The sequence below is a fragment of the Ursus arctos genome, unplaced genomic scaffold, assembly GCF_023065955.2.
Source record: "Ursus arctos isolate Adak ecotype North America unplaced genomic scaffold, UrsArc2.0 scaffold_2, whole genome shotgun sequence".
Classification (NCBI taxonomy): domain Eukaryota; kingdom Metazoa; phylum Chordata; class Mammalia; order Carnivora; family Ursidae; genus Ursus; species Ursus arctos.
The window spans coordinates 68,223,124-68,292,798 of NW_026622874.1; the positions used below are offsets into that span (position 1 = coordinate 68,223,124).

The window sequence follows — 69,675 nt, forward strand, 5'->3', positions numbered from 1 at the left end:
TTAAATCTTTCTTTTCTAACGTATGCATCCAATGCTATAAATTTCCCTCTAAGCATTGCTTTCACTGCATCCCACAAGTTTTGGTAAGTTGTATTTCCATTTTCATTTAAGTCAAAATATTTTTTAGTTTCTTGAGATTTATTCTTTTACCTGTCATTTGGAAGTGTGTTGTTTAATCTCCACAAATATTTTGGTATTTTCCAGTTACCTGTTATTAATTCCTAGTTTAGTTTCACTGTGATCTGAGAGTATACTCTGTATGATTTCTGTTTTTTAAAATTTGTTAAGGTGTGCTTCATGGCCCAGATGTGGTCCATCTCGGTGATGTTTCACATGCACTTGAGAAGAATGTGTGTTCTGCTGGTGTTGGATGAAATAGTCTATAAATGTTCAGTGAAGTGTTGGAATTGAAGGTGAAATTGGAGCGGGCTCAAGAGAGAATGCAAAGAGGGGCACCTGGGTCGTTTGTCCATTAAGCATCTGCCTTCAGCTAGGTTCGTGATCCCGGGGTCCTGGGATCGAGTCCTGCATCAGCCTCCCTGCTCAGTGGGGAGTCTGCTTCTCCCTCTCCTTCTCCTCCTCCCCCCTGCTCTCTCTCTCTCAAACAAAATCTTTTTTAAAAAGAGAGAATGGAGAGGATGAGACCCACCCTGTCAACTAAGATAAAAGCACTGTTTTTTATTAGCTATATAAAATTCTACCTACTTATTAATTTAGGTTATGTTTAATTTTCAGTACTTTGATGTTCTATTTTTCCTTGTATTGAGAAGATAAATTGATGGGACATGTAGTAATAATTTTTTTTAACATTGTCACAGTAGATGGCTGCTACTATTCCTCTTTTGCCAAGCCTAACATTTACACACACACACACACACACACACACACACACACACACACACACTCTGCTCATGTATTACACCTAAAATGACATTTTGTTCTTTGAATTTATAATTCTTAGGTTACTAGTAAGCCTGAAGATTCTTTAATACTTCTTGTAGCCATTCAAGTTTACCTAAAAATTATCTGTTCATGTCTTATTAGAATATCCCCTTGCTGCCCCTTTCCTCCCCATCTCATCCATCCGGTCTCAGTTTAAAGGCCACTTCCCCGGAGTCCTCTCTGGAAAATCCATTTGTAACACTCTCCTAGAATCCTTTCCTTCCTAGTACTTGTTAGCGTGGAGCTGTGTATTTTTTATTTTAATGAATTTCTGTCCCCTCTCCCCCACCTCCCACCCTAAGAAACTCCATGGGTATGTTGCTTCCTTTTACAGCCCCGGGCCTTTTGCTCCATCTTTAGGGGATGCATGCCTTCAATTTGTGGTTGCTGCTGGAATCAGATAGCTGGTCCTTCAGATGTTCTGACCCTTGCTGCTCTATTGGAAAACCATTCATTGTTGTGTGCTTACTGTTTTTCATTAACTGGTTGTCAGCTCCTTCCCAGTGCACTAACACCTTCCCAGTGCACTCCTGTTTGGGGATGCTGACCCTGGGCATCCTGCTCTGAGCTCAAGAGCAGGAGTGAGGAACATTCTGTTCTAGACCCTCCCAGGCCAGTGCAGGTAGGTCAGGTGGCCCAGGCCCCAGCCTCTGGGGACAGTAGTTGCCCATGACTTTGACTGCACAGGTCCTTATCTGCACCACAGCTCAGGGCACCGAGGGCACCTCCTGGTGTGGGGAGGGGGTTTGCATTGTGGGAGTATCACACACCAATAGGCCTTGAGGACTGCGTGGTGGTCAGATTCTTTCATGGGGGACAGAACAGTCTTGCCCCACAGACTTCACTGCCTGGCAGCCAATTAGCCTTTGTTTTCTAGGTGTGATAACCAGGCAGACGCCAGCCAGTCTTCTCAAGAAATAAGAGAATAACATTGCTGGCAGCCAGTTTTGGCCCCAGTTTTTAAAGGGTACTGTAGGCTCGAAATACAAAGCTGATAAAGGACAGTTTGTTTTTTTTTATGTGTGGCCTTTAAGTGTTTGAATTAGGACTCAGGACTGAACTATATCATCAGAGGTCCTTCTTTTTTAGTATGCTTTGAACCCAAGCAAAGCTTAGAACTACATGTTTTAAAAATAACAAAAAAGATGGGGCGCCCGGGTGGCTCAGTCGTTGGGCGTCTGCCTTCAGCTCAGGGTGTGATCCCGGCATTGTGGGATCAAGCCCTGCATCAGGCTCCTCTGCTGGGAGCCTGTTTCTTCCTCTCCCACTCCCCCTGCTTGTGTTCCCTCTCTCGCTGGCTGTCTCTCTCTCTGTCAAATAAATAAATAAAATCTTAAAAACAAAAAACAAAAAAACCAAAAAAGAACAAAACTATTATTTGTGGGTGGTATAATTTTGAACCACAAATTTAGAAACTGAGAAACTACTGAAAATTAACAACATTCAATGAGGTGGCTAGTTTCACAAATATATAATTAAAAATAACTCCTACGTAAGAACAATAATCAACTAGAAAAATACAATGAAAAAGCCATTTACAATAACAAAATTATACAGAACTTACATGAAGAAAATTAGAAAAATTTACTCAGGAATATAATACTTTAGTAAATGGAAAGGCATGTTTCTGGATGGGAAACAAAATTTATAAAGCTAACAAGTTTTCCCAAACAGTTTATAGGATTAACCTATTTCAATCAAAATACCAATGTAAAACCTTAGGAAACCTAAAAGAGAAGCAAAAACTGATCAAGAATCTTTAAAATAACACACCACAGGATCGGTCCCGTGAAGGCACCGCTGGCCTTGCCTCTGGGCAGACAAGTCAGGAAAGTCTGGGTATCAGGCGAAAGAGAACAAATATCCACTACAATGAAGACACTGGAATCTTGTCTCCTTGAGGGGCAATGTGAGCTAGCCACTGGAGACAACTGCTAAAAATAAAACACTACTTGTGAGGTAGTGACCACCCATTGCCAAGGGTCTGATGACTGCTTGGAGGGGACTTAAGCACATGGTAAGGTTATTGACCAGTCATGGGTCTAAGCCAATGTCTTCCTCTTCCTCTTCAGGCTCTTGGATTTCCTTTGTAGGCAGGTTTTCTTCTTGGCTCATCAGAGGGACAAGATTCTGAAGAGCTTTTCCAGTAACGGGGCTGGGCCTGAGCGATCCAAACTTCTTCTGGCAATGTAAAGGCATGAGTGAGCTGTCTGAGCAAGCGCTAGACAAAATACAGTAAGAACAGGAGACACTAAAAGTACGCTGTGAAAAGTAGGCCCATAAAAGTCACTTTTCACTACAAAATGCAAACGTTATCGAGATCAATTATTTAGATCACATAAAAATGACAGAGTAAGCATTTGACATTCAATTGCTGTATTTTCCTATATTCCAAAGTAAACAATCCCTTGCAACACTCAAGCTTTAACAGGGTATTCTTAGAAGGTTATGTGAATTGCTAATAGAAGCTATTGGCTTAACAAATCAGTAGTTTGGTTCTTTCAGGGGAACACAGTTCCAGATAAGGACCTTTGCATTATTATTTTTTTCTCAAGTGTGAATTCCTATGTGGGGGAAAATGGATTCCTTTCCGTACACTGAGTCACTGTACACCTCCTTGCAGGTGAGTGGCCTCCAGAGTCACATTCAAAGCCATTTTGGGAAAGGGATCTGTGGCCTATACATTGTTGTGTAAATTCACAAAAGAAAGCTCCTTAATCCAAAAACTGTGGATGCTAACTGAGGTATAGCCCTTGACGGTGTTTTCTTCCCTGGGAATTTTCTAAAAACTTGAGGTTTTAGCCAAGATGGGTATTTATCCAATTTTGGCTATAATGAGGTTTTCACATATCTGTATCTTTTCAGACAGCCTGGGAGTTCAGAACTCCTTACGAAACATTTCAGGTTGAGGCAGGATCATCAGACCTCTCTTGATCCCATTTCTGCTTTCGGGTCTTACATGCCGAATGGGTTTTTTCATGCCGGGTGCAGTTGGACAGCCGACCAAATCTTCTCCCACATTTTTTGCAACTATATGGCCTTTCAGCCTCATGACTCTGCAGATGAAGCACAAAGTCTTTGTTCTCTGGGAAGGTTTTCCCACATTCTGGACACTTAAATATCTTCTCCCTTATATGGATTCCTTCATGGCGACTCCGATGAGAGTTTTGACGAAAGTTTTTGCCACACTGAGAACACGAATAAGGTTTCTCTCCTGTATGGATTCGCTCATGTTTATTAAGGTTTGTTTTATGATTGAAGCTTTTCCCACAGTGACTACAGTCATAGGGTTTTTCTCCAGTGTGAGTCCTCTGGTGGGAAATAAGGTAAGAACTTTCATTAAACTGTTTCCCACACAGTGGACAAGTGTACCATCTTCTTGTTCTCCGATTTCGGGTAAGTGCAATCACATTGATATCCACATATTTTGAGAGTTCCTCTAGTGGAGTATCATTTTCAATTGTAACTAGAAGATTTCTCATTTTCCTTTGCTTGGGAATAGATGTATTTAGTCTGTCTTTATGGCAATATGGAGATTCCTCAGAGACCACAGAACAATCCACTTCATCACAATCTGAAGTCTTTTCTCTATGATCATCATTCTCTACAGTTTCCTTCTGAAGATCGTCACTCTCAGGATTCATGTCATTGACTATGGAAACAAAGAGAATTTAGTAACTTTTGAGGGATATGACACCAGGAAGGACAAAACAAGTTAGATTTCTCATCAAACAATAATCTTGAGTGTCAGAAATCTGAGGACTAGCAGATAATCATTATCAACACTCCTTTTCCACTCTTACTGTAGAATATATGACTGATTAATCTTTCTATGCAATGTGAGCACACAGTCCTTTTTTTTTTTTTAATGAAATGATTGGGACTGTACTGAAAGATTTCATGTTTGCTTCTAAATAGGCACTAATTACTCAACAAGTGCATACTGATCTTATTATATTCTGTGTAGAGCGGTGAGCTAAGGACCAAGAGATGAAGGACATAAATACTAAAGGGTACCACTCAAGCTCTTTAAGAGGCTAGTAAGTGAACAGTAAGATGAGTTATTTCTACGTTTTCACTACATTAACTATTATGGTATTATAGGATTAGATAATACTGTAATATCCTCTATAGTGAAAAACTGGGAACAATTCAAATGACCAAAAATAATGAAGGCATATCACACTCACTCAGTGGGTGATTATTTGGGCATTACGGTGATTACCACAAGTAATAAAACTAAAGTATGGTAGAAATCAATGTGGTCTTTGTAGGGGAGGAAGGGGAGTAGTAATTGGGCAATGGGCACAAAAGGGACTTCTGGGGTGCTAGGAGTTTGGTGGTTAGGCAAAATGTGTACATTTTTGTGAAAATCGGAGGTGAACACTTATGATTTGTAGACTTTTCTGTATTTATACCTCCAAAAGAAGTCTGTAAAATAACAGATTATAAAGACTAGATAACAAAGTAAAAAAGTATGCCGTGAAAAGGGGGGTGGTGACAAGGGACTCCCAAAACTCTGGGCAACTTGCTGAAAATAAAGGGTTAAATCAACCACTTCGGTATGTGGCTGACCACAGCCTGGAATATGTGTCTTTGCTGGAATTTGCAGTTTCATACCGAAAGGTGTTTTCTTTTTCATTCACTCCCTTAGATAATGAAATGCTGGGTCAAAGCAAACGGCAATATTTATCACAGCTCTTAACAGATTGCCACACTTCTTTCAAAAGAAGCTTACCAACTTTTAATACTGTCATCAACATGTGGGTATCAATTTTACCTAATCTTGCCAGCATTAGACTGAACTTAAAAACACTTAATGGGTATAAAACGGTTTCTCATTGTAGCTTTTTTTGTACTTCGTTATTACAAACTAGCAATTTATTGGGCTGAGACTTTTATAAATTTAAATAAATTTTATATACTGCAAATCTTAATCTCTGTGTCAATCACTACTGATGTAAATATTTAACTGAAGTCTTTCTCTGTAACTCCACAACTTAAAACCATAAAAAAGTATTAAAATCTGATAAATTTTCTATTTTCTGGCCATTCCTTTGTGACTTATATTTACACTTAACTTTTAATACATTTGGAGCTTAGTATCACACTGCATTTGTTTGTAACATGTGTAATATTGGTAAAAATCAGCCAGAATATCCTTTTTAAAAGTTTGACTCTTACTGTATTTACAGTATAAATAAATTTGAAGGGCACCAATATCTTTACATGATTTTAGTTTTTGCATTTAGACTTGTTTCTCCAATTTATAAGAATCTTCTATATTTACTGATAAAACATCTGTGGTTTACTATTTTATTTTTTTTAAAGATTTTATTTATTTATTTGACAGAGAGAGACAGCAAGAGAAGGAACACAAGCAGGGGGATCTAGAGAGGGAGAAGCAGGCTTCCTACTGAGCAGGGAGCCCGACGCAGGGCTGGATCTTAGGACCCCGGGATCATGACCTGAGCCGAAGGCAGATGCCTAATGACTGAGCCACCCAGGCGCCCCTGTGGTTTACTCTTTTATAGCCATTCTGAATGACACCTTCCATCATTCTGCGTTAAGAATGCTATTGTTATACATTCCCTATCCACCTACTTTAAAACTATTAAAGATGTTTTTGTTGATCCTTTTAGATTTTTCTAAGTCCAAACCATATTTTGGTTCCCTCCCTTCTCAGTATTTATTCTTCTTATTCTTTTTTTAAGGATTTTATTTTTTAATTTGAGACAGAGAAACAGCGATAATGAGAGAGAGCACAAGCGTGGAGGAGAGGGAGAAGTAGGCTCCCTGCTCATGGGGCTCGATCCCAGGACCCTGGGATTATGACATGAGCTGAAGGCAGATGCTTAACCCAACTGTGCCACTCAGGTGCCCCAATATTTATTCTTCCTAGCCGCTTATCTCTTTGCTTTATCCAGTTAATGATATTAATAATGACAGCAGGTTTCCCTATTTTGTTCTTTTTTCCCGCAGATTTTATTCATTTGAGAGAGAGAGCGCGCACGCGTGCGAGAGAGCATGGGCGGGGTGGAGGGTGGGGGGGCCCAGGAGGGGAAAGTGCAGAGGGAGAGGGAGAATCCCAAGCAGGCTCCCTGCCTAGCGTGGAGCCCAGCATGGGGCTTCATCTCACAGCCCTGAGATCATGACCTGAGCTGAAATCAAGAGTTGGACGCTCAACTGACTGAGCCACCCAGGAGCCCCAGTGTACTAATTTTTAATGTAAAAATTTTTAGTAGCTAAATATGATTCATATGGTTCAAAAATCTAAATATGAAAAGGTATCTGCTAAAAAGTCTTACTCCAGTCCCTCTCCCTATCCATTCTACTCATCACCCAGATAGGTACCAGTTTTTATTAGTTTCTTTTTATTCTTCCATTGTTTCTCTAGATAGATCTTCTTTCTCCCCTCTTATTACATAAAGGGTAATATACTATGTATATGTCTGCTAATGCTTTATTTTGATCATTATATTCAAGTGCATGGCGCTTACCATGGTGTGCTGTGTAGACACAGCTTATTCAGCCAGTCCCCTGCAGAGACACTTGGATTGTCTTCAACCTTGATTCCACAAACAATACTACAATGGACAACCGTAATTGCATATTATTTTGAATGTGTGCTATTAACTGAAGGTTAGATTCTCAGAATTGGGACTGCTGGATCAAAGGTAAATGCATCTTTAATATTGGTAATTGGACTCCCATATATAGGGAGTGTACCATTCTGCACGTCCACCAGTATTATACCTGTCTCCCAACAACCTCACTACCAATGTGTTAAGTTTCTGATTTCTAGAAATCTGATAGATGAAAAAAGATGGTAACTTGGTAGAAGTTTACTCTGCATTTCTAATTATGAGTAGGGCTGGACATCTCTTCATGTGTTTATGGGTCATTTGTATTCCTAAGTGAATCTGTTACGGCTTTTTCTTGGTGTGCAAAGTAGGGTATGATTTGCCAAATGGCTGAGTGGTCCCAACACCTTTATAAGCTCCTTCCTCTCCACTGCTCTTCTTTTCAATTTTCCTGGTGACTCGTATTTATTTTTCATTTTTGTATTTATTTCTCCAATTGTATTAGAGATCAGATTGTCTAGTTCCAGGGGGAAAAAAATCCTACTGGTATTTTTAAAGGGATTACATTCTCTTCATAAACCAACCTGGGGAGAACTGACGTTTTAATGTTAAATTTTCCTAGTAAACATGGTATTTCTTCCCATTCTTTCAAATCTACTTCTGTGTCCTTTAGAAAAAGTGTTTTGAAGTTTTTCTCATAATATCTGCATATTTCTTTTTTTTTTTTTTAAAGATTTTATTTACTTATTTGACAGAGATAGAGACAGCCAGCGAGAGAAGGAACACAAGCAGGGGGAGTGGGAGAGGAAGAAGCAGGCTCATAGCGGAAGAGCCTGATGTGGGGCTCGATCCCACAATGCCGGGATCACGCCCTGAGCCGAAGGCAGACGCTTAACTGCTGTGCCACCCAGGCGCCCCAATATCTGCATATTTCTTAAGTTTATTTCTAGGTGTTTAATCTTTTTTGTTCCTATAACTTCTAAGTGACTGTTTGCATGTAAGAAAGCTAATGATTTCCATAAAATAATTTTTCACCCCATTGCCTTACTGAATGCTCTTATTATTTATAATTTTCAGATACTTTTTAGGGTTTTCCAGTTACACAATTATATCACATGTAATAGATGGTTTATCTGTTTCTTAAATTCTTACACATCTAATTTCTTTCTCATTTAACTGCCCTAGCTAATACCTAAAACACAATATTGAATAGTAGTAGTGATAGTGGGCTTCATTGTTGTAGTTCTAATTTTAGAGGGAATGCCTTCCAGTGTTCCCCATTAAACAGATGCAGACTGCATCTGTTCCATTAATGAAGTATCCATTAGTTACTATTTTGTTGTGTTCTTCTGAAGGAGTTTGTACTTTGTCAAATATCTTTTCAGTAACTGTGAAAACGATAAGATTTTTCTCCTTGTTATTATAAAATAGATTATATTAATAGACTTTTTATTATTAAATCATCTTTGCATTTTTGGAATAAATCTTACTTGATCATGACTGTTTTCTTAATCAGGTTGTGGTATCTTTGTTACACTAATTTCATGAAAAGAATTGGAAGTTTTTCTTATTCTTTTAACTGAAAGTTTTCATCGCATTTCAATGGTCTAATTTTTAAAGATTTGTAAGAATTTTCTGTGAAACTGAGTCTGGTCCTTTCCCTTTGTGGGGGGCTAGGTTTTTTTTTTTTTTTTTTTTTTTGACAATTCCAATTTCCTCTTTGGAAATTGATTTATCTATTTCTGTTTAAATCTTTCTACTTATTAGTTCCTCTATTTCTAACTTACTCATTTTTTTTTTTAAAGATTTTATTTATTTATTTGACAGAGAGAGAGACAGCCAGCGAGAGAGGGAACACAAGCAGGGGGAGTGGGAGAGGAAGAAGCAGGCTCCCAGCGGAGGAGCCTCACGTGGGGCTCGATCCCAGAACGCCAGGATCACGCCCTGAGCTGAAGGTAGACACTTAACGACTGAGCCACCCAGGTGCCCCTAACTTACTGATTTCTAATTTTGTATCTACTAATACTTTCTTCCTGTTTTCCTTTATTTTATTTTTTTCCCTAACTTTGAGCCAGAGGCTTAATTGCTTTCATTTTTCTAAATTAATATGTGTTTTTAAGGCATAAATTTTCTTTGAGTACCACTTTAGGTTATGCTACAGATTCTGAAACATGGTATATTCTAGGAAAATTATGTAATTTTTTAAAATTTATTTTTCTTTAAAGATTTTATTTATTTATTTGACAGGGGCGGGGGAAGGGAGGGAGAGCAAGCAAGCACAAGCAGGGGGAGAGGGAGAGGGAGAAGCAGGTTCCCTGCTGAGCAGGGAACCTGACAGGGGCTCAATCCCAGGACCCTGGGATCATAACCTGAGCTGAAGGCAGACTCTTAACTGACTGAGCCACCCAGGCGCTCCTAGAAAAATTGTGTAATGTTAATTTGTATTTCCTCTGTAACCCAAGTTTACTTAATAGTTTAAGCATTTCTCAGTGAACTTTTTTCCCAGTTTCAGTATTACTTTCTAGTTGTACTGCACTGTGATAAATCCTATTGTGTTATTTCTACTTTTTGGAATCTACTGAGTCTTTGTTGTATAATATATAGTTAATCTGCATCAATCTTGAAAAGGCTTATATTCTCTTACCACAGTAGAGGGCAGATATGAACATAGGAACTATCTCTTTGAAAATTTAAGTGTTCTATATTTTCAGTTGTTTTATGTGATTCATTTGAACTGAGACACACATTCTGTCCTCCTCTGCCAAGGATTCTCCTGTGATTCCTATCCCCACAAGGTGTCATTCCCTTACATTTTTCCTTTCCAAACTACTTAATGTTACTATTTCGAATGTCAGCTATATACTGATGACTCCCAAATCTCTACATCTTTACATGTGACCTCCAATTCCTAATGTTCAAGTGCCCAAAGAATAATCTCACCTTATTTCCTATCATGGATTCAATCTCATCTACAATCGAATCTATCTTCTTCCAAACTCTGCTCCTGGGCCCATATCCTATCTTGACCTTGTGATAGCTCTTTATAGCTATAATGGTTTCATAATGGTTATCTTTTTATGTGAATGACTTATCTTTTAAAAACAAATTGGAAGCTTTAGAGGGCAGGAATGGAGCACTATGTATCATTTTAACCCACTGATAATCAACTCCAGAATCCAGCTCTGCCTAAGGACAAAGCAAGTAGCATTTATTAAATGTTGGTTTAAATCATCAGCTTTGGGGTATGGGTGAGGATTGGGCCTGAGAGCCTCAAAGTCCATGATCAAAGTGTTCCTGGAACTGGCACATACCCACCAACCAGTCACCTAAAATAAATGCTAGTTTTACCCAAGACTGAGAAAAACTCAGCGTAATAAATCTGATCTGTTTATGCTTATCTCTAAAATAAGAAAACATTAGAATTGCCTGGCTGGCTCAGTTGGTAGAGCATGCTTGTTCTCAAGTTGTAAGCTGGAGCCCCACGTTGGGAACAGAGTTTACAATCAATCAATCAATCAATCCATACACACACACATATATATACATATATATAATATATAAAATCTTAAAAAAAATATTACATAGAATAACTTGTGGGAAATGAAGCAGGCTCTCTTTGTACCACACTACACTCACCACACAGTGTAAGACAACTACAGAGTTCAACAGTCGTGGATTTGATTTTTGTTACCCCAGGCAACTCACAAAACCCACCTTCTGCTCCACTTCAGCCTCAGAAGCAAACAGCCCTGAAGGCAAAGTAAAAAATATTAGGTACTCAGCAAAATGATTTTTGAGGGCTCCTGACTCTAGGCTAGCAGTATATTTGTAGAGAAAGGCTGAATCATCTCTCAGCAGCTTGCTGCTGCCAGATGAGTTCATACATAGTATTCTCATTTCTTTTTTAACCATTACTGGGAAATAAGCACAAATGAAGAAGGCCCCATTCACCAACCATATAGAAAATTCAATGAAAATTTTTTGAGAAATGCAGGAAGAAGGCAGTATAATTCTGGGCTAAGACTGTAAGCTCTGATGTTTGAATCCCTGAGTCCAAATCCCTGCTTTGCTACCTACTGCTGTGTGACCTTTACCAATTTCTTTTCTGGTTTTCTTTCTTTCTTTCTTTTTTTTTTTTTTTGGTGGGAAGGAAAGCAAAGTTTATTGAGCAATAGTATGAAGCTCCTGAAGAGGGAGAGGACCCAAGAGGGTTGCCCAACCTTTAGCAATTTCTTAACATTTTTCTGCTTCAGTTCCGTCATTTGTAAAATAGTAGTTAATTCTTATACTCTACCTTTGTGAGAAATGTATGTGATAATAAATGCATGCAAAGCACTTGAACTAGTGCCTCATACAATAATGGCACATGGGTGCTTAATAAGTGCCAGATATTATTCCCATCAATAGTTGGATATATTTTCATTCATACTAGTAGACTTCATAACTACTGGACATTAAGAAAAAAAAAAAAGACTTAGGGGCGCCTGGGTGGCACAGCGGTTAAGCGTCTGCCTTCGGCTCAGGGCATGATCCCGGCGTTATGGGATCGAGCCCCACATCAGGCTCCTCTGCTATGAGCCTGCTTCTTCCTCTCCCACTCCCCCTGCTTGTGTTCCCTCTCTCGCTGGCTGTCTCTATCTCTGTCAAATAAATAAACAAAATCTTAAAAAAAAAAAAGACTTAAAAGAGTCATGGGTCCAATGAAAACACTAATTTAAAATACACCTGTTGGGGGGCGCCTGGGTGGCACAGCGGTTAAGTGTCTGCCTTCGGCTCAGGGCGTGATCCCGGCGGTCTAGGATCGAGCCCCACATCAGGCTCTTCCACTATGAGCCTGCTTCTTCCTCTCCCACTCCCCCTGCTTGTGTTCCCTCTCTCGCTGGCTGTCTCTATCTCTGTCGAATAAATAAATAAAATCTTAAAAAAAAAAAAAATACACCTGTTGGGGGACTAGCGCTGAATCCAGAAAATGGACTCAGAAACAATTTGCCTGATTTTCTATCTGTTTGAATATCTGATGTCAGTACATCAGCTGCAGGTCTTGCTTACCAAGACAAGTCTCCTCCACCCTTGCTGCCCTAAAGATATAGGAAAAATGGCCACCACAGCTGGTACAGGCTCTGCCACAAGGCATAGAACAAAAATTAAACATGTGTGACCATGTACTTAGCTAGTGTTCATCAGGTCCTTAAAAAGTCTGACAGGGGCGCCTGGGTGGCTCAGTTGTTAAGCATCTGCCTTCGGCTCAGGGCGTGATCCTAGGGTCCTGGGATCGTGCCCCGTATCGGGCTCCCTGCTCCGCTGGGAGCCTGCTTTGCCCACTCCCCCTGCTTGTGTTCCCTCTCTCGCTGGCTGTCTCTCTGTCAAATAAATAGAATCTTAAAAAAATATATGACAAAATAGAAGAACGTGCTTCTTCCATAACATTCAATATGAACACACAAGATTTCTTACCCAGTAACATCATCTCCCCAACATTGTCTTCCTTCTCTGAGGTGGGCTGTTGAGTAGCATCCAGGCTCACACATTCTTCTTGGGAGTGAAATACATTCAAATCCTCAAGGACCACCAGTTCCTGAAAGAGCAATAGGCCCCCTTCCTCTTAATAACAGAGGTTCTTTGGTTCTTTGACAACTCTGTTGGCAAAAAAGACTGAAACCCAACGATCAGGGAAGGGAAGGTCAAAGGGGTCTATAAATTCCACGCAGATGCAGCATGGACCAGATGGCCAGGCTGAGAGAGGAGCCAAAGGACAAGCAGAAGAGAAATATCCAAGGAGGAAGTGAAAAACGAGCCCACTCTCCTTACTGACTCCCAGAGTGTGTTTTTATACATGGGCTGGCTGAGCAGGGAGCGCTGAAAGAGCAGAGAAGATGATGTACTCAAAACAGTGAACGGGAAAACCAAACCCACCTCAGGCTCAGTTTTCAAATACAGAGACACTGTGTCCTGTTTCTGCTGGATTCCTTCTCTGGGCAGAAGCTTCACCATGGGATGAGGTTGCACTGGGTAAAGAGGAAGCTGTAGTTAATGGAAAAATCAGTGATTCTAATATGGGAACCCTAACCACACCTTAAGGCCACACTGTCCTCACTCCTTCCGAAGGCAACTTATGGCTTTTTCTGCTTCTGTGAGCCCAGGAAGAGTTCAAGCTATAAACCACAGGGTCTTGAACCTATATAGGGTCTCCTCATTATGAAAAGAATGATTCTCTTAAGAACTTTTAAAATTCCCATTACTACTAAAGGGAAGGCTGGAGGAGCGTAATGTCTGAAGATGCCCACAACAAGCACAAAATTTCCAAAATTCCACATAAACTGCAGTCAATTCAACAATTCATCCACATTTCTTTATCCTAAAATGATATACACCCTCCCAATGTTTGGGTAAAACTGACACTACGTTTACTCTCTGGGTTTACACACACCCAGCAATCCACTCGAACTCCAGCTTGAGAAAAAATACTCCCTCTCCCCAACATGTTGAGTTATTAGAATCAACTTTTTTCAATACCCACCATCCTAATTTGAATTCTTACTAACATAAAAACCTATTTCAGCCCCTAGTACCATTCCCTTCTCTGCTAGTGAAACAGCATGTGCTTCTTACGTCTGTTCTGAAAGTTTGAGCTCACATCCTTCATAATAACCAAGGTCTCCTTGACTTTCTGATTGGGCTGGACCAGGCTTGGCTTGGGCAAGAAGGTGAGGAAGTGCTCCAGAACCAGCTGGTGGATGGTCTTGGGCCCACTAGTAGCATCTCGAAGTAGGTCTTGGCCCAGCTTGGAGTCTGGAGGAACTCTCAGTATAAAGGACCGCTTTGGCTTTAGGGGCATTGGAACCACTTTTGCAGCCATCGCGCCTTGCAATCACACACCACACTCGTTTTGCAGAGCTTCAGGAGTCACCTCTTACTGAAGGAAATCTGTCAGAGAGCCGAGCTGCAGACGAGAGAAACCATGGTTTACCCACAAAACCAGGTCCAATACACGGCCTGGATAGGGAGGCCACATGAAATTTAAAGCGGAAGGAAAGAAAGAAGCTGGGGTGAGGAACTCCTAACTGAAACGGAAGGCCCCTGGACTAGACACTCATAGCAAGGCCTGAGAGGACGCTCTGAGAACGAAAGCCGAAGGATGTCCAAACCCCAGGGGTCATCCTGCTGAGAAATATGAAGTGCAAACTCCACTGGGAAGAGCGGTTTAACTCCTGCTGGCAGAAAGAACAACGGGCTAGAAGATAGGAAACCTGAGGTCCAATACCGAGGGCAGCTGCTTAGAAGTTGGCCTGGCCATTGAATGAAGCCGTAGTGCGCACCTTGGACCGCGGGTCCCTCGGATGCCCTTCGGAGGGCAATTGATGGCTCAAGGAGCAAACGCAAGGCCGCACGAGAAGTCCATACAGGGCCTGCTGACTCCTTTCCGCCGTGAGAGCCCTGTTGAGAGCGGCGAGGGACATCCCAATAGGGCCCAGCTGGCCAGGCCCATTCTGGAGCCTCTCCCACCAGCCAAGGGTACCTTTATCACAAAGCCCAGGCGGCGACATTGCCCGGGGTACGTTCCTGGCTCCCTAGCCGGCCAGGCTTCCCCAGCAACGGACCAAGCTCTAGCTCCCCAGAGGCCACCTCAGCCTGGTTCCCGCCCTCGCGGAGCCCCTCACCTCTCAGGGGCTCTGTCGCCCCTGGGCGCTTGCAGGGGACGGCCCAGAGACCCCGGCGCAGAGAGACCGGGAAACCAGGCGCGAGAGGCCGAGCCCTCCCCTCGCCCTTCGGAGTGTCCTCACAGGCCGCCGGCGACTATTGGCGTGAGGCGCCGTCAGTTGGGGAGGACCGCCGGGACACGGTGCCTTCTGGGAGGCTGGGAGCCTTGGCAGCCGTTACGTCACAACCGGTGTCTCGTTTCCGGTGCGGAAGCCTGGTCTCCCCGCTCGGAGCGGGCGGGCTGCGCTTGAGAAGGCGATGCTCGCGGACGACATGCAAAGCTCTCAGCGCCAGAGGGAGAACGGGCTGGCGGCAACCGCTGTTTCTGTGGCTCGGTCTGGGAGACGGAAAGCAGGACGCTGGCTCCAACCCTCCGCGACGGGCTGGCTCCTCTCCAGGTACTGGGGGTGTGGCTCCATGGCCTTCTGGGAAATGTAGTTCGGCTCCAAACAGGCAATGGGAGGCCGACCGGCGAGGCGGTTGGGGCAGGACAGTCTCCACCCCCACCCCCCCACCTCCCGCCTGGGGCTCGACCGGTAGTGGGCTGCCTCTAGGACAGGAAGACCTGCGAGAATCTGCGGCTGTTTCCGCTGCAGCATCCAGGGTGCGTCGAAGGACCGCTGAGGCGGTGAGTGGGTGGCGGGTCAAGGTCTATGCCTGGTTCTGGGTCCTGTCACAGCTGTCTTTTCCGGTAGGGGCGGCCCATAGGTCAGAACCGAGCGACCCTCCCCTTCCCCGCTTGCCCTCTTCTAGCTTGGGGTCTGAACGGGCCATCTTGTTTTCTTAGAAATCCTAGTGATCCTTCTGCAGTCGCCGTCGTTTCCGTCCTCAGCCTCTCAGGGAGTCCTAACCGCCCTTTCTCCCTGCGTTGTTCCCGTACTCGGTTCATTCCCCAGTGAGGCACTGATCAGGGTTGTGACAACCCCGGGGCAGGGATTGCTTTATTCCTGTATGTGACGCCAGCTTCCAGCTGGATGACCAAAGTAAAAACATAAATGGATGTTTTTTCCTTAACGCTAACTATAGGTGACTCATATAGCCATGGTTTAAAATATGTTACAGACTTGTGTCAAAACTATATGTTACCAAAAGTTTTTCTAAAAACAAAGGATACTTGCTTTTCCAGACATCAAAAACCAAAACAAAGCAAACAATAACAAAAACTCCTTCAATCAAAGCAGTACGGTTTAAACTGGAAGTAAATAGAACAGTAGAAAAGAATAGTAAGTGCCGAAGTTGATCTGAATGTACGTGGACCTGTATGAAAGGATAGCATTTCAACTTAGTGTAAAATAGATGGTGCTAGCAAAAATTGTCTATTCTTCTGGAAAGAAAGAAAGACTCGTGTCCTTATATACAAAAAAATGGAATTTAATAGCCAATAAAAGAACACAAAAGACCATTAATTTAATGTCGGGGCACCTGGGTGACTCAGTCCGTTAAAGCATCTGCCTTCAGCTCAGATCATGATCTCAGGGTCCTGGGATCGAGTCCTGGCATCAGGCTCCCTGCTCCGTAGGGAGGCTGCTTCTCCCTCTGTACCCGCCCCCCATGCACGCGCGCGCCTGTGCGCGCGCGCGCTCTCTCTCGCAAAAATAAATCTTAAAAAAAAACCTGATGAGTGGCTAAACAACATTTAGTATATCCATATAACGGATTATTATTCAGCTATAAAAAAATGAATGAGTACTAATACATGCTGCAACGTGAATGGACCTCGAAAACATTTTGCCAAGTGAAAGAAGTCAGTCATAGAAGACCACATACTGTATGATTCTGCTTGCATGAAATGTTCAGAATAGGCAAATCCATAGAGACAAAAAGTAGGGTAGTAGTTGCCAGGGGGTGGGGGAAAGGGAGAGTGGCAAGTGACTGCCAATGGATGCAGGGCTTGTTTTGGGGGTGATGAAAATGTTCTGGATTTAGTGGTGGTGTTTGTACACATTGTGAATATACTAAAACCCACTTACCTATATACTTTAAAAGGGTGAATTTTATGTTTTGTGAATTATATCTCAATTAAAAAAAAAACACCAGACAGGGAAATTTTTCATCGTACAAATACAAGTGTTTAGTATCTAAAATATTTTTGAGAGACGCCTGGGTGGCTCGATGAGTTAAGTGTCTGCCTTTGGCTTAGGTCATGATCTCAGGGTCCTGGAATTGAGTCCTGAATCAGGGTCCTTGCTCAGTGGGAAGCCTGCTTCTCCCTCTGCCTGCTGCTCCCCCTGCTTGTACTCTCTCTCTGACAACTAAATAAAATTTAAAAAAATAATAAAATATTTTTGAAGAAATACTAGAAACAACTAAGTTCAATATCTAGATTCCACATAGCAAGTAGTCAGAGAAGCTGTGCTGTTTCTGTAGAATGAAACAAAAGGTAGAAGTCCACCTGGAAAATTCACAGCCTTACTAACAGATAATGAAATAAATTAAAACATAGGTAAAACCCCATTATATCTCTATTGAATGAGCAAAAAATTTTAAAGGAGAAACATTGCTTTGGGCATGAAACATCATTTAATCTTTCTGGAGGATTGTATGGCCAACTGTAGCAAGTGTTATCACATAGTTCACATTCTGGAGCCATTTTAGGAGTAACAGAAGAAAAAAATATGTGTATGGGGAGATGGTGGAATACAGGAAGCTATTCATGGACAGGTTATAGCAAGGGAGAATTGGGAACGGCTAAGCAAATAGAGCACATGAACTCTGTCAGAGAATGGATTATGTGCATAGAACAAAGCTCCATGGAGAAACCAGGGCCACAATCGCAGAGAAGCCGAGTCTAGTCTAGGCTCTAGTGTGAGGATGGAAAGATGAGTTGGAGTGCGAGGGGTTTGGAGTCTAATCTTCATTTGAGTCTTTTTTTCCCTTTACATCCTTTCTCTTTACATCTCTTTATTTTTTTTTAAGATTTTATTTATTTATTCGACAGAGAGAGAGACAGCCAGCGAGAGAGGGAAGAAGCAGGGGGAGTGGGAGAGGAAGAAGCAGGCTCATAGCGGGGGAGCCTGATGTGGGACTCGATCCCGTAACGTCGGGATCACGCCCTGAGCCGAAGGCAGACGATTAACCGCTGTGCCACCCAGGCGCCCCTCTTTACATCTCTTTAAATGCAGGATGATAGAGGGGATATCTGTGAACTAGAACAGATTTTCAGATACAGATCAGGACAGACTTTTAAAAAAATCTGACACTTGGAATATGTGTCAAATGTTTTCCCACTATACAGCTCCATCTTTTTCATGGTATTCAGTAGGGAAATGGGATCTCACAATGATTGACTAAATGACGACAAATTGAGTGCAAACTGAGTGCAATTATGACCAAGTTTTCTAACTTATTTATTTATGAGACTTAGCCAATACTCTTAAGATCCATAATTCATTAATCCAGGTACAAAAATATAACAACCCAGTCTGCTTGTTCTATTTCTCAGCTTTCCAAGTCTTCAAGAAAGAGGAGGATAGAATGAGGGGACACATCCTTGCCGTAGAATTCTGAGGGAAGACGAGGGTGAGATCTCTGCCTTGGGGGCATCTTAGGTGCAATTCATACAAGGATTTATTAAGCAACAGCCATGTACTTCTTCCTCTGAGGTGTCATCAGTGCATGTGTTCTCTTCACCCTTAGTTTACCAATATTTGTGTACACAGCTTATTTCTGCTACCATTCCATAGACTCTTTGGGCACAGGTACTCTTCTCTTATTTGTTATATTACCCACCGCAGCTGGAACCCAGTAGGCATACAGTAATGACAGTTGAGTGTACAGATTCAAGATACAAGGTTGGGAGCCAGAAGAGGGATGCAAAGTGTTGGGCATTCAGTGAGATCCCTGGTCACCCACTGGACAGATGGTCAGAGGATCCATGTTCTTCCCTCCATCATGTGTTCCAGGGCTGAACATAGGCTTAAGGGGCCCAGAAGAAGAGAAGCTGGTGAATGTGTAGATGAGAGATTTGTATGTTACATTGTAAAAGGAAATGTCTCCAGCCTGGTAGTCCAGGAAGATGCCCACACGTCTGGGGGGTTCCCTTATCTGCAAGCGTGTTGGGGGAATGGTGGACACCTGGTACTCATTCCGCTTCATCATCATCACTACCCAGTAGCCATTGTCGGGTGACAGAGTCATGCTCCCTTTCCTGCTCGCAGATGCCTTGCAGATGCCCAGGATCCACCCTGTCTTTTTTCCCACCTCCACTTCCCAGTAATGGCGGCCAGAGAGAAAGCTTTGAAGGCCTAGGGTGATGGTGCAACTATCAAATCTTTCTGGATTGTCAGGCAGACGATTACACTTGTCTCCAAGTCTCACGCTCTTCAGGTTATTAGAGAAGATGAGGTTGGGGTGGGCAGTTTCTGCATCCAGAGTCACATCAACTGCAGAAAGAATTAGAATAACTAGCTCAGGGTCCATGGGAAGTGGACCTACAGGGTTCTCCCCACCTCCAGGAAACATGGGTAGGAGCAGTCTTGTGGAACGCACTGGAGGTCAGCACAGGGACCCAGCAGGTGAAGTCCACTTGCCTTAGTCTGGGCACTTACCGGCATATGCCTGAGCGCAAATCAGTTCTGGAACTACAGAGAAAAAGAAGATGGGGGCAAAAAACCTGAGTATCCAAATTCAGAGAGGCTAAATGTACCCTGGTCACCACAACAAGGAAAGACAAGGACCCCTGCCCTGGCTCCGGACCTTGCTTCCTCTGCTTGGGTTAGCCCCATTACTCCTAGACCCTGGGGCCTGCCTTAAAGACTGTGGTCTGATGAGCTGACCCAGCCAACAAATCCAGCACAGAGCCTATGAAGGCTTTCTTCTGCCTTTGTTACACGTGTTTTTCTCTCTTCTAAATAATGCCCAGAAATCAATAGCATAGGGGATATCACAGTAACCCCTGACAAGTACGTTCTGCCATTACCATACTCACCATTGAAGCTGTCCGTTTCTGAACGCAGCTTTTCTAAAAGAAGAAAGAGAGCTTGAGTTAAGTTCCCCAGCTAGGGACAGATCAGGAAGAGGCTGAAGGCAGCGTCAGAAAGGCCATGGGAGATGGAGGAGGGATGCCAGAGGGGTCTGGGCTACATGGACATCAAGGAGGACGTGAGCAGGTGCCTCCCCTTTCCCCCAAGCCCACCTACCCAAGAAGGACTTCATGCGCTTCTCCACAAACTCTGATTTCTGGTAGATCACATGGATCTTTTTTTCCACATCTGAAGGAATGCCCCAGGGCTTAGGAACAGTCGCTATCTTGACCCTAGAGACAAAAGACTTGGCCAGAGAGGGCTGGTGCATGGGAGTAGCCCAAGTCCCCATGAGGTGGAAGTAAGGTACAGCGTCCACGGGGGACACGCAGCCCACTTGGGCTTGGCAAAGAAAGTCTTCCCTGGACTCCGAGTTTTAAATACTCTTTCTCAGCTTTGGCCACAGATTGGCATCACCTAGGGAGTTTTAAAAACCACTGATCTCAAAACCATAGTGAGTTTTTATAATGGCCTTAAAATGGTGCTGATATTGAAATGCTCAACCCAGAATTACCTATGTCAAATTATTTATACTACTTTTGTCCTTTTCTGTTGAAATAAAAATGATAATAAATAAGAAAAAAACAATGAGATATGACTCATTAGGATGGTTATTATTATTTTGAAAAAAATCAAAATGACAGGTGTTAGCAAGGATGTGGAAAAATAGGGACCCTTGTGCATTGGTGGTAGGAAAGTAAAATGGTACTGACACTGTGGGAAATAGTATAGTGATTCCTCGAAAAACTAAACATAGAACTACCATATGACACATCAGTTCCACATCTTGGTATATGCCCAAAAGAATAGAAAGCAGAGACTCAAACAGATATATGTACAGCAATATTCATAGCAGCAGCATTCACAATACCCAAAAGGTGGAAACAACCCAAGTGTCCATTGGTGGATGAAAGGATAAACAATTTGTGGTCTATGCATACAGTGGAATATTACTCAGCCTTACAAAGGAGTGAAATTCTGACACATTCTGCGATGTGGATGAACCTTGAAGACGTTATGCTAAGTGAAATAAGCCAGACGCAAAAGCACAAATACTGTATGATTCCACTCATATGAAACAGAGTAGTGAAATTCATGAAGATGGAATGTAGAATGGTGGTTGCCAGGGGCTGGGGGAGGGGGCAATAGGGAGTTAGGTTTTAATAGTATGGAGTTTCCATTTGGGAGAATGAAAAAGTGCTGCAGACGATGGTGGCGTTGGTTGAACAATAATATGAATGTACTTAATGCCACAGAACTGCACATTTAAAAATGGTTAGAGTGGTAAGTTTCATTTTATATGTATTTTATCACCAAAAAAAGGAAAAAAATTATGCTAGGATCATGCTCTTGAAGATTGGAATTTAATTTGTGTGCCAGGGCCTGGATGTCAGGATTTTGTAAAGCTACTGGAGTAATTATAATGTCCAGCCTCCTCTCTTCCCTCCCCTTCCTTCCCCTGTTTGGGCTTAGCATCACCACTCCTAGAAAGTGCTTCCCTCCCTGAGACCATAAGCACTTGTGGAGGGAGGCACTTCCGCAGGAACAGTTTGCATGAGGCAAATTGCAATCTTAGGAACCATCATTAGCACGATAGGCTGTGTTCTTTTCAGTCTTCAGCCCATGCTCTCTCTCCTGATCACACTCCCATTTTTCCTACACAAATCCAGAAAGGCCTTAGGAAGCTGCAGGAGATGGGAGGAGCCCAGGAGGAGTCATAGACTCGGGGCTGGGAGCATCTCCCTCCTAGGGATGCCTCCCCCACTGCTTCCTGCAGGATACCCAAGGGAACACGAGGGGACCTCTCGGTACCTGTGCAGGGTGACTCCGATGTCCTAGGAGAGAAAAGAGGGAAGCTCTCCATTACCAGTCTCCTAGGGGCTGCACTGACTCCTGGTCTTTCCTCTTGGGCTCACAGCCCTGGGGTGTCAGCAAAACTGGGGTACCTCTCCCCCATTCTAATTTTTATTACCCGAGTGGTAGCCTGGTCGGGCTTGCAACAGAACTGCACCCAAACCCTGCTTTTCTCTTCTGGGATGGCAGGGGATCCCTTGTAAGCTGGGCCACCCTGGGCTCCTGAGGGCTCATCAAAGGGGTCTGGGCACAAGACCTTTGTCTTGTACTGACTTGGGCAGAGCTAATGGCAGTGCTGAAAGCCCATGTCATCCTTCTGGGCACAGTGGGAAGGGGAAAGCCAGGCCCAGCCACACTTACCTTCATAAGCTCCCATTCCGGCTGGCACTGCTTGGCTTCCAACTCCCCAATCAGCTTGTCAAGAAGGGCAATGTCTCTGGACACATGGGTGTTATATTTTTCCCCAACCTGGCCAATGGTCTGGCTCAGATCCTCTAGTGAGGCCACAAAGAGCTTCTCTTGCTGCTCCAGAAGATGGTACAGCTGCTCCAACTGGTGCCGGAGTGTCTGCTTCTGGGTTTCAATTTGTTTCTGGGGAACAGAAAGGTGTAGGGGTCTGTGCAGTGTGTTGGAGGTGTGTGCCCAGGGAATCCCTAGAAGCCCACCTCCTGGAGGTGGATAAGAGGCTGGATCCCTCAGCTTCTTGGAGGACTGGATTTTAGAGAAGGAGACAAAATGGGCCAGAACCTTCCAGAACAGACTGAGGGTGGCAGGGGCCGGCTCTTGTAAAATGCCCTAAAATCTAGTATTCTGGGTTGATTTGTATCCCCTCCAAAATTTATGTTAAAGTCCTAACCTCTGGTACCTAAAGAATATGATCTTATTTGGAAATAGCATCATTGCCGATGTAATTAGTTAAGATGAGGTCATACCGGAGTGGGCCACTGGCGTGGGGAAGTTGGAACACAGACACAGGGAGAACACCATGTGAAGAAACACAAGGAAAAGATGACCTCTACCAGCTGAGGGGAGCGGCCTGGCAGATGTCTGTCCTTCACGGCCCTCAGAAGGAACCGGTTCTGCCGACACCTTGACGGCGGACTTCTGGCCTACAGAACTGTGAGGGAATACATTTCTGTGGTTTAAGCCACTCAGTCTGTGCTACTCTGTTACGGCGGCCACAGGACCCTGACATATCTGCTATCATCTTTTTCCTTCCTTGAAAGCCAGTGTGAGGATGATATATGCCTGGGGTTGTAAATGGACAAGGTTATGACCACCACAGTGTCCAGGAAGGAGACTTCTCTCTACTCTCCACCAGAGTGCTGGCATGCAAGGTCCTCAGCGTGGCTCTGAATGAAGGCAGTCAGTCCGTTTATGTGAATGTAAGTGAGCTTGACCTCTGCTACCGCTGCATGTAGGGCAGCCGCCTGGCCCATGTTCTAGCGAGAGTTTCTGTGGAAAGGTGAACTGGCTCTAGGGAACATTCTTCCTCCATGGAGGGAGAACCCCTTTCGAATCTTCTAAGACTGGACTTAAGAAGTCTCATCATTTTGAGCTCTCTAGTCTTTTTGAACCAAAAATGTTTCCTCACCCCTTGTTGTTGAGCGTGCTAACATTGGCTTTTTTTTCCTTAAAGAGGACAGGTCAGTTGTCATGTTCAATGGCCTATATTCTAAAATTGTCTGATAATTTTGCTTATGATTAAGTTCAGATTAAGCATCTTAAACAAGAATACCATATTCTTAATGCTCTAGGCTCCCTAGCACATCCCATGGGGAGGCAAAGAGTGTCCAGTTTGTCCATCACCATTGTTGTGATACAGAGGTCAGTCACTTGGTTGAGGAGGGGTTTGCCTCATCTCTCCAGTGTAAGTACATATTATTTACTTTATAATTATTAAGTAATTGGAGGAGTGGTACTTTGAGAGGATGTCAATATCCTGTTCTCTTACGATCTTCTGCTAAAATTTTTGTTGATGATCTCTGTTGGTGTTCATTGATTTATTGGTGTTTGTATAGTGGAAAATTTCTTTTTTGAGGTTTTTAAGAAGTTTTTATTTATTTATTTAAGTAATCTCTGCACCCATAGAGGGGCTGCAACTCACAACCCTGAGATCAAGAGTCCTATACTCTCTGCCCGAGCCAGCCAGGCACCCCATAACCGTTCATCCATACTTGTTTTAGCTGGCATTGGGCTGTAAAAAAGTTTCCCCTCCCCCTTTCATATGATTAAAAAATTATATATATTTTTGACTATTGAGAGGAGGAAGAGTAGAAGTCTTGAAAACAGCATCACCTTTCCATGGGGGCTTTCCATGGGGGCTCATGTCACTGTGAGTGTTTTAAGGGAAGAACAGACCTTCTTGTCTCCCTGAGTTTCCATGTGGCCCAGGCTTCTGCCTCACCGTCATGGTGGGGAGCATCCCTGACCTCTGCTTCACCCACAAGTTCCAAGCCACCTGGTATTATAGGGAAGGTGTTTTCTTTTCTTCTTTTTTAGAAAGAGAGAGCGAGAAGGCGAGCTGGTCAGTGGGGAGGTGGTGAGGTGACCAGGGGAAGGAAGGGCAGAGGGAGAGAGGGGCTCGATCTCACGACCCTGAGATCATGACCTGAGCTGAAATCAAGTCAGACTCTTAACCGACTGAGCCACCCAGGCACCCTAGAAAGGGGTTTTCTTTTACTACACTTCATGAGTTTCCCAAAAATTAGACACCTAGGCCAATGCCATGCCCACCCCCATTCCTGCCCTTTGTTATCTTTGCCTGTTTCCCATTGTGGTTTGGGAGATGGGATCCAGCCAACAGAAATGGGTCAGACAAATTAAGGCTCTTTGGGGTAGTTGAATTTGCTTGCAGGGAGAATGGAAGCAACTTATGTGTCCTAGGTTCAACAGAGGAAGGCCAACAAGTGTATTTATTGAAATCTGTGGCATCACAAAATGACAGTTGTAAAGAAAATGTCTAACCATTTGAGGGGGCGCCTGGGTGGCACAGCGGTTAAGCGTCTGCCTTCGCTCTCAGGGTGTGATCCTGCCGTTATGGGATCGAGTCCCACATCAGGCTCCTCTGCTATGAGCCTGCTTCTTCCTCTCCCACTCCCCCTGCTTGTGTTCCCTCCCTTGCTGGCTGTCTCTCTCTGTCAAGTAAATAAATAAAATCTTAAAAAAAAAAGAAAAGAAAATGTCTAACCATTTGAATTTTTAAAAATCCATGCGGTTTTAAAAAAAACAAAATGGACAATTATAAAAATGATACAAAGGAGTATTTAAAATAGAAAAGTCTCTCTTCCCATTTCCTCAATCCCATCCCTCAGTGACAGCCACTGGTGTTAATTTCTCTAGACCATTTTGTAGTGAATATGAGAAAGCACAGCTCCTTGGAGATTTCCCTCCCTGCTGGGAGTGGGTGTCCCTCTCCAGGGACAAGCTCCTATTACCTCCCTGCCCCCCAAGAGCAGGTAATTCTAAATAGGTGATCAGTTCTGCTTCCCTGTGAACTGAACATAATTTGGGGACCCCTGCTCACTCCCCTCCCTCCTTTTTCAGGGGTGAATTCAGGCAAGGATTGGCCACAGAACACCCCTGGCCTTACCAGGAAGTTTGCAGTCTTCTTATCCCCCTGAGATCTCTGCTCCTCCCCAGATTTTCTCAACTCCTTCAGATGTTCCAGCTGCTTTTGAATTTGCTCCTGGAAAAGGGGCACTTGTTGAAGCCTAAACTTGGCCTCTGCTATCTTTAGTTGGTGCCAGCTCTAGAGGGAAAACTCTGCTTTAGGGAGTAAAGCTGAGGGTGCTGCAGCCAAGAGCACAGGGAGGGCCCAGGAAAGGGGGAAAATGAATCCATCACACCAAGGGAAGCAGATCCAAGAGGTGGTGAGAGAGAGATTCTTAATGACATGTGGGCACCTGGATTCAGCCATACCTGAAGCTAGTGCCCTTGGATCTCAGCTGCATGAACCAGTAAATTCCCTCTTTGCTGGTTTGGTTTGTATTGTGTTTTTGCCACTTAACAGCCCAAAAATGCTGACTAATGCACCAACATCCCAGGGTTGGGAAATAAAGTAGCCCTGACTCCCCACCCCACCCACAAGAAGCCCTACCTTGTATTCCAGGGCAGCCTCCTCAATGGGGCGTACCCAGTGGCCTTGATGTTCCTGAGTCAGCCTGCAGATGAGGCAGATAGGCTCCCTGTGGTCCTCACAGAAGAGCAGCTGGACCTGCTTCATGTGTCTCTCACACTGTGGCAGGGACTTGGGGCTCAAGTTAGCTATCTGCAGGCCTTCGTGCTGCTTGTTGTCTTCCGAGTTATTTACTTGGAGTGAGGCCAGGCTCAGGAAGCTGCTGCGTTTGCGTATGCCTGAGGTCTTGGGATCCCTAGAAGCAACGGAGTATCTGCAGGAATCGTCTCCTTCCTGAGCACGGCAAAGGGGATACACAGCCTCATCCTGTGGCTTCCCTGGGGACATGGCAGTGGAAAAATTTCCTGAGTGACAAACCCAAAATGTCCCAAAGGGGTGCTGCAAGGCGCAGCAGAGAGAGAGAGAGAGAGCCCATGCCTTGTACACACAAGTTCCTGGTTAGACTGTTGCCACTTCTAACTTGTCCTCCCCTGACTTCGTTCCAGCAAGGCAGCAAACCACCCAGCGGAAGTGAGGGCAAAGGGCTAGATCTCATGACCGTCCTGAGATTTGAATTCCTGGGTATTTATCCTAAAGAAAAGCCTTTTGTTATAAATTCTATGCCTTCCTCCCACACATATACAGATCTAGCAGGTGATATAAAGGCAGTGAGACGTTCTGACCAGTGTTTGCTCTGCCACTTAAAACCACCCAGGCTGCTCATGACTCGAGTGGGAGCCCCCTGGGAACAGTAATTCACTCATAGTCTGACCCCTAGCAGAGTCCCTAGCACATGATAAGGATTTGAGAAGTCTGTGTTAAATGAAAGAACTAAAGGGACCTCTCCTCACATCCAGGTTCAGGAAGAATTAAATGGAAGTAAGGAAAGAGACTTGATTTTATAAGGCTGAAGGGTATAATGCACCATGATGACAAACAGCTATGACTAGTGTGCCCCAAGACCATAGCACAACCTCATAAAGCAGAATGACAGGAGGTACAGTCAGAAACACACTCAATTCATTAGTCCCCTCCCACCACCTCTCACAAGGTTCCAGGAATTCATATCACATCTGTAAGTGAGACTGTGGGAGGCCCCTTTAGTAACAATGCTCCCCTCCTTCCCTAATGATAGAATTGATTGCTGCCCATCAATTGATGGCTGCTTCCCTGCCCCCCTCCCCAAAACCCCATTTCTTGCAGTTAGGTGTGGCTACTTGACTACATTCTGGCCAAAGGGATATAAATGAAGGCATCCTGAACAGATTCTAGAAACTTCTGGAGACTTTCCCTAAGTAATACTCTTCTCCTTTGTCCTTCCATTGTGCTGCTTGGAATGAGGATGCCACCCCCTGAGACCATGAGTTTGAGAGCAAACTTTGTGGAGCAGAAAAACAGCAGGAGCCTGGTTCCTGGCCCATGGAGTACCACATCTGTTCTGGACCCTCTGTGTTGTTTATGTGAAGGAGAGACAAACTTCTGTCTTGTTTCAGTTAGCATTATTTTGGCATTTATGTCATCCACAACCCAACATAATCCCAATTTCTGCCTCCTTAGTAGATGAGATTTAGGATTTTAGCCAACAGCTTTCCTCCCTGCCCAGAAAGGTGAATGGCAGAATCTCAGCCCCATGACATACTGCCATAGGGTCATTGTGAGAAGCAGGTATTTTACCCAGTCTTTTCCAGATGCTCACGCTGGTGTCTGTGACTTCTGTGGAATTCTAAAGGATTTCAGAGTGTCTAAGAACTTGAACTTCTATGCAACATTTTATGAAGATGTGCATACGTACATTTTTTTCAGGATTCACAGCCTACCTCAGATCCCAGGGGGCACCCAGGGATCTGTTGACATAAATACAGTGGGGATAAAAGGTTTGTGAGGGAAGACCTACACAGGTCACCATTCCTAAGGATGCCAGGTTTTCTGAGTTTTGGGGTCCTTTCTTACCTGAAGAAGGAGAGACTTCTGGACCTGAAGGCTGGTGGAGCTCACTGCCTGCCACCTCCTTCAAGGTCTCAGAGGGTTCTTGACCCTCAATTCCATTTTTCTTTGAAGGTCCTGTAGATTCTGGATGCTCCCAGGTTGTCTGGAGACCAGACGACGATACATTGGAAAGTGTGTTCCTGAATACTCCCCCCTTCAAGATCATGGAATGTTCTGGATTCCTGGGGCCTTTCTCTGGAGCCACAGTAGCACCTATATCCAGAGTGGCCACTTCACTGGGGGTGGCTGCTGAGTCTGGATGATCACTTCTCATTTTCTCTTGACTCAGAAGAGTTTCTGGATTGGGGAGTTCTCTCTCTCTCGAAATGGTAAAATCAAGACTTCTGGGTCGCTGCTGCCCGGAGATCCTGGATTTTATTCTTTGGGACCCAGTAGGAGATTCAGAGGCATGTTCTTGGAGACTTCCTGTAGAGCTGGAATTCCTGCGTAGCTTGCCACTGGGACTCCCCTTCTCCCCCTGTTGCTTGCCATAAAGCGGGCTTCTCCTGGAGGACAGAGTCATGCTCCTGGACCCTGGCTTGCCCTGCATATCCTGGTCCTCAGAGGTCGTCTGATCTCTCCGTTTGCCCTGAGGCTTCTTCTGGGACCCCCTTCCAGCCTCATGCTGGCCGGATGGCCGGCTGATGGCCCCATCACCACTTTGCCGCTGCCTATCACCTTCCAGGCCATCTGGTATCCTCAGGCCCTTGGGCTTATTCTCCCCAGAGGAACAAGACATTGCTGAGCTGTCTGTGCCACTTTCTTGTATCAGATACTCTGCAAAGACAAAAGAATGTGAAGGCATGGAATTGTGCCGTGCTCAGGGCCAGGGCTTGGGACAGAAGGAAGAGAAGGGAAAATCCTCTCAGTGGTGATTATAGGTGTATAAAACTCACAAAATCTATCAAAGAATTAAGGTATTTGGCACAAAAATTTGAAAACAGACTTTGAAGGACAATTAAAACTCCAGAAACTAATTTACTTCTGTTTTATTCTTTGGTTTCACGACATGAAGAAAATCCTAACACACAGGTAAGTAAGTGTAAATGGTGATTTTTGTTTTAAACAACTTGCTTGGAAGTTTCAGGATACAGTTTCATGAAACAGAAATCACAGGAAAGTCTTAATTCCAAGGTCTACATAAAAAGGAGTTCAAGTACAGCACAAACGATTGCCCTGCTGGCCTCTAGAATTTCAGAATTTTGTTAATGACACATTTTAATATGAATTTGTTGGTTTTGTAAATAAGAAAAATTAATAAAATTTAGATTAAGTATTTGTTAACATTCTAAAGAATCCCTGAAGTATGTTCCTTGGATGTAACTTGAAAACCACTACTCTAATAAAGAAATGAAGATATCCTGTAATCAGCACTTTAATTTTTGGTAGAAGAAGCTCTTATTAAAATTGCTTCAGAGTTGTTTAAAACACTTTGCTGTTGCAAACACTTTGCTTCCTAGGAAAATGTAAGTTCCCCAAACTGACTCAAGAACTAATGGGAAAGCCCTAAAGATGCTAATGACCAGGTTTCATTTTTTTTTTTAAGATTTTATTTATTTATTTATTTGACAGAGAGAGAGACAGCCAGCGAGAGAGGGAACACAAGCAGGGGGAGTGGGAGAGGAAGAAGCAGGCTCCCAGCGGAGGAGCCTGATGTGGGGCTCGATCCCGGAACGCCGGGATCACACCCAGAGCCGAAGGCAGACGCTTGACGACTGAGCCACCCAGGTGCCCCTAATAACCAGGTTTTAAAACATGAAAAGGTAACTTAAAAACTCTACTCATCAAATTACACTGGACTCAGATTATGGTTTAGTCCTATCAGTCTTTCAGAGAGCAGAGAACTTTTATGTTACTTAAACGTTCTACTTCAGAAAAACACATGGAAAGCATTTCTAATGTGTCCTTAAAGTCTAGAAGTAGAAGAAATATTCAAACACTAACCAATATTTTTTAAGCCCATTACGTATTTGCTGCCTCTCTTCTCAAAAAAAAAAAAAAAAAAAAGTCTGAAAGCAAAAATCCAGTAGGCCACATTTGTTGATCACAGTGTGATGAAATCAGAAAGTTACAGCAAAACAGGAATAGAAGAACAAGGAGGAGAAGAAGGAAGAAAAACAAGGAAAGAGAAAAGATGAAAGAAAGGAAGGAAAAGAATTGAGAATTTTAGAATACCTTTGTGGAATGTGTCAAAGAAGAACTCAAAACTGAAAACAGGTGGATTTCAATGTGAAGATTACCTGTCGACCCTGCTGGTATGGTCAGTTAGCAAACCTTTTTTTTTCTTTCCTGAAGATAGTGGTGTGTACGTAGGGGTTAATCACAATGAAGTTAGGGCCCTTCTAAGATCAGGCATCTAGCTCCTGCCTCTCCTGATTCTGCCCTGCAGTGAGAATCTCAGCCTCCCCGCCCCCCTCACCCCACCCTGTTTTAAAGCCATTGGGACCCTTAGCTGTACTAACCCAGCTCCAAAGACCTAAGCAGCAGAAAGGACTTCATCGGCCAGAGTCACTGGGGTCATGGTAGTCCTGGGATTCCTAACCCCAAGTCACAACACATTGGTCTAAACACAAGTTCCCTCTTGCACCTTCTGCCCCACCCCATGAATAGCCAGCAGTCACACTGGGAGAGGAATGGGGCATGGGGCCTTCTTACCTGGGCCAATCGCCCTGACAAGCTCCTCTGCCAGGAGGTTCTGGTTGATGGCCCTCAGGACTTGTAGGGTCAGCTTCACAGCGTACTCCTCCCCATAGGAGGTGATCATCAGAGAAGCCAGCCTCACTGGCTTGGCATTCTGGAGCTGGCCCCGGGGGATCCGGAAGTGATCCTTCTCCAGGCTGGTGTTCTGCAGCTTAAACTTGAACTTCTCAAAGTCATCGGACACCAGCTCCTCCAGGGAGTCCAGCAGATGGTCACGGGGGGTCTTGATCATGGTGTTGACCAGGAGAGGCCAGAGATAGTTGTCTGAAACAGGCTCTGCTCTGGAACCCAGAAGGTGGGTAAAAAGAAGCCGCTTGTGAAATAGCGGAAGAGGCACAGGAAATGCTCTGCACTCTGGCGGGAACCGAGGTATGAATGTCATCGTTTATTCCCAGGGATGACACTTGCGTTCTCTTTCTCACGGATTTGAAGGCTTCTACAGCTGGGAGGGCGCAAGGTCAGCCATGTGGTCCTCCGGCCCAGCCCTCACCTTCGCATACAGCCCTGCAGAGCAGCGGGTAGGTTTGTGAAGGAGGGGCTGGGGCTGGAGTCCAGAGTCTTGATCCTAGGAAGGCGCTCAATGCTGCTTCTCCCAGGATATGGGCTGGGGGCGGGGGGGCGGGAGCAGGAACAAAGCCCCTGGTCCCACGCTGCAGAGGACCATGATGACGGTCAGTCTCTTTGGCCAGTTGTTCTCCTCCAGACTCTTGGGATTTTATTGGCCCTCCAAAGCAAATGGTGGGGGGACAGGGGGCAAAAACGCAGTCCTGCAAATTTTACCCTTCTCTGCCCAAGAAGGTGGAGCCAGAAGGACACTCCCAGGACACAAGCCCTGGCGTCACCCCTGTTGATGTAGTTCCAGTTGTCTGGTACTTCCAGCATCACGAAGGCTCAAAACACCATGTGTGGAGCTGTCGTCCTGATGTGTTTGTTCCCTACTCTGCCCTGGCTTCCCGAGAGCATACCCATGACAGAGGGTGCTTGTCCATGCACTTTTACTGAACAAGTTTTTTTTGCTTGTTTGGTTTTTTGTGTGTGTGTGTGTGTGTGTGTGTGTGTGTGTGTGTGTGTGTTTTAAAGTAAGCTCTATGCCCAGTGTGAGACTTGAATTCAAAACCCCGAGAACAAGGGTCATATGCTCCACTGACAACCAGCCAGCCAGGTGCCCCTGAACACATATTTTGGACACCATACCAGGATGTGGAGAAACAAGAGTGAAAAAAGACTTAGGTGTCCTTTTTAGCTCACGTCCCAGTGTGGGGCTCCAGAAGTCACTCCAGAGCTAAAGAAAGTTGTATGTGGGGGGCGCCTGGGTGTCACAGTTGTTAGGCGTCTGCCTTCGGCTCAGGGCGTGATCCCGGTGTTCCGGGATCGAGCCCCACATCGGGCTCCTCCGCTAGGAGCCTGCTTCTTCCTCTCCCACTCCCCCTGCTTGTGTTCCCTCTCTCGCTGGCTGTCTCTCTCTAATAAATAAATAAATCTTTAAAAAAAAAAAAAAGAAAGTTGTATGTGGGGTGAGCGGGCTTCTTCCATAGGTAACTGCTTCTGTCTTTCTGCATACCCTGATTTTTGTCCCCAACTTTTTGTTTTGAAAAAATTCAAACCTACAGAAAATTTACCTAGATTCACCAACTGTTTACATTTTACAGTATTTAGTGATTCTCTCTCTTACATACATGCATGTGCTTCATTTTTCCTTTTTTCTCTCTGAACCATTTGGTAGTGAATTGAAAACAGTATTAGATATCACTCCAAATACCCTACGTACCCTAAGTACAATGAACAAGGATACAAGGATATTATTTTAAATAACCAGAATACAATGATCATACTCAGGAAAATCAACATCATTATAATACTATAACGAGTCCATAATCAAATTTCTCCAATTGTCCTGATAATGTCCTTGCCAGCTTTCCCCCGCCACCAACCCAGGGGCCCTGCACTGCTTTTAGTTGTCGCGTCTCTATAGTCTGCTTCTGCTAGAACACTTTCACTCTTCCCTGCCTTTTTAAACTCTGTCAGTGCTTTTGCAAAGTCCATTCCAAGCAGAATGTCCCTTAATTTAGATCTGTGCATCATGTCCTCATTATTAGACTGAAGGTACATTCAGGTGCTCAAGATGTCTCCACTGTAAAAGGACATTTTTTCTTTGTAATTAGTAAGTAACCTGAACGTGGAAACGTCTCATTCTCCTACAGTCTTTCACCTCATGATTTTAGCTTTCATTGATGATCCTTTCCTAAATCAGTCACTACAGTGGTACTTGCAAAATGGCAATATTTCTATCACTAAGCTGGCATCATTTGCATGTCCTGGTTTAAGCTTCCTGCATTTCATGAAATTTTTGGCTTACAGATGTTTTGTTGGTAACACAATGGTGGTTACTGTGTGCCAGGCACTGCTTGCTTTATATCCATTATCTCCTAAAATCTGTGCAGCACCCCGGTCAGGATTCATCATCCTCACTGCCAGGATTAGTGGTTTAGTGACTTGCTCAGTGACTGAGCCAGGATTCAAACTCCCTCTTTTAACCACTCTGCAATAATGTCTATGTGCATGATGATAATTTATTATTTTATTGTTCTCACTAACCACAGATGTCACTTTTTCAGCCTTCCAATGAGACTCAAAATGGGCTATTCTGACCACTCCCACAGGTCATTTACAACATTCTGATGCCTGGCAGAACAAACAGTACTGTGCGTGACCAGCCTGTGTGTGACTGGCTGGGACCAAGGGTTTGATGAGTTCTGCTTGGTTGAATGTATCTTCCTGTCCACTTGGTCCACATACTTCATATTTTACAGAGTACTCAGTGCTTTTGGTTTAATAGCTGACAGCATCCAGTTTTCTGGATCCTGCTGAGAAAATAACCCCAAACCCAACATACTCCCTTAAAAATGGATGGACCTAACTGCATGCATATTTATGGTGCAAATGCTGGATGTGTGATATTCTCAGGTTGGCCCAGAAGGGTGTAGACTGAGCGTCTCTGGGATCACGACCTGTGCAGGGTTTCAGAAGGCAGGAACACAGCCACCCACAGGGAGCCTCCCACCCCTGAGACAGAACTGAAATTGTGCAACAACACACAGGGTGCTTCGTGTTCATGGGGTCCCTGACCCTGTGTTGACGGGCCAGGAAACTCCTTTAAGCTGAGATTAACATACCCATGGCAGAATTGGGCAGGAACTGGGGCTTTCCAGTATATAGCAGGATATTTTGCAATTGCAGTGATACCTTTCGCAATAGGGAGCAATTCTGAGGCATGGACTTGTCTTTTTTTTTTTTTTTTTTAAGAGCGAGCACTCAAGTGGGGGGGGAGGAAGAGCAGAGGGAGAGGAGAGAGAGAATCTCAAGCAGACTCCCCACTGAGCTCAGAGCCCCGCACTGGGCTTGATCTCACAACCCTGAGATCATGACCCTGAGGCATGACCTGAGCCGAAACCTAGAGAGAGTCACTCAACTGACTGAGCCACCTAGTCGCTCCAAGGCATGGACTTGTAAGGTAATGGCATTTCTAGGTCAAGAGAAGCTGAAAGAGGTTCCATTTTTTGAGGTTCCAGTAATTTTTTAAAATGAAGAAATGTGAAAAGATGATTATAGCTCTCGGAATGCCTTTTAAATGTCTGATTGAACAGCTGTAGTGGAAAAGTGAAATCTTTCTTGTGCCTCTGTGACTGTGTGTGCCCTTATTTCGGAACACCATGATAAATCTAAATCCATTGCAGCGGCTGCAGGCAGAGCTATTTCAGCCTCTGCTCTTATACTAAGTAATGCACAGCCCAGACATCCCAACCTTTACTCCATGCCTGGGGTCATCTTTCTAACTTACTCCATCAGGGTTTCACTTTCTAACACATTTCGCTTTTCCATCACTTTGAGATTTTGAAAATCAATATGTATTACTTTTATAAAAGAAAAAAAGATAGTTCAAAAAAAGTAGTTTATAATTAGCTTATCCTCCAAGGGGATATAAGTCCTGTCCCCACAACCAACATGATAAAGGAGGTTTATGGTTTTAAATAAAGTACATATCTGTTATTGAGAGAGCAGTAGGCAAGATCATGGAAGAGTTCTGTGTTAATCCGGAGTTGGAAATAATGGATCCCATTGTGACCCAAACTCTTCCCTCCCTCCAGTATATTGAATTTTAAGGCAGAGATCTGAGACTTAGAGAGGCTAACGTCTCAATTTCAAAGTGAATTTCCAGGCAATGAACCTCCCGCTGAGAAACATACTTGCAACTGTGCTTTCTGAAAAAACCCAAGTTCTGGTGCAGCCTCCAACCTCCTGAGCAGGATGGAAACAGGGAGAGAAAGCCAGCTTCCAAGGTGGCCTTGACCTGTGGAGGTTGTACAGTAGTGGGGTCGGAGTAGTTCCCGGATCGGTCCACCCGTTAGAGTTTCATTTGCAGTATGGTAACGCCAAGCAAGAAGCTTTGTGATCTCTAAAGCGCTACACACATTATTTATTCTGATTGTTAAATCTAGATGGAGGGTAAGTGGATGTTCATTTTACTTTTCAATTTTGTTACGTATTTAAACATTTTATAATTTAAAACACTGAAAAAATTTTGTTTTACCAATATTTCTAGGGACCCTACTAGGAGGCTGGCTGTGGGCATACACTGCCCTGACCACCAAAGGCTTACAGGTTAGTGAAGGAGAATAACCCGGTACCTAGAAGGCAACTGCTCTCGCTTCACTTGCACCCTTTGAGGTTCGGTTTACGTAATTCTTTCCCATTCCCACCTCCCCGCCCTCTTATCCGCTGCAGAGCGGCCCCGGGCGCTTTGGTCATGCCTACTCAGTGAGTTTCGAATATGCACAAAGTAATGGGGAAGAAAACGGGACTCCAAGATCTAGGACGTTTGGCCTGGGGCAGTTACACGACGTCTCTGAATTTGTTTCCTGTCAAATGGGTGGTTTGGGAATTTCGATGAGATAATGTATGCAAAGAAGCCTGGCACCGTGGGTCAGTGTCAGCTAGGTCCTCTGATGCTCTAGCGCTGCGCCGGGGGTATCGTGGGCGGCGTCCGAGGGCCGGACACAGGATCCCCGGCCCCGCACAGCCGTCACCTCCGAGACCCCTCCACCCACAGCTCGCGATTCGCCGCCGCCGCGCTCGCTTCCGCGCGTGGGGGCAGGAGGACCCCACTCCGCCGGTCTCACGCCCCGCAGCAACCCCCTGGAGCAGTCGCTCCGAGGGGAAGCGGCCTGGGCTGGAGGGGGTTTGTCTGCGGGAAGAGTAGTTCGAGGATAAAAGGGAAGTGTCAGCGCAAAGCCCCGACAGGCAGGCTGGCAGGCACTGGGGGGCGAGACCACCTGGCACACTGAGTCCGGGGCCCCGGGGGGTCTGCCCGAAGGAGGGCGAGCCCAAGGAGCCAGGAGCAGCCCCGCGCGGGTTCCCTGAACGCATCGCTAGTGTGTTCGAGGGCCACGCCCTAAACTACGATCGGAGGGCGAGCGGGCGGGCTCAGCGGGGCCTCTGTCTCCCAGGGGGCGCTGGGGCGCTGCGCGGTGGTCCGAATCGGCGGCTCCAGTAGCCTTTAACTGTATCTCCACCGAGCGGCTAGCGCTCGGCGCGGAGGCGGGGCGGCCGTCGCCGCTGGTATCCTGGGCACGACGCCAAGTGCAGTGCACTCGACCGTCGGCAGCCCAGGGTTGGCTGGGCGTGGGTGCCGGGGGCTGCGCTGCCACGTGGCACTCCACAGCCCTCCACCCTTTAAGAGCCCCAGGACCTCGTTCAGTCGTATTTCCGGCAAGTATTTACCGAGTGCCTGCTGTGCACCTGTTGCTGTGCCGGGGCGAAAACAGGCAGGTCAGGCGGCACCCCTGCCCCAGGGCGCTTGTCTCCTGGCTTACAAAGAAGCGGGTGGTCTCCACTCCCGGCGAGAGCAGTGAAAGAAATTCAGCCCAACGCCAGCACTGTCATCTTGTTGGTTTTCAGACACCAGGAACCCTAGGGTACCGATTCTTAAACTTCTCTTTATCGTGATTCATTTTGAAAAATCTAGGGAAATGCTATGGGCTGTGGAGATAAATGGTTTTGTTCATAAAAAAGGCACATAGACCTGCAGTTTCATGTGTCATTTCAGGGGATTCATGACTTCCGAAGTGTGCCTGGGGGAACCTGGCACGAAGCTCTAGGCATGGACCCTCCCGTCAATCAAAGCCGCCCGTACTTTTTAAATCTTTTGTATATTTCACCTTCCAGGAAGATTTCCTTTGATCCACTGAGGGAGGATCGGGGGAGGAACACCCAGCCAGAGGGTCTATCTGTATTTCTAGTCCCAACATTCTATTTGTTTAAGTCCTTCCCATCAAGACTACTTTCTAGTCTCAGGTGAACATAACCAGACTGTATTCGCCTCCATGGTAGTGTGAGGGACACCTTCTTACTCAAATCCGTGTCACCCTTGTGGAACGTTCCCTTGCCTGGCGCACTTGCCAATTAGTTAGAAACTGTAAACGACTTAAATGACTATCACCAGGCGACTGGCTGAATAAATTTTGGTGAATCTATTCTATGGACTGCACCGCATCTGTTGAAAATGTGCGGCGGGTTTTTGTATGTTAATGTATGGAGATGGTCACTATGTAAGCTGAAAAAAGCATGCTTACAATACAACATGACAATATAATCCCATGTTTGTAAATACCAGGAAAATATTTTTAAAACTTAAATATCTGAAGGGGAAGAAGAAATAACATGGCAACCTCTAGAGAGTAGAATTAGGGATAGAGGTTGTGCTTTTCATTCTGTGTCCTCTGTACATTTTTGTGTTTTTCAATGAGCATTTAAACATTTTATGACACGTGAAACATCATCCATGAATATATTCTGAGTGTAAAATAATAAGGCAAAACAGAAAATATAGCAAGCTAATGTTAGAGGAAGACTTTCATGTTTTGCTCATTATCTGTCTGTTTGCTTATGTATATATGTATGTACGTAGGCTCCGTGATCAGCGTGGGGCTCAAACTCACCACCCTGAAATTGAGAGTCACATGCTCTACCGACTGAGCCAGCCAGGCACCCCTGCTTATTATTTTTTATAACAAAAACTTAAATAAAACCTCATGAACTGGAATATTTTTTCACTGCAGTGCAGAGGATTAGGAAAATGGTTTTTAAAAAGCAGACTGTGCCCATTGGGAAACACATGTGAGATTTTAAAACAATGTGTGTGAGGTTTGCCAATGCTGGAGAAACAGCACAGACCTACCTTTAAAGCTAAATACACATACATACATGCACACACACTGCAGACATCAAATTAATGCAGACCCAGACTAGGGAAGGCATAGGGTCTCACACGCTGACTCCCTTGAATTTATAGAGCAGAAACTACAACTTAAAAAATATGATTGAGATAAGCTAAAATGACTAAAAGGCCATTTGCCCGGGAAGGCGCAGTATTTGCACAAGAGCCTTCACACAGGGCATTACCTATTCCTGCACCCCTGCCCAATTCAGGCACTTTTCCTGCTTCTTGTAGAGGGCCCTCCGCGTGGTCTCTAGGGCTGCCTGTGGAAGCACAGTAGACACCCCTCTCCCATTCCTCATCCGCAAGGGTAATCTGCAGAAGCCAGCAGTTGGAAACAGTTCATGCTGCAGGAAGTACTTAGGAGAAAACAACTGTGTAAGTCAAAGTTAAAATCAGACATCAAAGACCACAGAAAACATTTTCTAAGGTTGATATAGTTGCGGTGAGGGATCAAAACACCAAAAATCATAGCCTTGGGACTGCAATGGGTGACACTTATGATTGAAGCTACCATATAGTGGGCACTGTGTGTGATGTAAGTATCATATGAGTGCTTTGTATGCCTTCACAGCACAGGCTCTGGAGTCAGACTGCCTCAGTGAGAATACGGTGCCTACATTTAACCAGTTGTGTGGACACTGGCCGAGTGATGGACCTATCCACTTACTCAGCCTTGAAAAGGAAGGAAATTCTGATACATGGCACAACATGGACAAATCTTGGACACATTATGCCAAGTGACAGACACAAAAGGGTAAATGTATGATTGTACCTATATGAGGTACCTGGAATGGTCAAATTTAGAGACAGAAAGTAGAATTGTGTTTAACAGGGTAAGGAGGGTTATTTAATGGTTAGAATTTCAGTCTGGGATGACGAAAAAGTTCTGGGGATAGGTGGTGGTGATGGTTGTACCTCAGTGTGAATGCACTGAATGCCACGGAATTGTACACTGAACAATTGTTAAAATGGTAAATTTTAGGTTATGTATATTTTACCAACCCAAAAACCGCAAAAATGCACATACCCCTTGGTTCAATTATTCTATTTCTGGGAGTATCCTAAAAATTATTGAGTGCACACAAAGCTGCATTACAAGATGTCCATTGCAGAATTATTTATTAAACCAAGAATGGGAAACAACCTAAATGTCCATCAGTAGAGGAGATAGTAAGTACAATTGTGACACCCATACTGTGGCATAGTGCGCATCTGATAAGAGTAAGAAAGCCCTTTCATCTTGATCCAGGCACACTGTTATTAAAAGGAAAACTGGGAAAACATGTACACCTAATAAATACATGTATGTGAACACATCAGAAGGAGATTGGTAGAGGGGCGCCTGGGTGGTGCAGTCGTTGAGCGTCTGCCTTCGGCTCACGGCGTGATCCCGGCATTATGGGATCGAGCCCCACATCAGGCTCCTCCACTGGGAGCCTGCTTCTCCCTCTCCCACTCCCCCTGCTTGTGTTCCCTCTCTCACTCGCTGTCTCTCTCTCTGTCAAATGAATAAATAAAATCTTAAAAAAAAAGAAGGAGATTGGTAGAATGTACAGCCACCTGTTACCTATAAAAATGAGAAGTGAAATAAGGGGGTGATGAAAAGTTTCCTCACTTTCTTTGTATACATCTATATTCTTTGAATCTTGTACAATGACTATTCATGTATTAACTGTTGTTGTGTAACAAACACCTCAAAAGTTAGTGGTATAAAAACCTTTTTAGTCTCATGATTTTGTGGTCAGGATTTTGAGCAGGACACAGGAGGGACAACTCATTTCTGCTGCATGACTGGAGCTCCACCTGGGGTGGCTCCTATGTCTGGAGATCGCTGGAATGGCTATACTTGACTGGGGTTATGTGTCTGGGGTCTCGGTACTGGCTCTCTGCAGGTGACTGCTTGTTTCTTGTCCCCCTTGTGTCTGCTGGGACTGCAATATCCGAAAGACGTCTTCACTTGTATGTGGGGCGCCTGGGCTGGGATGGCTGGAACTGCTGGAGTTTGCTGCACATCCATTTCTGTCATGTGCGTAGCTTGGGCTTCCTCACAGCATGGCAGTCTCAAGAGAACCAGCCTTCTTAAATGGCAGCTGGTATTCCCAGAGGTAGCTTTCCAGGAAGCCTCTGGTGGTAGCTTTAAGACTTCTTAGGTAGTCCCAGAAAGTCACTTCCATTTCATTCTGTTGCCTACGTATGTCACTAAGATTGGTCTAGGAACCCCCTCTCAATAAGTAATAAGGAATTTGTAGCCATTTTTAACCTACCACACTTACCTAATGTAAAAAATCAAGACTTTTCACAGGAAATTCAACCTGACCTATGATTTATAGTGACTTCATTCCAGCAGAGCACACCCACCTCTTTCATTTTTCTCACCAGTCATTGCAAATGTACAGTCTCTTTGGAAATCCTCTACTAGGCCTGTTGCTTCCTTCCAATTCTCTTATGCCATTCTACAAATTAATGTTTAGGTCAGTGGTTCTCGTCTTTGGTTGCACATTAGAGTCATCTGGGGAGAATCAACCTGGGTGGCTCAGTAGGTTAAGCAACTCCCTTCAGCTCAGGTCATTATCTCAGGGTCCTGAGATTGGCCCCCGCTGGGGAGCCTGCTTCTCCCTCTCCCTCTGCTGCTCCCCCTGCTTGTGTGCACTTTCCCTCTCTCTCTCTCTCAAATGAATAAATAAAGAAATCTTAAAAAAAAAAAAAAAGAATCATCTGGGGAGCTTTAAAAAATCTTGCTGCCCAAACCAAATACATCAGAATCTCCAGGGGGTAGCACCCAGGTGCTATGGTCTGTGCATGTTTGTGTCTCCTCAAAATTCATATGTTGAAATCCTGATGCCCAGTGTGATAGTATTAGATGGGTGGGACATTTGGGAATTTCTTGGGTCATGAGGGTGGAGCCCTCATTAATGGGATTAATCCTCTTGTATACGGGAATCCACAGAGCTCCCAACTCCCTTCCGCCACGTGAGAACACAAAGGTTAGCAGTCTGAAACCCAGAAGAGGGCACCCACCTGACCATTCTGGCACTCTGATTTCTCATAGCCTCCGGAGCTATGAGAAATAAATTTCTGGGGTGCCTGGCTCGCTCAGTCAATGGAGCATGTGACTCTTGATCTCGGGGTTGTGAATTTGAGCCCCACATTGGGCATAGAGATCACATAAAATAAAACCTTTAAAAAGAGAAATTTCTGTTGTTTATAACCTACCCAGGCCGTAATATTTTGTTATAGTAACCCTAATGACACCAAGACAGCAGGTGTCAGACTTTTTAAAACTCCATGGATGATTCTAGTGTTTATAAGGATCAGAACCTCTAGTTTAGATTTTTAGTAACTTCTCCAGCACCAGTGGCTTCCAGGAGTGGCTGCTTAGCACTTGTCAGCCAACAGTCATTGTTGGCAAAACAATGGGTTGGATGTGTGAACCTGGTCATGGAATTTCAAGAAGTTTTGACTAATGGCGAAAGGCTGAGTCCTCCTTTTCCAGGGTTGGCTGCCATACTCCATGGAGGCCCCCTCAAGCTCTACAGTTAAGGAGGTTGCATCTTTCACCTGCTTACCGCAGCCAGGGTGTGATGGATGAAGCATCTTTGTGGGCAGTTTCTGCCTGTGCTGAGTCTGACTCCTACTCTATAAGTCCTTTGCTCAAGGACCTTGTGGTTGAGCAAATGGTTCTAAGAACAGAGAACACAGCACTTTCTGAAATAACATAAATCCTACAAGCTGCCTTCTTACTTCCCAGGGGAAGCTCTACCCTATTTGAGCTGCGTGATAGAACCACAGGGAACTTGGCAAACTCGAAGTTTCTGGGAGGAGACAGAAGGGAGCCTTTGGGAAGTAGAGGTCTCATGTAAATGGCTCATCTGTTTGCCAGAAAGTTCTTGAGAAGAAAAATGCAAAGGTCTGAGGGGGTACTCCAGCATCTCAGAGCAGGTAGGGTGGACAGGAAGACCTGACAGGGCCAAGGCCCCAGATCCCTACCTCTTGTGTTCCCCACCACCCTCCCCACAGCAGAACCTACAACTTTCTTCCTTTTTGTTTTTGGAAGAGATTTCTTCTTGTGGCCAGGGTGTAAGCCGTGCTTCAAACCAATAGTCAGAGATTGCCTGGAATAACCTTGGTAATTATGCCATTATGCTTCTTTCCTTGGAGATAGATATATTTTTTTTAATACACAGAACATAATTACCTATGTAACCATCCCTCACAATTAACAAATGTTACTATGTCTATTTGCTTGATTTTTGTTATTTCTATTTCGTAAGAAACTAGGCACCTCTGGACTGTCCATAAATGGAGAGCCTATGTGTGGTAGTCTTAGGGTAGCTAGACTACTTCTGTGAGCTTCCAGAGCAAATTCTTCTAGTCAACAAAGTAGAAGGTGCAAGACCTTTTATGTTGGGGGCTCTCTAGCATCTGGACAGCCCTGAGAAAAACATCTTAGGAGAAGGGATTCCATCCTGCCCAGGGTGAACTATATTGTCCCAAGAGATGAGGCACTGGAAGTGTGCCCCCACCCCAGACCAAGGTGAGGGGCCACTTGTTCTTTTTTGCTCCCCTACACTCTCTCTTCCTCTTAGGAAGGGGCCCAAGTTTTAGAGAGGTGACTAAAGAGTGACTCTAGAATGCAAAGTAGGCATGGATTGCTTCTCTTAGGACCATTTGGTATGGTCTCACCTGTATGAAAGGTCTCAAGTTTTTTATTTTTGAAGTTCTCTCTGGTAAAACACCTAGTTGGGTTCTTGTGTTAGGTGTTAAAAATGCTAGATGCAAACATGTAAAAACTATACCACAATTTTTATAATATCTTAATTTTCTAGGAGACTTAAAAATGTGGAGATAGGCTTTGCTAGATCTCTGAGAAATCCCATCCGATCACCTGGAAAAGACAGGGTGGAGGGTGACTTTCCTCATTCTGGGGATAGAAAAATCCCCTATGCCAGTTGTTCAAACACCCAGACTCACCCAGACTTGGGGACTGACTGAACTGATTATAAGTGCTGAGGAGAGGCCAAGAGGTGAGCTCTCCTTTCCACCTTTTTCCACATCCTTACAGGGGACTTAAGGAGAGGAAGCAGGGAGCTGGGCCTGGAAGCTTACGTCTGAGCTTTGGGTGGTTCTAAGATTATTCTGCCCAGATCACTAGGCTAGAAATGAGAGAGGATTTCAGGACTAGTACTCATTTCAGAGTTAAAGATCATAGTTTCCTGGAGCACCCTTTGTACGTTTCTTCAAGAATGTGTAGATGACTGCATGTGCAGGAGGCCAAGGTGTACTGTGTCTTGTCCTCGCCCCTCCCCCACCCCCTCATGTCATGAGCCCCTTGGAGGCCCAGTCACCAGTCTGTTCCCTGACTTCCTTGATTTTAGTCTAGACAACACACTGTGAAAGAAGCTCTGCAAATTCTGGAAGGTCACAATTGAAAAAATCTTAACCCTGTGGGTTTTTTCTGCTTTCAAGAAGACAAACAGCTATGGCATCTTTGGGAAGACTGTCTTGGATGGAGAAAGGGACGAGGCCCCTCCAAGGCCTTTTTGCCTTCCGTTTTCACTGCTAGCTTTGATAGCTAGAACTATTAAGAATTGCTGTATAAAGTCCACAAAATCGTTTTGTTTGTTTGTTTTTAAAGCCTCTTAAGGGAAGAGGAAGTGAAAATAACCTCAAGGGGGAAAAATGGGAAGCAACCCAATCTCCTCTTCCTCACTTCCCCTTTACACAAGCACCAAGGGTGCTTCCAAAGATACAAAAATGCTTGCGAGGTCCAAGACTACATTCGTGTCCTATAAATAGAACGCTTGTTTTCTAGGGCCTTGGGGATACTTGACAAGCCTTATCAAATATAAGTCTACAGGAAAACCTCAATGAGCTTTTCAAGCAGAGTGGAATGAACCTCTTTTTTCTAATAAATGCAGGCAAAATAAATTTTAAGAGGAACATTTTCTTGACCAGTTGACCAACTCTTGGCCAAAAGAGGAAATAAAATAAAAACTGCAATGACAAGCTGTTTTGAAATGACCAGTGAGACTATTGCATATTAAAATTATGGGAAATAATCAAAGCTGTACTTAGATGAAACTCATAGCCTTAAATGCTTTGATCATTAAACAGAGATTAGAAATTAAGTACACTGTGGCACCTGGGGGGCACAGTTGGTTAAGCATCTGACTCTTGGTTTCGGCTCAGATTGTGATCTCATGGTTGTGAGACTGAGCCCCACATTGGGCTTAGCATGGAGTCGGCTTGAGGTTCTCTCCCTCTGCCCTTCCTGCTCATGCACTTGCTTTCTCTCTCAAATAAATAAATAGATCTTTTAACAAAATTAAATACACTGATATTTATTGAAAGTTTAATTTGTATGGAAACTGCGCTTAAATATATTTTACTTAATCTTTGTAGTACTTATGAGGTGGACACTGTTTTGGTTTTTTTTTTTCTCTTATCTTTTCAAAATGCTCCTAAGTATAATTAGGCCTATCCATGCAATGACCTAGGTGCTTAGTTTTCAAGAATATGTCACACCTTTCTTAATTCACTGCTACAAACATGTATTAATGTTTATTATGTATACAGAACTTTAAGGGGTGAAGAGGTGAATAATTGATGTTCTCTACCCTGTGGAACTCCAGTGTGTGTGATGTTGATGTATGTTGGACGGGCAGAAGAGGACACAGGTCATAGAATGATTGTAACTAACCCTCCCAGTTAAGGCAAACTTTTGGTGCTAAAAATAAGGTCTGAACAAAGTACCGTGGGAGCCCAGAAGAAAGGGATTTTGACTTGTGGTAGCAAGAGCCAACTGCAGTGCTTGTTGCTACAGTTCGGGGCCTTGTTGAGGAGTCAGTGCTTCATTATCAGGACAGCGGGGAACCACTGGAGGGTGTGTGTGTGTGTGTGTGTGTGTGTGTGTGTGTGTGTGTGTAAAGACTTTTTAAAATTTTTAAATTTTTGTTGTTGCTATTTTGTTATGTTTTTCGCCTTCAGAATAATTTCTCACATGTGGTACTGCTTGATCAAAGAGGAAAAACATTTTAAGATTCTTACAACACAATGTGAAATTGCTTTCCATAAAGTGTAGTGCATTCACAGGGTCTCTCCCCTGTTGGAAATGTTGGTGTCTGTAAAGGTCTGAATGAAGGAAGCTTTTCCCACAGCTGGGGCGCTAGTGAGGCTCCTTTCCTGAATGAGTCCCCTGATGCTCAGGGATCTAATGCTGAGAGATTCTCCCAGAGTGAAGTTCTCAGGGTTCCCTCTGTGTAGTGGTTTGATGCTCTATAAGTTCTGCTAAGTTTTGGGATTTCCAAGTTGATTTTCTAATTTTTTAAATTTGTTTTTGTTTTTAAACAGAACCACAGATCATTCCACTCTAAGGAACAGTGAATGGATGCAGAGTTCCTAGGTTTTTTGTGCTTTGAAGAAGCTTTCTCATCTCTTCTGATTTATTATTTAAATTTTAGTTAACATACAGTGCAATATTGGATTCTGGAGTAGAATTCCCTGACTCATCACTTACGTACAACACCCAGTGCTCATCACAAGTGCCCTCTTTAATACCCACCACCCATTTGTCCCTTTCCCACCCACCTCCCTCCAGCAGCCCTCAGTTTATTCTCTATCAGCTGGTTTCCCTCTCTCCTTTTTTTCCTTTCCCCCTTCCCATATGTTCATCTGTTTTCTTACTTAAATTCCACATATGAGTGAGATCATATGGTATTTGTCTTTCTCTGACTGACTTATTTCACTTAGCACTCTAGCTCCGTCCATGTCATTGCATATGGCAAGATTTCATTATTTTTGATGGCTGAATAATATTCGTGTGTGTGTGTGTGTGTGTGTGTATCACATCTTTATCCATTCATCAGTTGATGGACATTTGGGCTCTCTCCATAGTTCAGTTATTGTTGATAATCTGCTGTAAACGTCAGGGTGCATGTGCCCCTTCGAATCTGTATTTTTGTATCCTTTGGGTTAAATACCTACTACTAGTGCAATTGATGGATTGTAGGGTGGTTCTATTTTTAACTTTTTGAGGAACCTCCATACTGTTTTTCAGAGTGGCTGTACCAGTTTGCATTCCCACCAACAGTGCAAGAGGGTTCCCCTTTCTCCATAGCCTCCCCAACACCTGTTGTTTCTTGTGTTGTTAATTTTAGCCATTCTCACAGGTGTGAGGTGGCATCTCATTGTAGTTTTGATTTGTATTTCCCTGATGATGAGTGATGTTAAGCATCTTTTCATGTGTCTGTAAGCCATTTGGATGTCTTCTTTGGAAAAGTATCCATGTTTTCTGCCCATTTCTTAACTGGATTGTTTGTTTTTTGGGTGTTGAATTTGATAAGTCTTTATAGATTTTCAGATACTAAGACTTTATCAGATATGTTATTTGCAAATATCTTCTCCCATTCTGTAGGTGATCTTTTAGTTTTGTTGATTGTTTCCTTTGCTGTACAGAGCTTTTTATCTTGATGAAGTCCTGATAGTTCATTTTTGGGTTTGTTCCTTTACCTCTGGCGACATGTCTAGCAAAAAGTTGGTGCAGCCGAGGTCGAAGAGGTTTCTGTCTGTGTTTTCCTCTAGGATTTTGATGGTTTCATGTTTCACATTTAGGTCTTTCATCCATTTTGAATTTATATCTGTGTATGGTGTAAGAAAGATATCCAGTTTCATTCTTCTGCATGTTGCTGTTCAGTTTTCCCAACATGGTTTGTTGAAGAGACTGTCTTTTTTCCATTGGATACTCTTTCCTGCTTTGTCAAAGATTAGTTGACCAAATAGCTGTGGGTACATTTCTGGGTCTCTCCTGATCTTAAAACCTGAGAGAAGAAATGAAAATTGAAAATGTCACCCTGCTCGAAGGGGAAACAAAGTGAGGGGGAGAAAAAGTTGTATTAAACCAGTAATGGGGTGATAGAAACCCCTAAGTAGATCTCAAAGCTTTTTACTCCAATTAAGTCTGATGTTTTCTTTTCTTTCCTCCCTTGTATCCAGTGAACACTCACCTTATCTTGAAGCCAAATCCTTGTTTCATTTCTTTGGAATTCTGCAGTCCTTTTACCCACGGCTCTTCTCTGTGCTCCGCTGGGAAGCTCAGGTCAGGCTTTGCTAACTGGACATCCAGGTCACAAGAAAGACAGGAAACATAAGAGTTTGGGTCACCACTGACTGTTCCTGGATTCAGACTGATTTCCAGGGCAGATGGCCTCTCTATATCTATTTCCTCAGGATGATTTCACCTAGAGTCTCTGTCAGGCAGTATTTCAGTGTTAAAATAAAACCAAAATGAGGGGAAAGCTTTTGTGCTCAATTCAAGGCTATTGTCCTCCATCCACTCGGTGAACAGAGGAATGAATTAATTCTGTGTTAAAATCAATGCATTGAATTAGTTTTAGCTTTTGAATATTTTGTTAAGAGAATGATCTAAGTCAGGACTAAAATGCTGAGAGAGAGGGGTAAAAGTAGGAGTTTGGGAACTGTGTCCTGGATTAATTTCAGTTAAGAGACTTTTTTTTTAAGGTTTTATTTATTTATTTGACAGAGAGAGACAGCCAGCGAGAGAGGGAACACAAGCAGGGGGAGTGGGAGAGGAAGAAGCAGGCTTCCCAGTAGAGCAGGGAGCCCGATGTGGGGCTCGATCCCAGGACCCTGGGATCACGCCCTGAGCCGAAGGCAGACAGTTAACGACTGAGCCACCCAGGCGCCCCTCAGTTAAGAGACTTTCAAATAAAAATTGATATCTGAACTTGGTTGGTGGTGACCAGAAAAGACTGTCTTTATATGTTTCTTTGAGCTGAAGCCTAGACGTGGATTATCTTGAAGTTAACTGAAACAACTATCTAACAGTGTTTTTGGCAATCCAAAGACAGCTAGTAAAATCGTGTCCATCTCAGTTCCCTGCTATGTCCTACCACTGCTTCCCTTGCTGAGAGCAGCTATAGCTTGCAACGTCTTTCTGTGTCCCTTCCTGCCCCTCCTTACCCCTGACAAAATTTACTGCTCTGCAGTAAAGTGTGGGTTGGTAAATGGTGGTTTATGATCCAAGGAGGAAACATGAGGAAATGTTTATGAGAATTGTGTTTAAATATGAGGAATAGACATGAGAAAAATGTTTAAATATTAATATTACCAAACAATATTAGCAAGTTAGTTTGGTTAATGTTAATCTGAAGGAAAACTTAAATTCTAGAACATTTATCAAAATATAGGAAGTGGAGCAAAATGCCTTATCATGTTCATGGAGAAAGGCAACATGTTTCAGATTAATAAAAATAAGATGCATTTCAAATGAAATGCCATTTAAAGTCAATATTTTGTTTATAATTGGATTTCAATGCTAAGAGTAAGATCAAAGAGTAATTTCATACATATAAAGCCAAACCCTGAGCCATAGATCATGGGAAATGTGTAGTCCAGTAAAATGGGATGAAACCAAAGCTGGGAAGAGCAGCAGATAGCAAAGGCTTAGGGTGGCAGAAGCCCGGAGGCCAGGGTATGCTTAGGTGAGAGGCAGGGAAAGCCACATTTCAGACTGATAGGAGCTGCTTATTTGCTCCCTCACCAAAGAGCACAGACCAGAAAGTCTTAACACTGTGTATTTCATCAAATACCGGTTGGAAGACCTCACACAGACAACTGCCCCACTTGAGTGCAGGGGAATCTGTAAGACCTCGGTAAGGACTGAAAGCAGCTCCACAGACAGAATCTAGTGACCATAACAGCTAAGGCCAGGATTAATAGGGGTTCTTTATCTGAGATTCAAATTTGTTTTTCTCTGTTATAATAATCAGGGAGCCACTGACAGCTGAGGACAAGAAAATATGAGAAAGCAGAATCAATAATGGTCGCCAGAGGGCATACTTACTTCCCTGAACATTTTTCACCAAAGACCTAAAATAGTGGTTCTTTTTTTTAAAAAGATTTTATTTATTTATTTGACAGACAGAGAGACGGCCAGCGAGCGAGGGAACACAAGCAGGGGGAGTGGGAGACGAAGAAGCAGGCTCCCAGCAGAGGAGCCTGATGTGGGTCTCGATGCCAGGACTCCAGGATCAAGCCCTGAGCCAAAGGCAAATGCTTAACGAGCAAGCCACCCAGGCGCCCCTAAAATAGTGGTTCTTAATTTTTTTGGTGATTTTGAGAACTTGATGAAAGGCATGGATCTGCTTCCTAGAAAATACACAGGTACATGCAGTTCTGCATACCGTATCAAAAGTTACAAGATCTCCAAGTCCGACTATTGTGACCCCCAGAGTAGCAAGTACAGTAGCCACCAGGTGGCACTTAGGAACACAAACCACAATTTACCATCGCAGTAAGTTCTACTGGACAGTGCTGCTCTATAACCTCATGGACACTAGGTTAAGAACTCCTGCCCCAAACGAGCCTCTGCAGGTCTACTAGCTGTAACCCCCACTCCCTGTAATATTCCAGCTATTTTCTCTGTCTTGAATATAGACAGACCTCAACGAAATGGAGGAATATTACCAGTAATTTTGAATAACTCAGAAAGTCCATTTAGCTTCAAGTCCCCATTAATAACCTTAACTTAGGGACGCCTGGGTGGCTCAGTCAGTTGGGTGTCTGCCTTCGGCTCCGGTCATAATCCCAGGGTTCTGGGATTGAGCCCGGCGTCTGGCTCCCTGGTCAGTGGGAGCCTGCTTCTGTCTTTCCCTCTGTCTTTCCCTCTGCTGCGCCCCCTGTTTGTGCTTTGTCAACTAAGTAAAATCTTTTACAAAACCCTAAACTTAAATAGCAGATGATTCATTCTTTTCCGTCTCAAAGTATGTGTAGTTGTACAAACATTCCCATGTCCCACATCCTGCAATAAAAATCCAAGTGGCTTTTCTGTGAGATAGGGTGAGCCTTCGGGAATTTTGTGCATTAGTGACAGCTAGTATTACATTGAGTTCATCTAAGTGCCAGGTGCCATTCTAAGCGTCCTGCACATTAGTTCATTTAATCCTCACCCAATGTTACAAGGTGGGGATAGTTTTATTCCCTCAAAACAGATGAGAGAAGTTTGGGGATTAGTGAGATTAAAGAACTTGTTTGAGATAACGTAGTAAATGCAGGCGAAGTGGTTATTAGGTTCGAATCTGTAGTCTCCTGAAGTATGTCGAAAACATGAAAATGGCTTCAGAGGACTCTGAGGTCACATGTCTCAACAAGGGTTTCTGAAATGGACCTATACCGGCCTGCGTGCTCTGCGGCTGCTGAGGCACATTTGCCACAACAGCCGTGCACCTCTTTCCCTCGAGCGGCACAAGAAAAAGCCAAAATACTAAGGACTCTTTACACCCAGTCGTCCAAAGCCGGCCTCTCTGTCCTCACATAACCCTTTACTATTATGGCAGCCTTGAACTTTAGCGACAAACTAGCTGTGTGACCCTGAGCAGGGCGTTAACTGACACTCGGGGCTGTTATTCGTTACACAGGGATGATAATAGCGTCTCCGTCCCACAGTTTTGTGTGCTGTCAGCGTCCAGCTGCATCAGGCAGGCGCTCAATAAAAGGTTACTGGTTGTCACGATTCACTCCTACGACGCCTCCATTTCCTGAGTCCACGGTCTTGAATGTCGCTGGAGGAAAGGGAGATGTTGAGCCGACTCTTGGGGTTTCCTTCCGTTCGCCCCTCGCGGTGAACCTCACAGCCTTCATCACAAGACCTAGGACCTAGTAGGGAGCTGAGTAACGATCCTGTCCTCGCAGCGGTGGACAATAAGCGGCACGTCCCGGGTCCCCAGGAGCCCTTGGGGACGTCCAGCCTCCAGGAGCGAGGCCGGGTCAGCAACCGGCGGGACGCACGGCCGCGGCGCGTAGCTCCCCACCGCCGGGTACCTGCCGCGGGCTCGGACGCAGGGGCGGGGTGCAGGCGGCGCCACAGACTACGTTTCCCGGCAAGCCCCGCGGCGACGCTGACCCCGGCGGGTCCGTACGCTTCCAGCCCTCCCCGGGCGCCGAATAGGACCCTAGCTTGCGTGCTTCCAAGGCCGTTGGGGCCAGGGGACCCTCTCCTGCCGTAACCAGAGCGGGAGGCGACTGCCCTTAAATCGGGACAGTGGTTCTCAAACTTGTCTCTGGGGGAAGAGCTTGTTAACAATTCAGATTGCCGCCACTCCCCGCACCCCCCCCCCGACACTGATGCACTGGATTTTGCGTGGCTCAGGGGTTTTCACTTTAGCAAGCTTTCCGGGGAATTCTGATCCGGTAGCCCACGGGTCACGCCATCCTTAGGCTTGTTTTCCACTAAACTTACCTGCCCCGCCTCTCGTCTCCAATTGGCCCGTCGGTTGTCCCGCCCCTGCAGGCAAATCTTCCCTTCTGGTTGGTCGGCGGTGAGTCTGTGGCGAGACCTGACCCAATGGGCGCTAGAGTTCGCGGATCGTGACCCGGAAGTTAGTCCCGAGGCTGCGGCGCTGGCTGTGGTCACCTAACGCGCGCAGGGACTTCCGGCGTGAAGCCGAGCGCCTAGTCTTGCGTGAGACCGCGACGAGCGTAAAAGCGCGGCGTTCAGGTCCTGCCCTGGGGCGTGGGGAGTGGGGGCGTCCTGCCGGTGACGGAACCGGGGTTGGCGCGGCGGCGCCGGTGATCGACTGAGGCCAAGGCGCCGGAGCCGGCTGCGCCCGGGTTGGGGCTGGGCTCTTTGGCCGGGACTTGCAGCTGAGGGGCCCGGGGAGCCTTCCCGGGCGGGCGCAGCGGGTTTCGGGGCCAAGGCCCTCCCGGGGCCTGACGATGGCGTCGGGCCCGGGCTCCCAAGACCGGGAAGGGCTTCTGATAGTGAAACTGGAGGAGGACTGCGCCTGGAGTCAGGAGCTGCCCCCGCCAGATCCAGGGCCCAACCCTGAGGCCTCCCACTTACGCTTCAGACGGTTCCGCTTCCAAGAGGCCGCTGGGCCCCGGGAAGCCCTCAGCCGGCTCCAGGAGCTTTGCCATGAGTGGCTGCGGCCCGAGTTGCGTACCAAGGAGCAAATCCTGGAGTTGCTGGTATTGGAGCAGTTCCTGACCATCCTGCCCCAGGAGATCCAGAGCAGGGTGCAAGAGCTGCATCCGGAGAGCGGCGAGGAAGCAGTGACCCTTGTGGAGGACATGCAGAGAGAGCTTGGGAGGCTGAGACTACAGGTGAGAGAAAGAGCGGTCTTATCTGCGGTTTGTTTGGCCCCGAGGACTAGGACATCGCGGCGGCCCTGCTCTCCGTACCTTTACTTGGTCCCCCAAGTAGATTTTATATGGGCAAGGGTTTTTTTCATAGTTTAGTCAGGAAGATTCATTTTCCACGTTTTCCCCGGGAGGAAGAGTGAGCCGTGAAGAATGCCCTATTTCCACATGGAGGCAGGGGTTCTTCATTAGTGTGAGCCGTGGAGTTAATTCGCAGGGTTCAAATCCTCACTCTGCTCCTTACCTTTGTGACTTTGGGCAAGTTACTTAATCTCTTTGGGCTTCAGATTTGCCACTGGTAAAGTGAGAATGGTGAACCATCTTTCTAGGGTTGCTTTGAGAGCTGCAGGGAGAGCATCATGCAGTTCTGAGCGCGCTGCTGGCCAATAGCGCTTAATGGCTGTTAGCTGTTGTTAGGTGCAGCAGTCTGGTCTCCTCTGCAGAGCTAGGTCGGGTTACTATTGAATTTAGGAAAACAGTTTGGCAGTGAGGTTCTGAGGGCACTTGCCCCCAGGGTCACCCAAGTTTAACTTATGCAGGCGTGAGGAATAGAAGCATATAGAAAGAGTGGGGGGAGGCAAGAAGAAGTCAGGTGTGTCAGCTGTGCAGGGAAGGTGTGCCCTCCCCTCCTATTTTCTCCCATGCATGGGCCATCAGGAAAGCTTTTAGTGTAAACCATCCTCCTCTGTTGCTGGATCCAAAAGGATTGCCAGTGGTTCTCTGTCGAAGGCTTGCCCTCAGAATTCTGTACTCATTTCCCTTCCTGTCGGGCCCTGTTGTGATGCTGAGTGATGTGGGTTGGTTCCCAGGTCACAAACCATAGGCGGGGAACAGAAGTGCTCTTGGAGGAGCCTTTGCCTCTGGAAACAGCACGAGAGTCACCGAGCTTCAAGTTGGAGCCAATGGAGACTGAGCGAAGCCCTGGCCCCAGGCTGCAGGAGCTGCTAGGCCCCAGCCCCAAAAGAGACCCCCAAGCTGTAAAGGAGAGGGGTGAGGAACAGTCGTCTGGGCAGGTGGGAGGGAGGAGGGGCTTCGGGGTTGCCACCTGACACCGGCAGGTGGAGTACGGTTGCCTAGGTGAGGGAATTTCTGGTCTCAGGGTTCCCAGATGTGGAGTGAAGGACCTAAAAGTGGTGACTTGGGTTCTTCTGGGGATGGGAGGCGGGAGGGGGATCTCTGCGCCCTGTAGTATGCACAGCAGAGACATTTCGAGCTTTGAATGATTGAGGGCTCGAATGCTGCAGACCAGCAGGAAAATTGACTGGTGTTCTGTACCTGCACCCCACCATTTTGGATATCGCTTTATTATGCCTCTGTTGCCTGCCTTTGGTCACTGTACAATCCTCAGCAGAGACTGGGTGTTGGGGAATGGATACCGTGTTGTAATAATCCTTGGGTTCCCAAGAATTACAAATGCCATTCTCATCATGATTTCTGTCACTTCAGCATTGTCTGCTCCCTGGCTTTCTCTCTTTCCTGCTGAAGGAAACATGGAAGACAAGGAGATGACTGGGCCCCAGGTGATGTGGAAGTTCCCATTGTCTCCCCCCCAGCACCTTTCCCCGCAGTTGCTCTCGTGGGGATGGGGTCTTTTTGCCTCTCAGAGAGGATCCTTTCTCTCTCTCAACGCGCAGCCTCCCCGCCTTCTTTGTTTATTTCCTCCGCACCTCACTTGTGGGCCTGGCACCCTTCTTCCCTATGAAATGTGTACTTGGCACCCTGGGTTTTGCCCCTATAACTCATGACTCTGCTTGAATTGTTCTTGGTGCCTCAGGGGCTAAAGGAGATCTTGTGCTGTTTCAGTTGCCTGAGAGCTTAGAGGACGTGGCTATGTACATCTCCCAGGAGGAGTGGGGGCATCAGGATCCTAGTAAGAGGGCCCTCTCCAGGGACACGGTGCAGGAGAGTTATGAGAATGTGGACTCACTGGGTAAGGACTTCTTTTCCAGGGATGAAGACTGAGCTGTTTCTTACCAGGGGCCTTTCCGTTAGCCACTCACCTCCAGGACATTAGTTCTGAGTTTTGCCAGAAGTCCTCCCTTTTTCTAAAGCTCCCTGGAAGAGGATCAGTTAAACATCTGGCAGGCGGCACAGTTGGCAAACTTATGGCTCCCAGCTGCCAGAGCTGAAGGCAGGGAGTGTGAGCTTTCATGGACTTCCCAGAGCAGAACAAATCAAATCCACTGACAGCCTCCCCCACCCCCGCATCACACACCCTGGCAGTTCTTGATGCCTTGTAATTTTGAGATGCTTATTCTTCTGACCTCACTTGTATTTTCTATGCTTCATTAGTATTTCTAGGCCCTTCCCCAGCTTCAGGGGGCACTGGAATATTCCAGCTTAGCAGTTATCCCAGCCCTTAAAAATTCAGGAATGTGGGGAGGCCTTTTGGAAATTTGAAAATGATATTTATGTATAAAACAGGATAAGTAAATTAAGATCCATCTATGTGTTGAACTATTATGCAGAGATTAAAAATGAAGTTTGTGAAATATGACAAAAAACTGATAGTTGGATCTGGGTGAAGAGTGTACAGGTATTGTATATTTCCTTCAACTTTGGATGCATGGAAAGTCTCATAAAAAAAAGTTGTGGGAAGTCTTAAAGTAAACAGTTCTGTGTGTGTTATGATCGATTATCGCTATATTGCCACATGGTAGAAGTCAAACGCACTTTGTTTTCATACATCAGGTGTTTGTAAAGAGAGGCACAGCTGTCAGCTCACTTGCACTAATTCTGCATAGGGGTCGTTGCTGGATTTGGTTCCCTTCATTGGGACCTTCTCCAGGTTCTCCATCATTGGGCCTGGCTTGGTGCCCTAAGTTGAGCATATCTTTCAGTGAGTGCTTCATAGGAAGAGAAGTTCGGATCACAAGTTCTTAGAACCAAACCGTTTAAAGTCCACGTTTGCTGGGATTGGAGTGAGGTGTTAGTTATAGCACAGCACAGGAATGGTGCTTTTGGGTTTTCACCTTGGTCCTCTCAGAGCCCCAGATTTCTTTCTCATTGTCGATCATACTGTATTTTCTCCTGGAATTGTCTAGTGGAACTCAGTTCTAGTTTATATTTATCTGTGAGAGTCAGGGCTCTTTTATAATACTAAGCTAATTCCTCAAGAACTGATCACTCTAATCATGTTTGTTTGATTGTTTTAATTACAAAAGTATACATTCTCATCGCGATAGGTCCCAAGTACTACAAAAGCATAAAAAGAAAAAAGCCATAGTCTCCCTCCTCCAGTTTCTTTCTCTGGAGGTGATTCCTGAGAACAGTCGCGTGCACCTTCCAGGTGTTTGCTGTCAGACTTACTGTGCCTTCTGTGGCTGTGTCCACTAAGTGCAGGAACAAGATTATCTTTGTTACTTCTGCCTGGTAGAGAAAAATGGTGACGTAGAAATCTGTTTCTTTCATTGTAAACAGAGTCTCAGGTTCCTAGTCAGGAGGCCCTGAGCACCCAGGTGGAACAAGGAGGAAAGCCATGGGATCCCAGTGTTCAGACTTGCAAGGAGGGCCTGCGTCCCAGAAGCCCAGCTCCAGGTAAGGAGTGAAGATGAACAGCCTTTCCAGCTCGCCTCCTGCTGTTGGGAGGGAGGCATTTGAGGATTTGGGTGTAGGGCTAGCCCATCACTGCTGCTAGGAAGATACATTGCTTCCTGTGTCTCCACTGCCCATTCCATCCCGGGGTGCAGAATGCAAGGGGGCATTCACCCCTGGGGCCCACCCTAGTCCCAGCTCTGCTCCATGCCACCCATTTCCACAGGGCAGAAACTGGAACCTCAGTTTAGAGGGAATTGGGGGCCTGCGCAAGGGAATTCAGGACTGGACTGAGTGAGCACTGGTTCCTGAGAGATGGCCCCACCCTTTTTCCTCTTAGAGTGCACTGTCTACATGGGAAACTGAGGCAGAACCAACCCTTCTGGCCTTTTGACCTACATGGAGTAGCAGATATGTGGGATTTCCTTCTCTGTGGTATAGGAATAACACAGGGGTTTGGTTTCTGTTGCTCTGCCAGGAGAAGAGAAGCTTGAGAACCAGGAAGAAAGTGCTCAGTCCGTTTCCCCTGAGAGCATCCACCCGCAGGCACTGCTGCCTGGCCAGGCCAGAGGGGAGGTGCCCTGGAGTCCTGAGGAGGGAAGGCCTCGGGACGGGGCAGAAGGGCACTGGGAGCCTCCCCCAGAGGAAGGGATGAAGCCGACCTTAGTGGGGGCCACAAGTTGCAGAGAACTGGGGCGACCAAAGGAATTACAGCCGAAGAAGCTCCACTTATGTCCCTTGTGTGGCAAAAATTTCTCTAACAACTCGAACCTAATTAGGCACCAGAGAATACATGCAGCAGAGAGACTGTGTATGGGTGTGGAGTGTGGTGAAATCTTTGGTGGGAACCCACACTTTCTGTCACTACACAGAGCACACTTGGGAGAGGAGGCCCATAAGTGCCTGGAATGTGGAAAAAGCTTCAGTCAGAATACCCACCTGACTCGCCATCAGCGCACCCACACCGGTGAGAAACCCTATCAATGTAACGTGTGTGGAAAAAGCTTCTCTTGCAACTCAAACCTTCACAGGCACCAGAGGACACATACAGGCGAAAAGCCCTACAAGTGCCCCGAGTGTGGGGAGATCTTTGCCCATAGTTCCAACCTACTTAGACACCAAAGGATTCACACAGGAGAGAGACCTTATAAGTGTGCCGAGTGTGGGAAAAGTTTCTCTCGCAGTTCACACCTTGTCATACACGAAAGAACTCACGAGAAAGAGAGGTTTTACCCCTTCTCTGAGTGTGGGGAAGCAGTGAGTGACAGCACCCTCTTTCTTACAAATCATGGAACCCACAAAGCAGAGAAAAAACTCTTTGAATGTTTGACTTGTGGGAAAAGCTTCCGTCAGGGCATGCACCTCACCAGACATCAGAGAACGCACACAGGGGAGAAACCATATAAGTGTAACCTTTGCGGGGAAAACTTCTCGCATAGATCAAACTTAATCAGGCACCAGAGAATTCACACGGGAGAAAAACCCTATACCTGTCATGAGTGTGGAGACAGTTTTTCTCACAGCTCCAATCGGATTCGTCATCTGAGAACCCATACGGGAGAGAGACCCTATAAATGTTCTGAATGTGGAGAGAGCTTTTCTCGGAGTTCACGCCTTATGAGTCACCAGAGAACTCACACGGGATAGAAACAATGGGATTTCTCTTTGGCCCAGATAAGGTGGCATACTCAGAGGGTCCTGTTAAGAGCCGGTATTCTTTGCCCAGCCCACCAAATGATCTGTTTTCAAAGTAATTACTATAAAGATGAACCACGTGGGGGTCACTGTGAGGGAGGTGCAGAGGCAGCAAAGGATTAGTGTAGAACTAAAACGGAATTCTCTCCGAACTGTTGAGGGTGACAAGTCTCTGAGGTGACCTGCTCAGGGCAGAGTTCTCTGTGAAGTCTCTCGTCCCAGGGTGCACCTGCTCCCTTGGTATGTTTAGCCAGGTTGTGATCTGGGTGCCTTACAGTATCCATTGTCTGTCCCAGCAACTTTGGGAATCCGTGTGGCTTTCCGTTACTGCTTCCTCGCTTGGAATGTTCAGCGGGGGCATTTGGGCTCCTGAGGCCTGGGACCAAGGAAGTATTCTGGGAAACCAGCTCATGGCCACAGAAGACTGGTTGGTGACTTGCAGCTCCCCCAAAAGCCCTGGCTGGGAAGCAAGGGGCAGTCCATGGCAGCCACCACTGCGCCTCTAGGATAGGAGGGCCCATGCACAGGCCAGGCATATAAACGTCACCTCAGACCAAAAGGAACCAGAGATCTGAGGGAAATAGTAAGGTGGAGTTTGCAGTTCAGCCCAGGTATTGGCAGAGGAAACCAGATTCTGAACTAGTTTACCCTTGCAGAGATTAAGACTTACCCTACTCCTGTCCAAGAAAGAGACAGAGCTCTGGGGTCTTCAGAGGGTTCTACGAAAGCGAGGTTCCCTGGGAGGCTTTGCAAACGTGGCTCCTGGGGAAATTAGGGATCATGCCTTTCCCTGTTGAAAATGTTTGGATGCTAATAAATATCTTCAGGAAACATGAGCATGTGTGACTCTTCATTGAGGACCTTTTGTCTTGGCCTCCAGTGTTGATTTGTCTCCTGTCTGCTTTGGCCAGAGGACCTGCTTTTTCTGTGGTTGGTCAAAGAAGGTTTGGATGAGGTTGGCTGAGGAGGGCTGAGGTAGGGGGTGGCCCTGGCCGGCTCCAGGCTGGGACTGCTTCGCGGTAACAAAAGGGTCAAGCCCAGTGGCTGCTTGGGGTCATGTTGTCATAGGGTCTCCTAGAAGGTGTCTTTCCTTTCAGTGGTGGACAGCAGTAAAAAGTCTTCGATTTCTTGTTTAGAATGTTTACTTTCTGTGACAAAGCTGAAGGAAAATCTGGCTCTTCAAAGACAGGACATAACTGAATTATTGCCTGTTAATGGAGGGAAGATACAGGCGAGGGCAAAATTTTTAGGGGGAAAGCTTTGTATTTTAGAATGGGGAATCGGGAATAGGAATTCCAGGATGTGTGTCTGTGAGAAAGAGGTAGACTACCACAAAGTATTCTAGGAGTAGGAAATTCTGGTGCCAGGAAAACTCTCAGGATTTGGCCCTGGAGGAAGATAGCTAACTGTTCCCTGGGAGAAAAAGGTGGAACGTTACCTGGCAACTTGCTATCAAATACAGTAATTTTAAGTGAGGGAAACAACTGTGCATACCCCTCCCCCTATTTCCTTATCAGTCTTATCTCAGCCCTGCCTCAGTGTAGTATGAGTTTGTCCTTGGTTTTCTGAGCCAATTTTTAAAAATCTTGTTTCTTGGGGCACCTGGGCGGCTCAGTCGGTTAAGCGCCTGCCTTCAGCTCAAGCGATGATTCCAGGACCCACATCGGGCTCCTTGCTCAGCAGGGAGCCTGTTTCTCCCTCTGCCTGCCGCTCCCCCTGCTTGTGCTCTCATGCTTGCTTGTTCTCTCTCTCTGGCAAATAAAATCTTAAAAAAAAAAAAAAATCTTAGTTTCTTATTTCTCTTCTTTTCTCCATGAGGGGGCAGGGTAGTGCAGGGCTTGAGGGGCAGGCGAGAGGGTGAAGATTTGAGAGAGTGATTTAGGACCACGGTAGTAGCAGGACAGGACTGGTGTGGCTGCTGATGCCATGAAATGTGTGGGTGACGTCAAGTTGATGTTGTTACTAAGCACTCTTCGGTTAAGACTGCAACTTACGTGGATTGTAAACGTCCTGAGAATGGAAAGCACCCCTTCCTTTCACCCCTTTCCCCCATAGTGTCACCCATGCACATCTGATAGTGGTCCAACTGCTGTTGCTCCTACTGGGAGGACTGCAGCTTCAGGCTAGAGCAATGAGCGCCCCCAGAAATTCACTCCCTGCACGAAAAAATCTTTCCAATAGGAAGCCCCCCCCGCCCCCCGGTCTAGCTCCCCTTCTAACAAATTCACAAGCAAAGCTGTTCTTGGCTGTTTCAATGAGATGATTTCACAGAATATTCCACGTAAAACATTTAGTTCAGCCCCTGGCACACAGAAAGTACTCATCTATTGGTGTCATCTGTGGGCAGATAATACTGGCAAGACTGCCTTCTAAGCACCTGCCACTGTGCCACTGACCACACTGGCAGAAATTTCTGTTACTGACAGGCACGAATGGTGATTTCTTTCTTTGGGGTCATATCAGAGAGTAGGTTGAAGGTCCTTACTGCAGGGTCCCGTGAGGTCACTGCAAGGGATGACCCAAGTGTGTGCTTTTTTACATTTGTACTTTAATGCCGTACACACACTTTTTACGTTTATACTTTTACCCACTAGTCCTTGAAAAAGAAACCAGAAGTCTCCAACTGGCTTTTAGGTCAATGGGAGACTGACACTGGGGCAATAAAGACACTTGCCCCCTCAGGCCAGCTGGGTACAAAGGAGATCTGGGAGATGTAGACTGACCCTGAACAATAGGCACAGTCCTTGGAGCAAAAGTAGCACAGAAGACCAGCAGAAGGACTCCTGGATGGAGGGTAAGTACCACATGGAAGCATTGTGGAAACACCTGGCAGAGGCAGAGTAAGAGCAGTGGGCCAGACATCACTGAGGACAAAGCTGGTAAGGCCAGAGTCTGGAAAAAAGTTAGTATTAAACAATTTTTTTCTCCAGAAAAAAAATCAGAAATCACTATGAATTGAAAGGATTTATGGGTCTCAATATCATAATCTGAAATTTAAGTTTCTGTACCCCCAGCCCTTTTAAGAAGAGTTTACTGTTTGAATTACACTGTCAACTGATAGCATTTTGGAAAGTGCAGAATCCACCACCACTGCTGTAAGACTTGGAATTTTCGTAAATGTTTCACAAACATTTGAAACAACTAAGTCATTAAAAAGTTCTAGCAAGTTTATTAGCACTAGGGGTCTAACTTCTTTGGGTGTCAGCAGCTCAAAAATAGTTCTTAATTAAAAGTGCATTTATTAGAAAAAATAGAGGTGCATTTATCCTTTTAGCCCTTAATCTAGCTTGCAAACACGATTAAAATTGACTTCCACTGTTGAAAGGGAGACATAATTCTTTCTGGTCAAGTCATTTTTACGAAGAAGAGCTATGTGATGCCTCACATAGGTTGTTAGGAGGCAGTGGGAATAGCCTAGGTAAATTCAACAATGGTTGAAAATGGTTGATTAAAAATGGCTCAGAACACCAGCGTATTTGGACAAATCTTCCAGTTAATATCCTCAGTTTATCACTATAATGACCCAGAAGCTGTAGTCAGAAATCAAAACTGGTGACACGCCAGGTTCCTAACCTGCTCTGAGAAGGTGGTCAGATTTCCGCAGGCTAGAAAGGGTAGGGAAAGAAAAAACTTTCTTTTTCAAATCCTGGGGTATGTTTTTGGACATAATGCGGAGTCGTGTTTGCCTCTGTACCCCCACTCTTTCTCGCTCTTCGAGGGGGGGCGGGGGTTCAGCCACCGGAACGAGAGTGGGGTGCCTGGGTTTCTCGGAGGAGCACTAGTCCTGAAAATATGATTTCCAGAACCAAAGATATCAGCACCTTCCTGACGGCCTGATCGCCCGCCTGCGCTCCTACCCCATCGAGGACGGCTCCCGCGCGGGCCCGGGGAGGAACAAGAGGTGGCGAGACGGGCGCTCGAGAGCCAAGTCCCGACAAACTTAACCTCACCCTAAGCCCAACCCCTCTGGCGGCCTCTGCTCCCGAACCACGGGGACAGCTAGCGCTGGGCGCCTCCCCACCCTGGCCTCTCTAGCTAACCGGCAGGAACTCCACGATAGCGCCCGGCCGCGCCTCCCTTCGGGCCCACCCCCTTCTCCCCGGCCGCTCTAGCCCGCCAGTAGACACTCTATGGCTGCGCCCGTCCCACGGCCCGCCCGGCACTCGCAGCCTTTCCCCGTCCTGGCCGCTCTGGCCTGCTTGGCGGGCGCTCTGTGGCTGCGCCGGGCCGCGTCCGCTCCTAGGGCCGCCCCCCCCCCCCCGCCCCCGCTCACGCTCCCGCCGCTCCGGCCCACTGGCTGGAGCTCCGCACAGTTCTTGGCTCCAGGGCTGGGCAGGGACATGTGGCCGCAGGCTTCCCTCCCCTCCTCCCCAGCGGACGCCGGCGGCGCTACAACACTCTCCGAAACTTTCCCGGGTCTCGATCAGATATGTGCCTACCCCGGACCTACACCGGGCCCGGCTCTCGTGGTCCAGCAGGGGGCGAGCGCAGACCTGGGTGGTGTGGCCGCCGGAAAAGGGGCGGTTCAAGCGCCGGGAAGGGCGAGCCTGCAGGCCGACCCGACCCGACGCCTGGAGTCTTTGCTCTAATGCAATGGGAAGCCCACGAAGGGATTACAGGGTGAGAAAGGATGGGGAGAGGACAAGAAAGGAGACTGATGCAGTTGTCCAAGCAGGGGGTGATGACAGCCGGACCGGGGCACGAACAGCAGGGAGGGAGAAGTGGAGACAAAAGGTGAGCCAGTTAGAACGTAGAACCGACAGAACTTTACGTGGGCCCAGACGGATGTCTGAAATCCTAGGATGACCTAGCATGAAAATCTGGCCCGGACCTGTCTTTCCTGCTTTTCTTTGCCAGCTGCCCCTACAGCAACCATCCAGGGACCTTGCAGCTTCCCAGGGAGATACACTCTCTCGCATCGAAGAGCCTGAGCTCTTTGCCTGGACTGCCCTGCCACTGCCCGCACTAAACTTTAAAGCTCAGCTCAGAAGTTACACTTGACCCTCTTAGATACTTCCCCTGCTCCCCAAACACTCCCAAAGCCTTCTCCACAGTCATCTAGCACACATTGAATGGTGGTTTGTTTCTATTCTTTTTCTTCCTAATCCAGGTCTGAATGCCCAACACCAGGTTTGGTACCTAGCACGGAAATGCAACGTGAAGCTTCCAGAATCAGTGAATACTTTTCAAAAGGGTGTGACTGCGGGTCTTTTACTCTGGCAGTGTATTACCCATGACGCGGGGAGGGGGCGGGGGGGGGGGGCGTTTGATGCAATGACTTAAATTAAAAGGAACTGGAGAGCCGTCCAGTAAATTCCTCTGACATTCCCATCAACTTCTTCCACAATGCATTCTACCCTGGGCTCAAGACAAATGCTAACGTTTTATTAATGCCAAGGCCTAAAGCACGTTAAGACAATAATATATAAAAAGTTGTATTTACCGAGTAATCTGCCTATTTTTTAAAAACATAAAGTATACCAAAGTGTTAAACTGTCGTTGGTCAATAGATTTTGGGTGCTTTTCATCTTTTAAATATATATCTTCTATAGAAATCAGCATGTAACTTGCACATTAAGAGAGGGGGAAACAGTAGGTGGTACAGATTTAAGAAAGCTGAGAATGTCACACCATTAAACTGAAAACTGAATCTATTCTTATCTTTTTATTTTTTTTATTTTATGTATTTTTTAAAAATCTTGTTAAAAATAACCAGAACTAGTCAGCATATAGTTTCTTTTTATATGCTCTGAATGAGATAGAATGTAATGCTTTTCCCACATCCATTCCACCTTAGATAATCTGGGACAATAACTCTTTGTTATTCAGATCCTTGTCTAAAATAGAAACAAAAATGGATTAATGAATGTTTTTATACTTTAAAGAAGCAAATTTATTTTTAAATTGTATGCTTTATAAACAGTATATAAATGGGCAGTGCTATGCAAAATGAGGTCAGCTGATAAAAACAATGACAGTTCACAACAGGTCTGCATCGTATTTACAGAAATCTTTAAACACAAAATCTAGTTACTAGATGTTGAAGGCATACTGAAGGAATCCTTCATAACACGAGGCCTAGGTTTCAAAAAACTACCAACTCTAGAATGGATTCTACTTTGGAACTGTTTTTTTATTATTTCTTGTTGCATCTCTTTCAGTGTGAAATGGAACCTTTGAAACTCAGGTGTGGCATCAACAAAGTCAAGGAGGTAGTCCAAACTCTCTCTGACGGCAGATAACTGAAATTCAGCAGTCTGCTCTTCAGCTCCTCCTCCTTTCTGAACAACTTCCTTTGTAATTCCACTTTTTGTTTGTGTGGGGCTGCCCTTTTCTTCGTCATCCCCATTGAACCACACCCTGTCATCACCCAGTGTGGTTTCCAACTCCCCACATTTCTCAAGGATTTCTCTGTAATCTCCATCTTCTAAGCCTTGAAGATCATATTCAGGTTCCTTTTTGTAAAGAAGATTCTCCCATGCGTTTGCTATGGTTATTTGTTTCACTTCATCCCAACTCTTTGCCCAGTTAAAAATTGCACTTTTTATATTGTAGATTTTAATCTTGGAAACTCCTTTTTCTCCTTTATCTTGCTCATCATCACTTTCTTCAAAAATTACAAGACTCTCTTCAAGTTGCTTCCACCTATAAAGTCGTTTGCAGCTCAAGATCACACCTTGATTCATTGGTTGAATCAAGGTTGAAGTGTTATGGGGAAAGAACATGCATTTTATTCGACCATCCTCACTGGTTAGTGATTCGGCGGAAGGGTGAACTGGAGAACTATCCAGAAGTAACAAGGCCCTGACATCCTCTTCATGGAATCCTAAAATATTAAGTTGAAAATGCCTGACCTCAGGAACAAAGTTTTGAAAGAACCATTCTGAAAACAGTTCTCTGGTGAACCAAACATCTTTACTAGGCTTATATATCACAGGTAATGTACTTACGTCCTCTTTCACACTTCTGGGCAGCTTTGATTTTCCAATAATGATTGACTTTAACTTATGAGTTCCATCTGCATTTGCACATAAAAGAGCAGACAACCGTTCTTTGTTTATTTTCCTCCCAGGCAGGCAGATCTCTTTTCTGCTTGCCTGAATGTTTTCTGGCATTGATTTCCAAAAGAGGTCAGTCTCATCCCCACTGTACAGCTGAGCCAGACTCAGTTTCTCCTCTTTGATAAGCATATACAGTTTTTGTCTAAATGGTTCGACATTTTCTGAAGCTGAACTTAGGACTTGTTCCCCACATACTTTTCGATTCCCAATTGCGTGCCTATTTCGAAATCTAAAAAGCCAACCAGTGCTAGCTTTAAAGTCTGTTCGCCCGAAACACTGTGCGAATCTCTCTGCAGCAGCTTGAAGCTCCACACCTCTAACAGGGATGCCAGCTGAGCGTTTCTGTTGGTACCACATGTAGACTGCATCATCCACATCACCGTATTTGGCTCCTGTTGTCCTCTTTCTCTTCTCAGCCCCTACTAATGGCATGTCCTGCTTCAGTACAAAGTCCAAAATCAATTTCTTATTCTTTTTAATGTCATAAAATGTTGATTTACTGATTCCAAATTCATCCATTACACTTCTAAGAGATCGTCCAGCTTCAATCCTACTGAGAACCTTCATCTTCTCCTCCAAATTCAGTGTTGTATATTTCCCTCTTTTATTCATACTGAATTTGGTTTCAAACAACCAACAGGAGATAAAGAGGGAAAAGCCTTACTGAATTGGAAAAAATTAAAAGCAAAACAAAAAACTAGCCTAAAGCCCCAAAAGGCACAGGCATTTGTAGCAGAAGGGTAATGGTCTACAAGGGATAGAGGGTCATGACTGAAGTGCTAGTCTACAGACGAAGGTCTTATGAACTCAGAAAGCCACCACTATCAAAGCCCTATCTAGCTGTTGCTCTTGCAAGATATGGCTGATCGGTTCTCAAAACCCCATCCTCCTCCTCCTTTCTTGACAGATAACAGCAGCACTAGTGAAGAATAACAGGAATACCTGCATACTCTCCCTAACTCAACACAGAAAAAGACAACAGGAGGAGAGGTGATATGTGTCCACGAGAACAAATCCAGGTGAGAGAAGTCTACATAAAAAGCAGTGCTTGAGAAGGGAGTGTGAAAGCCTCAAAGACATAGACAGAGTAATCTTGGGTAGCAGAGATGCAGCCTGGCTTCTCCCCTTCCAAAACGACCGGATTTGACCTCACTGCCAGAAAAAAAAATGGTGCTTGTGGTGCTCTGTCAGTAGTGTTCCCTGGGCAGCAGGCCATCCACCTGGATAAAGAGTCCAAGCTATTCTGACATTGGGATGTCTGGAGAGCTGGCATTCCCGAACAGTTGTTTAGTATCTTTACGTGAAAAAGAAAGTAGGTTCTGTTGTCCATCTGAAGAAATCTCACATTTACTATATTCAATGTAGCATTCCCAAAGACTGAGCTTTAACTTCTTACGTTTACCAAGGTAATCTCTAAGTATGTAAAAAGTTGTTAGTGGCATTTTCCCACTCTTGGAGCTTCTTCCTTGTGTACATCTGGTATATTCTCAAGTGTTATTTTTCACTGACGCTTTTCCATATTTTGGAATTATCAAGTTTCAGAGTCACGGCAGTTCTCAGAGATCAATCCAAAAGTTTTAAAAATATTTTACCATAGTTAAACATTTTTTAAAAGATTTGGCCTTTCGGGGCGCCTGGGTAGCGCAGTCGTTAAAGCGTCTGCCTTCGACTCAGGGCGTGATCCCGGCGTTCCGGGATCGAGTCCCACATCGGGCTCCTCTGCTGGGAGCCTGCTTCTTCCTCTCCCACTCCCCCTGCTTGTGTTCCCTCTCTCGCTGGCTGTCTCTGTCAAGTAAATAAATAAAATCTTTAAAAAAAAAAAAAAAAAAAAAAAAGATTTGGCCTTTCATTTTTTGTTCTAAATTACATTCTAAATACATTAGAATGTTAAGTAACAGATTTGTTATATTTGAGACTTTATTAGATTTCTCTTCACTGTAGATGTTTCTTAATTTGAAACAATACTCACTTTTTCACCTGCTTGAAGAAATTTAAAAGATTTCTCTACTAGTGTTTCTGATATTCTTCAGATATTCCTTGCAGGTCCTCCTGGTGATGCCCAATGACATTCCATGTTCTTACAAGTGTCCTACTCTAGGTTAATTTCATTGTTTTTATTCCAGACACACAAACTCATGAGAAGTAACAAAAACTGCAACTTTTATCCATTTCAGGTGCTATGAAGAAAGAAAAGTATGTCAGAGAAATGAGGAAAATGATTGGCATTTCACTTATTTTTTTCCTCTCCTATACTGCAGAGCCTAATTGGCTTTCATTCATCCCTCAACTACAAAGAATTATCACAAGCTTCTCATCTAGAAACCCAAAAGAGCCCAGGCTGCTAGTTTTCCTCTAACATTTGTTGCCAGAAATGCCAAATGGTTTGCAGAACACTAAGAGGATCATGAAAGAATATGATCGTGAATAAAGTGTAGAGCAAATACACACTAAGATCAAGCAACTTTCTAAAAGGCAGCCAGAACTAAGGGAATTATTCAGTTATAATGAATATAAATGGAAAAAGAAAAAAGAGAGAATTGGTTAGTCAACAGCAGCATTACTAACTCCAGCCAGTCATGCAGCAAAACATTCAGCCCGCTACGGCAGTTGTGTGGTATCTCAGAATAAACTTCACGTCTTTGCTGTCATTGCTTCCTGGCTGTACATTTATCTTTTTTTTTTTTTTTTTTTTTTTTTTTAGCAGTGCCCAGCAGGGATCGTGATTTCAAAAGGAAAGTCTTGGGGGGGATGTTGGTGGGCTCCACAGCAAGGGAAAGGAACTCTGGCACAGGCTTCAAACTACAAAAATCATTACTGGCCCTCATTTACTCTTCACCAGTTTGTGCCTTCTTCTTGCTTTCACAGGGTCTCTTTTCCCACTTTTTCTCCCCCAACCACCTCCATACCCGTGTCATGAATCAGGCCTGTCAGTCCCATGCAAGGGCACCACTGGCAGAACTTCATTTATTCACATTAGTAAGTTCCAAGTATGTGCTTAGCCTTGGGCCTGATGGTGATGATCTCAATGCTAAGAGCACTACTGTCCCCTGGTTCTGGAAGCCCGGAAAGGATTTTTTTTTGAGGAAACTAAGTCTCAACCTGACTCGGATTCCAAGGAAATGACCCTGCTCTGAAACCTATTCAAGTGACCTAGACAGATGCTTATTCTTACCTCCCGTGTGTAATCCTTTGATTTCACTGAGAAAGGATCAGAGAAGCCTAACAGGATTCCATCTACAAGCAAAAGTAATATAATGGCCCGGTACTTACTGGTCTCCCATTTGCATTCCCACCTTCACCTTACTTCCAGGTGAAATGCCCTGGAAAGAAGCTCCCTCAAAAAGCCTCCAGCCATGCTCCAGGATTTACTTTATTAAATGCGGTCTCTTCACTGCCATGCAACGCACCCCTTGAGAGGGCTACAAGAACTTGTCTGTTAAGTCTTCCTCCAAATGTAGCCCGATCACACTTAGTGAGAACGTATGACGGATCTTCTCACACCCCAATCTTTTCCAGCTTTCCCTCTGTGTGGATGTGGTCCCACTCTGTGGTGCAGACAGATCAGGTTCATGGTCTCTTACCATTTCGCCAACCATAAGTCAACTTCCACTTCCATGGACTCCGCAGCGCTCAGCGTAGGGCTCCCCTCTTCCTAGCCTCTGTTATCTACTGATGGTCACGAAAGTGCCGGGTCCTTTGGCCAGATTCTTTGCAGCCAAGACTATGCCCTGTGCACTCTAGCCCAGCCTGCACGTAGTGGACCTAACACGTAACCCGTTGCCTGGCGAAGGCTGACGTTAGGAGAACCCTGATGAGGAGGAGACGCCGACAACCCGAAATGCCTGGATCCTGAGAAGTAAGGTTCAGGAACTCTAGCAGAGGCTGTAAGGGACACAAGATGGAAAGGGGGTTTCCATCATCCAGGGAGCATGCCGGAGCGGACCGAGCGGGAGCCAGACTACAGGGGACCGGAATCCCATACTGGGGGCCGCCGCCCGTCGCTCGTGAGACCCTGGCCGAGCCGCGCCTCCCTGTCCCTGTCAAGGACACTACAAATGGGACCCGTCTCACCGGCTGCAACCTACCTCACCAGGAAAACGTAAATGTTGTGAGGGACGCGCGGCCCAGAGGAGAGAACAAGCCCTCGGGGGCCGCCGATCCCGACCGGGACGAAAGCCCCGGGAAGGCCAAGGGCCCCGCGCGCGCAGGGGCGGCCACCCTCGCCAGGCGGGGCTCGGGACACCAGGCGCTGCCGGCCGCCCGAAGGCCACGCAGGCACCAGCCGGTCGCGCAGCGTCTCCCGGAGCGGGGACGCGGGGCGGTGACAGCCGCTCACAGAGCCGCGCGCAGGCCCCTCTAGGCCGCGGCGGGCCGGGACACTCTGTAGCATTAACTCTTTCCGGCCGCTAGGGCGGCACCGGGCGGAAGGCCGCTTCCGTTCGCTAGGCCGGGGCTGGCCGCGCGGCTGCTTGAAGCCTCTCCCCGGAAGGGCGTCAGTCCGCTTCCGGCCGGGGCGCGGTGTCCATTGGGGCCCGGGCGGCGACGCGGTCCTGAGGGCCGGTGCTGAAGCGGGTCCTGCGCCTGGCGGGGCCCGCCTCGGAGCGGCGCGGGGCGGAGGGCGGCGGCCTGCAGGTGAGCCGGTGGCAGGCGGAGCGGCCGCAGCCCCGGAGCTCCGGAAGGAGCCCGGCCTCAGTGCGGCGGGCGGGGGCGAGGCAGCCATTGTCCTTGGGCGGCGGTGCTTCCGGGCCGGGTGGCCGCAGCCTGACGGCGGGAACGTGTCAGGGAGCCCTGCCGTCGGGCTCCGGAGGCCATCCTGTTGTCCGCCTTTGTACAGACGGCGTCGGGGCCGCGCCGGCCGGCTTTCCTGACTCGGTGGCCAGTGTTCCCGCGCCCCGGGGATCCGGGCGGTGCAGCCTTGGAGACATCGGCCTCTGCTGGTGCCGAAGCAAGGCAAACGTCCCGGTGCCCGCTGAACCTGCTGGGCGGCCAGCCATTTGGGAGTACCGTGGCATCCTGGTCGAATTTGGGTGCCGTTCCTGCGGGCTCACGCCAG

At 45.7% G+C, this 69,675-nt stretch overlaps 5 protein-coding genes and 1 long non-coding RNA gene across 12 annotated transcripts in view; 4 read left to right on the top strand and 2 right to left on the bottom strand.

Annotated features, from left to right (window-relative positions):
- Positions 1 to 2,314: 2,314 nt before the first annotated feature.
- Positions 2,315 to 15,557, bottom strand: ZNF200 (zinc finger protein 200). The gene is made up of 5 exons (XM_048224912.2): positions 15,185 to 15,557; positions 14,136 to 14,466; positions 13,440 to 13,531; positions 12,981 to 13,101; positions 2,315 to 4,594 (listed from the first exon to the last, which is right to left on the bottom strand). Exons 2-5 carry the CDS (start codon positions 14,380 to 14,382, stop codon positions 3,843 to 3,845), a joined length of 1,212 nt encoding a protein of 403 aa, XP_048080869.1. The 5' UTR covers positions 14,383 to 14,466; positions 15,185 to 15,557; the 3' UTR covers positions 2,315 to 3,842.
- LOC130544334 (uncharacterized) lies at positions 15,416 to 29,569 on the top strand. The gene is made up of 2 exons (XR_008960546.1): positions 15,416 to 15,852; positions 28,275 to 29,569. It is a non-coding gene; the product is annotated as an uncharacterized LOC130544334 (long non-coding RNA).
- MEFV (MEFV innate immunity regulator, pyrin) lies at positions 18,549 to 31,589 on the bottom strand. Its single transcript, XM_026491079.4, has 10 exons — positions 30,858 to 31,589; positions 28,167 to 28,979; positions 26,199 to 26,554; positions 25,692 to 25,787; positions 22,460 to 22,690; positions 22,058 to 22,080; positions 20,363 to 20,478; positions 20,152 to 20,184; positions 19,772 to 19,804; positions 18,549 to 19,606 (listed from the first exon to the last, which is right to left on the bottom strand). The coding sequence occupies exons 1-10, from the start codon at positions 31,282 to 31,284 to the stop codon at positions 19,053 to 19,055; spliced, it is 2,682 nt and encodes an 893-aa protein (XP_026346864.3). The 5' UTR covers positions 31,285 to 31,589; the 3' UTR covers positions 18,549 to 19,052.
- Positions 31,590 to 51,577: 19,988 nt separating this feature from the next.
- ZNF263 (zinc finger protein 263) lies at positions 51,578 to 58,394 on the top strand. The gene is made up of 6 exons (XM_026520476.4): positions 51,578 to 52,296; positions 53,142 to 53,322; positions 53,779 to 53,852; positions 54,136 to 54,262; positions 55,753 to 55,869; positions 56,345 to 58,394. Exons 1-6 carry the CDS (start codon positions 51,910 to 51,912, stop codon positions 57,511 to 57,513), a joined length of 2,055 nt encoding a protein of 684 aa, XP_026376261.1. The 5' UTR covers positions 51,578 to 51,909; the 3' UTR covers positions 57,514 to 58,394.
- A 10,740-nt stretch (positions 58,395 to 69,134) lies between these two features.
- The window catches only part of LOC113270874 (zinc finger protein 75A), a 32,670-nt gene continuing 32,129 nt past the window's right edge, over positions 69,135 to 69,675 (top strand). For 5 of the 7 annotated variants that reach the window (XR_007191309.2, XR_007191308.2, XM_026520478.4 and 2 more), the window contains exon 1: positions 69,135 to 69,254. The gene's annotated coding sequence lies outside the window, so the exon portion shown is untranslated. Of the gene's footprint in view, positions 69,255 to 69,317 lie in introns of those variants that run through there. The other 2 variants (XR_008960547.1, XM_057315594.1) reach the window with 2 other exon arrangements.
- Positions 69,191 to 69,675, top strand: part of LOC125283444 (zinc finger protein 75A-like) — a 45,269-nt gene continuing 44,784 nt past the window's right edge. The window contains exon 1 of the mRNA XM_057315596.1: positions 69,191 to 69,254. The gene's annotated coding sequence lies outside the window, so the exon portion shown is untranslated. The remainder of the gene's footprint in view (positions 69,255 to 69,675) is intronic.

Coding starts and splice junctions, on each gene's coding strand:
- ZNF200 (XM_048224912.2), bottom strand. CDS start 14,382: ATGGCTGCAAAAGTGGTTCCAATGCCCCTAAAGCCAAAGCGGTCCTTT. Junction 13,532..14,135: donor CTCAAACTTTCAGAACAGAC/GTAAGAAGCACA, acceptor CTCTTTACCCAG/TGCAACCTCATCCCATGGTG. Junction 13,102..13,439: donor ATTTGAAAACTGAGCCTGAG/GTGGGTTTGGTT, acceptor TTGCTCTTTCAG/GAACTGGTGGTCCTTGAGGA.
- MEFV (XM_026491079.4), bottom strand. CDS start 31,284: ATGACATTCATACCTCGGTTCCCGCCAGAGTGCAGAGCATTTCCTGTG. Junction 22,081..22,459: donor CGGAATGGGAGCTTATGAAG/GTAAGTGTGGCT, acceptor TTTCTCTCCTAG/GACATCGGAGTCACCCTGCA. Junction 20,479..22,057: donor ATCGGAGTCACCCTGCACAG/GTACCGAGAGGT, acceptor TTTTGTCTCTAG/GGTCAAGATAGCGACTGTTC.
- ZNF263 (XM_026520476.4), top strand. CDS start 51,910: ATGGCGTCGGGCCCGGGCTCCCAAGACCGGGAAGGGCTTCTGATAGTG. Junction 53,853..54,135: donor AGGAGATGACTGGGCCCCAG/GTGATGTGGAAG, acceptor GTGCTGTTTCAG/TTGCCTGAGAGCTTAGAGGA. Junction 55,870..56,344: donor TCCCAGAAGCCCAGCTCCAG/GTAAGGAGTGAA, acceptor TTGCTCTGCCAG/GAGAAGAGAAGCTTGAGAAC.